This window comes from Littorina saxatilis, linkage group LG2 (assembly GCF_037325665.1).
Source record: "Littorina saxatilis isolate snail1 linkage group LG2, US_GU_Lsax_2.0, whole genome shotgun sequence".
NCBI lineage: Eukaryota > Metazoa > Mollusca > Gastropoda > Littorinimorpha > Littorinidae > Littorina > Littorina saxatilis.
Genome location: NC_090246.1, coordinates 54,068,945 through 54,141,033, shown reverse-complemented (window position 1 = coordinate 54,141,033; position 72,089 = coordinate 54,068,945). Strand labels below are relative to the sequence as shown.

At 42.3% G+C, this 72,089-nt stretch overlaps 1 protein-coding gene across 1 annotated transcript; it reads left to right on the top strand.

The window, feature by feature from the left end:
* The first annotated feature begins 12,113 nt into the window (after window positions 1-12,113).
* LOC138959270 (polycystin-1-like protein 2) lies at window positions 12,114-69,023 on the top strand. The gene is made up of 32 exons (XM_070330675.1): window positions 12,114-12,292; window positions 13,668-13,850; window positions 14,540-14,722; window positions 15,458-15,582; window positions 17,744-17,905; window positions 18,943-18,993; window positions 20,051-20,137; window positions 22,030-22,167; window positions 24,101-24,203; window positions 25,664-25,836; window positions 26,773-27,018; window positions 28,032-28,366; window positions 29,917-30,094; window positions 31,123-31,204; window positions 31,990-32,099; window positions 33,040-33,270; window positions 33,643-33,810; window positions 34,411-34,571; window positions 36,147-36,442; window positions 36,667-36,865; window positions 41,687-41,957; window positions 42,268-42,391; window positions 45,027-45,268; window positions 45,880-46,057; window positions 46,765-47,023; window positions 48,162-48,306; window positions 58,275-58,457; window positions 59,150-59,257; window positions 60,220-60,621; window positions 61,365-61,515; window positions 62,992-63,143; window positions 66,420-69,023. The coding sequence occupies exons 1-32, from the start codon at window positions 12,151-12,153 to the stop codon at window positions 66,522-66,524; spliced, it is 5,673 nt and encodes a 1,890-aa protein (XP_070186776.1). The 5' UTR covers window positions 12,114-12,150; the 3' UTR covers window positions 66,525-69,023.
* The last annotated feature ends 3,066 nt before the right edge of the window (window positions 69,024-72,089 follow it).

The following is a 72,089-nucleotide window of genomic DNA, read 5'->3' as shown; positions in this document are numbered from 1 at the left end:
ACACACACACACACACACACACACACATACTCTCTCTCTCTCTCTCTCTCTCTCTCTCTCTCATCGGTCCCTGACCCCCCCCCCCCCCCCCCCAATCAAATTTTTTAAAAAGCATGATAATAACAACTAGACAAAAACGCCAGAACATAATCTCAACGTTTCCCGATTTAATTGTCAATGATGACATTGTTGCAACAGTCAACCATCATAAAGTGTTGGAAGTAATCATCGATAACAACCTGTCATGGTCACACCACATCGAACAACTTTCTAAATAATGTCATGTCCAAGAAAGTAGATCTCTTATCTAGAATCAAGCACTTCCTGAATTTGGAAGCCAGGAAGTTATTCTTTAATGCTCATATTCAGTCTGTTATTGATTACGCATCAACCTTATGGGACTCGGCAAGTGATAATTCACTCAAACCTATAATTAGATTACACAAACGAGCGCTCAAAGTAGTCTTATTAAAGAAGACAACCCTTTGTGAGTTATATTATATAAACTTAGGCATTCTCCATCTGAAGGAAAGACTAGCTGATAATAAAGGTACCTTTATGAGCAAACTTATCACTGGATGTGTACCTGAAACTCTACGTGCCGAATTTACCATGAGGAATTCACGTCTATTGAGGAGATTGAACACTCCTATTCCTCGGATTGACATGTCGAAGTCCAGTTTAGTTTATTCAGGTAGCAGTCTCTGGAACTCTCTTCCGACATTCCTGCGGCAAACTACCAGCACAGATAGTTTTAAAAGCAGATATTTGTCTTATTTAATGAAGTCAAAATAAATTATATTTGTCTTTAATGGTATACATGTATTGTATGTAACATGCATCTCCCCGCTTTATAGGTATAATGTGCACAGACCCTTTTCGGATGAAGGGACTGAGAAAAAAAAAACCCAACATATTTTTTTTAAATAAAATAAAAAACACATTTAGATGTGTGATGATCTTTGCAATGTCTTGAGTACGTGTTAGATTTTCTTTCAAATGCAATATATGGCTTAGAGCATAGTGTTGCGTCAGTGTAATCTGCTCTAAACCACAACTTTCACATTACTGAACTCTGAATTATTCCTCTATGCAATGCATTTTGTGTACATATGTATAATATGTTCTTAATTTAGTTGTCTGTTAACAATTTTGAATTTGTATTTTTTGTGTTATCTTTTATTATTATTTTTATTTCATTTTGTTAGTTAGTCCCTCTTCAGTGCGAGGGCTGGATGTAAAAAAGCAGGCGATGTAGCCCTCATAGAAAAAGAAAGTCATAAACATGTAGGTGTTATTTTTCAAGATAATTGTAAATGGGCCTTACACATACAGTCTATTGTGGCAACTTGTCGAGTACTTGTGGCTTGTTTAAAATCTTATAAATATAGGCTCAGTCGAAGATCCCTAGAAGCAATGTATAAATCTTTTATTTTACCTCATTTTGATTATTGTGATGTTGTGTGGGATAATTGTACAAAGAAGCTTTCAGATGAGCTGGAGAAGCTGCAACTCGAATCCATTCGAATTATTGTTGGTGCTGTTAAAGGCACTTCACACGAAAAATTGTATACAGAATCTGGCTTTATACCACTTACAGAGCGAAGACGCCGTCACAAATTAATGTTATATCATAAAATGGTCCACGGCAATGTACCAAATTACCTCAACGTTTTATTGCCACCTCTTGTTTCTGACCTAAATCCCTACCACCACAGACACCCACTAGAGCGTAAGACTCCCCAGTGTAAATCAGATTTGTACAAGTCATCTTTTATTCCTTCTGCAACTAGTCTCTGGAATAAGTTGCCTGAAAATATACAACAATGTGATTCTGTTGGTCTGTTCAAGCGACATTTCACAGCTTTTGATATTTCAATTCCACCATATTACTATTCCCCAAATCGCAAAACTGAAGTTTTGCATTGCAGGTTAAGACTTGGAATGAGTGATTTACAATATGATATGTTTAATCGCCACCTAGTAAACAACCCGGAATGTTCTTGTGGTTATTTTGCTGAAACTGTTCATCACTATTTGCTATCATGTCCCCTGTTTAATGATGCAAGAACCGCAACAATCGGTACATTAGCTCCAGAATTTGTTAATATTGACACACTCCTGACAGGTGATTCAAACATTTCCATATTTGAAAATAGTGCTATTTTTGTTGTTGTCCAAAGCTATATTGAGAAATCAAACCGCTTTGGGACACCCTAGTTAGATGTTGGTGTGTTTTTTTTTAAATATATTACTTGGGGCCCATCTTTTTTTGTTGTTGATATTTTGTTGTGTCTTTCGTTCTCGTTTTGTATTTGTTTTCGTTTTCGGTATTGACACAGATTGTGTTCGATAATTCAAACTAAGTTTTCCTTGCTGTTTTTCTCCTTTTCTTTTTTTTCCCTTTTTTTCCCTTTTTTTTATATTTTTGTTTTGTTTTTGTCTCATCTCTTTTTTCAAAAAATGTGTCGCATTGATCATAATCCGCCATGAAATTTCAGGAATGTTTATGTGAGCACTTACCATAAGTTTTAAACTTGTTGTGCTCCTTCTTAATGATGTTGTTATATTATCATGTGCCTGTTTACGAATAAAATACTGTTTAAAGGAAAAAAGCAGACCACTGCTTAATCTATTACCCTCCTTAAATAAAGAGTTGTCATTATCATTATCATTGTCATTGTCATTGTCTCTCTCTCTCTCTCTCTCTCTCTCTCTCTCTCTCTCTCTCTCTCTCTCTCTCTCTCTCTCTCTCTCTCTCAATTAAATTGATTGAAATTTTGGCAAAGCAATCTTCGACGAAGGCCGGGGTTTGGTATTGCATTTCAGCTTGGTGGCTTAAAAACTAATGAGTGAGTTTGGTCATTAAAAATCGGAAACTTGTAATTAAAATTATTTTTTTATTAAACGATCCAAAAACAATTTCATCTTATTCTTCGTCATTTTCTGATTCCAAAAACATATACATATGTTATATTTGGATTCAAAACAAGCTCTGAAAATTAAAAATATCAAAATTAAATTTCCGAAATCGTTTTAAAAACTATTTCATCTTATTCCTTGTCGGTTCCTGATTCCAAAAACATATAGATATGATATGTTTGGATTAAAAACATGCTCGGAAAGTTAAAACGAAGAGAGGTACAGTAAAGCGTGCTATGAAGCACAGCGCAACCGCTACCGCGCCAAACAGGCTCGTCACTTTCACTGCCTTTTGCACTAGCGGCGGACTACGTTCAGTTTCATTCTGTGAGTTCCACAGCTTGACTAAATGTAGTAATTTCGCCTTACGCGACTTGTATCATTGTGTGTCTGTGCGTCCCAAGGACAGATTGTAAGAAAAGGCATAGCCTTAAATCTTAATCCTTGTTAAATAAAGTTCAATTCAATTCTCTCTCTCAGGCACCCTGAACACAATAGATAATGTATTCACAAAAGTGTCGCCGTAGATGGTGAAAAGATCAGACATAACTGGTCAGGAAGACAGCATCTTTTCGGCGGAGGCTGACCGCCCACCAGCGACAACAAGGCCAGAACCGCGAAAACCGCAAGTTGCGATGCCATCATTTTCCACTGAAAAGCGTGGATCAAAACAAATAAAGAGAACCTGAGGGTACGTCTCACGCTGGAACAAAATAAATAGAACACTGTATCTATGAGGTAGGAATGCTTCCAACTTTTAAGACAACCCCTTTAACAACAATTGTTCGATGCGGGAAAACCCCGGCACATTCCAATCTGGATGACACAAACGTTACACCATGAAATGCACGGGTTTGACCTTCATGTTGCAAAAAATGGACCATAGGGGCCCGGACAAGGGTTTACATTTTATTATCTGGTACAGGAAATTATGAAGACCTAATTAATACCAATCTGCCTATACTCTAAGAACGTACACATTCTATTAGGTATACTTCAAGGGAACATATTTTCTTCTTTTTCTAATATACAAAGGTGTGTAGCTTGCAAGATAAGCCCAAAAAACGTGTTTCAGGCTGATCGCAAACGAGCAATAAATGAGCTGTTTTGTCCTACGACCGATGACTAACAATAACAGTTAATTCGCATCAAGAGTCAAAGCAAGGTTTCTCTGTTTGTGACATGATTCTTGAAACTCTTGGTGACATAGCAAAGTATATGATTAGGTTATACAATTGTAGATCATTTAGAACTAGTACTGCAGGGGAGATAAACTTGGCAAAAAAGTTATTGCAACAAATTTCAAACCCAAATTAAAGCATTACTCCCTGTGTCATTTCATTAAAACTTATGCCAGTTAAGGGTTCAGGGTAGATCATTGGTTTGATCATTGGTTTGACTTTCTTCTCGTATGTCAAAGTTGAAAAGTTTTGCCTATTGTGATTTCGTGTCGATTTTTCATTCGGCTCTTTCGTTTTTGTCTGGTCAATTTTGAGGGTACCCTTACTTGAGCGGCGGTCACGTGATCCCTGTAAAATAAATGTTTATTCCAAAAGGGGATCCTCAAGGTTAAGTGAATGGCCTTAACTGGCATATACAGTTTTAATGAAATGACACAGGAATTAATGCTTTAATTTGGGTTTGAAATTTGTTGCAATAATTTTTTGGCCAAGTTTAGTTCAGTCGAACCGAAATTGTCGCTGTCGGCGTGGGTTTGACCCCCGCGTTCGGCAAATGATTTATTTCCCAGAGTCAACTTTGTGCAGACTCTCCTCGGTGTCCGAACACCCCCATGTGCACGCATGCGCACGATAAATATCCCAAAGTCTCAGGCCTTGGAAGCACGAACACGCGCATGCAAGGAAAACAAATGGGTAGCGCCGTACTGTATAGCAGCCGCTTTCCCCAGTATGAAAGTAGGCCGATCTTCCATGAGGGTAACCTCACAGGACTATACGATCCCTTATCCTTATCCTTATTTTTTATTGTTCAATAGTTTGCTCAATTTTGGGGTTTTTCTCAGCGCACTGTAAACCCTAGCATCTGTTCTTGCAGACGTACCCACATAACGCCTTGACTATAACCTACGAGAAGACGTGGACCTCGCCAGCCACCTACCCTGTCGAGGTGATCGTGTCCAACGAGCAGAACACAATGTCCAGCTCCTTCAACCTGACTCTTCTACCCCCCATCAACGGCATCACCATGGACAAGGTGGAAGTGAAGTCTGAGGCCAACGTCAACGTTTCCTTCTGGCTGTTGTACGATGTAGGCATAGACCTGGACATGGGGGATGTGGACTTCACCTTAGAGTGGGGTGACAGCACGCCCAGTTTGTCAGGAAGCCTGAACATCACTCCTGGAGGGGATTTGTCTTTCGTCCACGAGTACACCAAGCAGGGTGACATGGTGATAAGAATGACGCTCACGACTAAAGTGGACTCTAAACTGCTCCAGCTCCCTGCTTATATCTGGGACGAGCTACATGTGGCCATGAACATTACTCCCGAGATCCTGTCAAGGAAGCCTGGAGAGGAGTTTACCATCTCCTTCGTTGACCCGCCGTTTGAGGGATTTCAATACACAATCAACTTCACTGAAGGTATCTTGGAAAACGCCGAGTCTGCCTTAAACAATGACTATGTCGCTCCTAGCCCGGCGTCTCTGACGTTTTCCTACCCCAATGTGGGAGTGTATACAGTCGTCTTCAAGGCTTTCAACGGCGCTTACGAGAAAGAGTCCGTAAAGACGGTCTTCGTGCTGAATCCTCTGAACGCTGACGATTTCGAGATGACCCAAACAGGTAAGGTGATTCCTACACCAGATGGAATGGTTAAAATAAAGTTGAAAATGGCCAGCAATTTTGAGGGCGAAGGTACCTGTCACTGGAGCTCTGGATTCAACAATGAGACCACGGTTCCAGAGTTCATGTACATGCCAGACGACTTTGGTTTCAGCAAAGTGTTTAAATACGACGTCCCCGACAACTACACCATCGGCTTCCACTGCCGCAACAACGTCTCCGAGATGACGGTGACTTCCAACATCACAGTGTTGGATTGGAATATGTCAGACTTTAAGATCGTGATAAACAACCCACAAGTTATGAATGGCTTGATCCCGATCGAGAACGCCACTGTCAAGTTGACTCTGCTTGCCGCCGATCGGCCCCCCACAAACCTTCAGGCCACCTATAATTACGGCGACGGCAGTCCAGAAGAAACGTTTGATGTGACAACATGGGGGACCTACCACTTGTATCCTGAAAGACGCACTTTCACAGGTACGGTCTTGCTCGCTCACCCGGACAAAGGAAGCATTACCATCGTCTTTCAGGTCAGACAAGGAGCGTTTCAGATCCACCTTGACCTACTGGAAGGCCTGGTGGATACTCAGCTGTTTTCCTTCACAGTCGAAGTCCCTGGACCTTTCACGGGGACTTTGAACATCGACTACGGAGATGGATTACAACATTGGACGGAACCTGTCAGCAATGCAAACGCACACCCGCTGAATATAACTGCTCCATACTACTACAAATCGGTCGGAGATTTCTCAGCAAAGCTAACCGGCTCGTCTACGGAGCCAAACCGTTCTTACACGGAGCAGGTCGACTTTGATGGGCCCATTTATATCGAGGGAGCCGTGGCCGATTTTGAAGTCACCATGATTCCTGAACGGGTTCAGTTCCCAACTGGAGAGCTGATGGCCACGGTGAAATTGACCCGGAGCAAGCACATGATCAGACAGATGCAGTGTGTACTCAACTTTGGAGAGATCCTGGACCCGGAACCTCGTTACTGGAACGGCTCCATGCAGCCTGGAGGGTCCTTCAGCATCGACTTTCAGGTAATATTTATCAAAATGAAAGGGAGAACAGTTTAGCCCACCATCTCAAATCCGATCAGGCTTTCATATGGGTGAAAATATTGCCTCCACTTGTTTTCATGTTGTGATAAATGTATTGTGTAACAGCCACTCACCAAGGAAAGCTGTCAGTGTGTTGCTTGTTGGCATGTGTCCAAGTGGAGGCATTGTCTTCACCCATGTATAAGCCTGGCCTGATCTAAGATCTAGTGAGTTTAACTGTTCCCATGAGAAGGAGTGTACCTTTCCCATTTTCGAGGAAGCTGTTGCAAGCTATTAAACTTTGCAGGTGGAGAAAACAGTGTCAGTGCCTGCTGGTACGAGGTATGATCCAAACAAAATGATCAAATGTGATTTTCGCACAGACTGTTCGGCATATCTGGCCCAAAATACAGCAGTCATTAGAACTACTCTCCTCCTACATCAATGCAAAGTCACAAGTGCCTAAGCCAATCAGAAGAGGCCTTAAGGTGGCCTTATTTGGGGTTGCCCTTGAGCTCTGATTTGACGGCTTTTTTGAGGTCCTGGGTGCTGTGAAACTTGTTGGGAAAAAGTCTGATTTTCAAAGAGGGTATAACCAGAAATCACAAGGGGTGTAATAAGGTCTGAAGAATGTGTGAGGCAAAAATGGGATCATTTGGTCTTTTAGGAATGGAGTTACGGCCCTTTTTTTGTGGAGACTGACATTTTCATGAAGGAGAAGGGCAGTCTGGGTTTCGCAGTTTGGTCGCTGACTGCTAAACTCGTAAGTAAGTTTGGGTAAAAAGGTTTCTGCATAGTACTTGACAATGACTGTGCTGTTAGTAGACAGAATATCGACAGTGGTCGAAAAATACAGCGAATAGCCCTGTTTTTGCTTTGAAAACCTCGCTTACAAATGCGATGCATCTCGTCATTTTGGTCTCGACACGCTTTGTTTCTGTGTTCTCTGGCACTAAAGTAGAAGGAAACCAAAGTCTGATAATCAGTGACTACAGTAACAAGAAATTTGGGTCTACTGGGTTCACAACGGTTGAGCAGATTGCGTGCAAGAGGACCTTGATGCTCCTTCCGTTCCCCTGTCAGCTAATAAGGCACCCATTTTGCGGCCAGCTTTAGAAGCGGAAGATCATTGAGTAGAATTCTCTGGACTGTTCCATATGAAAGTTTAAGTTTTGCACTGTATACTCGCATGTACACTTTTTAATCTTAGTTCTTAAATTTTGACACAGCAGCTACATTATCCTCGTTTGAAGCGATCTTCGGAAGGTTTTTTGGCTTGTCAGAGTTATTCCCCTTTTCCCCAGTTTCGATTTCCCTTTTCTTTTGTCAGATTGTAGAATATGGAACAGCTTTGATTCATGTAACGTTCTTCAGCTTTGTAGGTATTTTCTTTGTACCATCATCCAGCTACACTCGTTCAAAGAAGTAAAGATTTTCATGGCGCTTGACAAAAGACCCCGTTTTGAAGCACAACCCAAAAGTGACGTATTTTTAAACCTCGTATTTTATGACGTAGTAACCTAATGACGTCATCTCTTAGAGGTATACCAGTTAAAAGGTTGGCCTTTCAAATGATATATTACTTTTTTATGATCAGTGGCCTGAGACTTGTATAATCGCGGTTGCATCATTTAGTTTGGATTATACCTCGTATGTCACGAAAATATTTAGAGGTACCATCATGCCAATGTGGGCGATCATGTTCAGCGCTATATATCTGTACGGGCTTTTACTTGGGGTAAGAACATCCTTTTACTTTGACTCATGCCAAATATCTGCAATCTGACGGCTGGGAATGGTTTCCGCGATTTGTTTCTTCAATGATATATCAACATTCGATTTAAGTTCAACAAAATTACATGACTCATCAAATTCCGTTGACACTTGGCATATATCCTGGTGTTAGGATGCTTTGTAAAGGCCTGGACAGATCTGTGGTGATACGCGTTGATAGATATATTACTCCAAGTGTCCTAGTTTCAAGAAAGCTACCCTTTTCCCAATTCGAGGACGCTTTAGTGCAAGTTAGGAAGCAAGACTGTGGTTTCTGAAATCATATCGTTGCGAAAAGCATTTATTTGAACTGACGAATTCAACCAAAGTTAAGCGTTCAAAATTCAATGAGGTTGTTTTATGTTGTCAAACTTTGCAGACTGAGAGAACCAGGTACGTCTGGTGTTACTGAAATAAAATAAATTGGAGTCTCTTCGACTTTTCAGTACCTGACGCTCGGCTCCAAGACCGTCATTGCCAACTGCTCAAACCCTTACTCCCAGCAAAACATCGTGACGTTTGCCTCCACATTCAATCCTTGCTTCTCTGAGGACGCCATCTTCGACAGGCAGTACGGCTACAATCTCTCGCCCATGAACGTGCTCAACTCTAAGACTCTGCGTCTGGTCACCCGCACCGTCATACTCTGTTTCAAGGCCAAGCCAGAGTTCACATGGAGAATATTCCAGTGGTCCGTTGGAGGTCAGGACTTGGGCGAGTATGACGACTTTGTTCAGCCCTACGCCGACTACATCGAGTTCCCGCCTGGTAGTTTGGAGCCAGGTCTGTACAAGCTGTCTCTTAACATCAGCTTCGGTCCCGAGCATGACTATGTCTTCATGTACGAGTCGACCTACGTAAGGGTCATCAGGACTCCTCTGGAAGCTGAGATATCTGGCGGAGCCTTCAGATTGACCGGTGAGATGTTCTTATTTTTATTTTCTAAATTGTTAATTTGTGTTTCATTTCGTAGTTTTTCGCGGTAAAGCTTTTGCGTTATTCTCCAGAGCTGTGTACCATTTTCTAACAAAAATTAGATCGTTATACCGGGCCTCATCTCTTACAGGTAACCGCCGAGCAACAGTTGACGGCTACTCGCTGTCCTACGATCCCGTGTCCGGTTTGGGGGACAAGACTGGCTTGGAGTACGTGTGGGAGTGCTTGACATTGAACACGTCCACCATGGATGACCTCATGGCCGTCGCCTCCCAACCACTTTTGGCCAACAGGACATCGGACTGCAATGACATCTCCAACGAAACGACGAGAGGAACGCGTCAGCTGCAGGTTCCCGCTAATGTTGATAGCGTGGGATATATGTTCAAGGTATGAGGTGTCTTTCTGCATTCGATTCCCGTGGATGGGTATGCAATGATGTCTCCAAAGAAGACGATAGAGGGGAGTGTCAGCTCCATGTGTCTACAATGTGCTAAGCGTGGGATATTTATTATATGTATGAGCTTTGTAGTATGTTGTATTCGATGCCTGATACCAAAATCTCGGCTGCGGGTTCCTCATAATGTTCGAAGCTTGGGATATTTGAATAAGGTATGTTTGAGCTTTGCGCGGGTTCCTCATTTGGTTCGAAGCTTGGGATATTTGAATAAGGTATGTATGAGCTTTGCTTTTTTTTACATACCCCCCGCGGGTTAGGGGGAAGAATGTACCCGATGCTCCCCAGCATGTCGTAAGAGGCGACTAACGGATTCTGTTTCTCTTTTTACCCTTGTTAAGTGTTTCTTGTATAGAATATAGTCAATTTTTGTAAAGATTTTTAGTCAAGCAGTATGTAAGAAATGTTAAGTCCTTTGTACTGGAAACTTGCATTCTCCCAGTAAGGTAATACATTGTACTACGTTGCAAGCCCCTGGAGCAAATTTTTTATTAGTGCTTTTGTGAACAAGAAACAATTGACAAGTGGCTCTATCCCATCTCCCCCCTTTCCCCGTCGCGATATAACCTTCGTGGTGGAAAACGACGTTAAACACCAAATAAAGAAAGAAAGAATGCTTTTTACATTCGGTGCATCTAGGTAGGTATGCCTGAAGTCGAAGTCTCGGCTGCCGGTTCCTGACAATGTTTCAAGCAAGGGATAGTTCTTAAAGGTACGAGCTTTGTTGTTGTATTCGATGTAGGTATGCCTGATACCATATTTTGAGCTGTGGGTTCCTGGTAATGTTCGAAGCCAGGGATATTTATTTAAAGAATTGGCTTTGTTGCTTTTAGTGTGTGTTTATAAAAATATTATTCAGCTTATGCATGTATACAGGGGTATGTATGCCTGCAGCAAAATGTTGGCTGCAGGTTCCTGGGAATGTTCAAAACAATGGATTTCTTTTAACGTAAGATGCATGCGGATGGATATGTCTAAAGCATAAATCTCGGTCTTTTGATGGCAGGCGGATTGCCGTTTAACAACAACAAAAGTTTGAGCAAGCTAGAATAGCACACACACACACACACATATACACACAACTCATATGGTATTCATGGCTTTAAAAACTTGTCAGACAAATTTGTTCATACCCTAATGCAGCCGAGGGTGTTGTGTCTTTTTTGTTGTTGCTTGTATGTTTGTTTGTTTGTTTGTTTGCTTTAATTAAGCCGATTTTGATCGATCGAAACATAGTTGTAGAGAATATAAAACCATTATTTCAAGTTCTTTATACAACAAGACAATGTTAATTTCAAAGGCACATTTTTGTCAGATAATGCAGGTTGACAACTGTTTCTTATCGAACCATGAATATTTTAATCAGCTTATTAATTTGGTTAACTTCTCATCTCTGTTCTGGTTTTCTTTCAGCTTCACGTGAAGAAAGACATATATGTTTCGTCACCTACCGCACTATTCATACAGTACAGCTCGGCTGCGTTCGCCATCAGTCTTGTGTGAGTATCACAAAATGTGTTCGAAAAAGTAGACCATTTGACCTACACACTTGACACTTTGTGCACTGATCATTCATTATCTGAAGTAAATGTATCTTAAATATAAAGTAATTTTCTGAATAGACGTAAATTTATTAGCATTTCTGTTGGTCACCCCCAAAATCAAGAGTAATGTGGTTCTTAAGGGTGGGGTGGGGATCAAGAGAATGGATCGTGGGATTCGGTTGCATTTTTTTCTCTCATTTATTTCGAAAGGTTTCGATTTATTTACTTATGTATATTTATCTGTTATAAAACTTATATTTTTAACTATTCATTTATTTATAAACCGCCGTTAAAGCTGGGGGGTAAAATTTGGAAAATCGATACAAATGATTTGGTTTGTGATCAAGTGAGAGGAAGCTCTAACCAATGTAAAAGCATGGACGCAGTGATATACAAGCTGATCTTCACGGGGATGGAAATAAGGAATGTATAATTATTTTAAGTCTACCTCCAGCAAAACAAAGTACAGAAAAAGGGTTGAAAAGGTGTTCAAACATTGTTGAATAATTTATTTAAATTAACGCCTTTTCGAGACCTATGCGACACCTCAGAAGAAAAGAGGTTTTAAAAAGGTACACTAAAGTTACCGTTGAAATATATATAAGTATACATTCGACACTATGCAGATGCCTGGTGAACTGCGCACAAAAAGTGGCAGTGACGTCGGCCATGACGTTGACCATCAACTGTTCAGCGTGCAGCGACGGAGACATGCTGGACGCCCAGTACAGCTGGTCAATCTTCCTTTACAACAACCTGACCCACACCTTCGACGACCTGCCCAACACCAAGGACTACTTTCTGGAGTCTGGTATGGGAGGATATTACACGGTTGTATTAATGCTGTGGTAGTGGTAGTTACGATTAAAGTTGTAGTTACGGTTGCTACCTTTTGGAGTACCGTATGAGAGAATATTATACGGTTGTATTAATGCTGTGGTGGTGGTAGTTGTAGTTACGGTTAAAGTTGCAGTTGCGGTTGCTACCTTCTGGAGTACCGTATGAGAGAATGTTACAAGGTTCTATTAATGCTGTGGTGGTGGTAGTTGTATTTACTTATACGGGTGCTACCTTCTGGACTTACTGTGCCGTATGAGAGAATATTACACGGTTCTATAAATGCTGTGGATGGGGTTAGTTGTAGTTAGAGGAACTATGTTCAGAAGTCCGGTATGAGAGAACAGTACACGGTAGTATTCATTCTGTGGTGGTGTTAGTTTTCGAAAGACTTCTTTCTGGAATCCCCTTGGTTAGATTGTGCATGGTTGAATCAATTAGAGGTTATGATTTTTGTCACTGTCCTTTAATCTGATCTGTTTCTACAGATAACGTGCTCAAAACTGGATAAAACACAAGAGAGCTACTCGTTGTTTTATTTCATGTTATATGTCTGATTCAACTTGTTTCCTTTTTATAGTGATTTTTTTCGAGCGCCGATATTCTCTGTCAGGATTTCCCCCTGTGACTTTTTTGTTTGATGCCGAGAACTGGAAATAAGAACGAAATTAATGAAGGAAGAATAAAAGAAACCTGAAATACATAATTATGGGACAAAAAGTGTGCAAAGAAGAAAGCAAGACGGAAACTGGAGCTCCATCCATTTCTTTTGGTGGTTTTTACACCCCCGGTATAGGGGTGTGTATAGGATTCGGTCGATGTGTTTGTTTGTTTGTTTGTGTGTGTGTTTGTGTTCGCATATAGATCTCAAGAATGAACGGACCGATCGTCACCAAACTTGGTCAACAGGTTCTATACATTCCTGAGACGGTCCTTACAAAAAGTGGGACCAGTCAAACACACGGTTAAGGAGTTATTGGTGGATTAAGATTCTACAAGGACTCATAGAGGGACATATTAATGGTCAAAGGGAAATAACCTTCTCAGTTGGTGGCAGTGAGAATGGTTATTTCCCTTTGACCAACGGGGGTGTTTTTCCTACCTCGGAGGAATTTCTTGTTTGTTTTAGTCTCAGGGCTTCATTGAATGGGACCAGATCACAGAGGCTAGTATCAAAGTGCTGGCCGGGTTCAGGGGATCGAAGAATTCAACCCTATAACCATTACTACTACCCTTGAAGTTTATGGGGTATAATACTTCGTTCGACTTGCCCCAGCCAGGCACTTTGATCAAATCTCGTGTGAAATATATATTTACTGAGGAAGGCATTGTACTTTCGCTGTCTTCAGGCCATGACACCGGGCAAGCCATCACAGTTCCAGAAGGAAAGCTGGAACCATGCAAGCGCTACAGAATAGTCGGTCGCATGGACCTCACCTACGATGTCGATTTTGGAGCTGCTGCGGCTGGCAGAGAGTTCCTGACCAACTGCCCACCTTGGGGTGGCCAGTGTGACGTTGAACCCAGAGAAGGTATATACTGATGCCTTGATTTTACTTGAGATAAATGGAGTTATATCGCCCTAACGTCAAAGCAATATACGATAGATGACATGCCCTGAATTGGTTTTACGTTAATGGATGGATAACATAAATGAACGTTACCGCCTATTGCAGTACGATAGATAGCTGTCACCAGGACCTGGTCTGTCTGGAGTACTTCGGGTGTTCTTACTTCGTATGTTTGTATGGGTTGTTTATATGTTCAGGGTTGTTGTCATATAATGGTGCTTGGTTGTTCTGAGAGCAGATGAACCGCCTTTTTCCATCTATTGTTTAATTGTATAGACAATAAATGATCTTATGTCTTATGTCTATGCACAGGGGGATTTCGGGATCTCCCTGTAATGAAAGGATTGATATAATTTACGCTTAACTTTGAACTCAACGCTATTTTGAATCCTTATTCTCTGGGAAATGAAAACGTTATGTACTAGTTCATACTTGAAACGTTGTTTTTGTTGTAGTTGTTCGTGGTGGGGGTGTTGTTATTGTTGGTGCGGGCGTTGTTGTTATTTTTGTTGCTGCTGCTCTACTGCTGTAGTTGTTGTTTGTGTCTGATGATGATGGTGATGACGACGATGATGGTGATTATGACGATGTTGATGACGATGACGATGATGAGGATGATTTTAAGCTTGTATTCTTTCTTTTCTCTTCAGGCGACGTGATGCAGCAAAAGTTCACTTTTATCTGCACAGATTGGCAGGATGACGGGTTTGAGGACCCCACCAATATGACGCACACGAATGACCAGGACTCTGACGTCAAGGGGGCGGCCGCCACACTCTACTATCAGTTCATGTTGCGCAAAAACAGCATCACCGTGCCCATCTCTGAGGGAGGTCGGTGAAAATACTCCCACACCTTGTGTTGGTCAAAGGTTCTTTGGGGAACGGCTTTCTGATGTTATAACTTGGGCTGGGTGTCAGGGGTGGTTCCTGGGTTCCGGCAGCGCCCCCGCCCCACTACCCCATACCCCTTTACTCTGCAAATGTACCTTTTTGTCAAGGAGAGACCCAAAATAACCATTTCAAATGCTTAATTTCAACAGAGTTGTGGAAGATTGAATACTCTTGCTTTTATTATGGGAAATGTTCCCACGTGCATTATTGGCCAGTCACTAGCGAGGGGTGTGTCGGAAACACGAGGAGAGAGAGCACGTGTGGAAAGTTTGCCTCACTAAACGCAAGAGTATTCACTCTTTCACAACCCATACAACCCTTACAGAGTTATTTCCAGAGTTCGTCTATTAAAGACCAATGAGTACGCGTGACCAAGTCCACCGATGTGTCATCAGTGGCACTCTTTCTAACGTTGAGTTAAAGATAGTACACCTAAGGCGCCATTTTGGAAAGTTTTCTGATGATTTGGATCTTACAAAGTTTAAGGGACATTCACTGTACTGTAATTTAGAAACACCTGCAATGATTTACTCAAAACTGCTTTTAATGTATTCCTGGTGCGTGGTCACATAATTACAACCCCCAACCTGAAATGTATAGCTCTTGGTGCGATGAGAGACAGTTTTCTTGTTAGACATTATCACTTTAAAGCCTTGCTCTGCGTCTGTGATCCAGGAGAGAGTAAGATGCCGCGAATGGAACTACCCCTGATACCTGGCCAAGATGGAGATGACTATGAACTAGTGGCCAGAATCTATGACGCGCTGTACGAATACACTGAGGTGGCCATAGGGATTACGGTAAGTCGCCAGTACGGATATATGCGTCCCTGTACGTCTTTAATATAATAATCAGGCATGGTAAATGTCTGTGATTTCGTTTTAATCAGCAGCAGTTTAATTTGTACTACACTTTTACTTCACGTCAAGTAAAGTGACATCCACTTTGCTTAAAATCTCACAAGACAGATCGACAACTGATTGACACAGATACGAATTTGCGTTTGCGTTACAAGCGTTTGCTTTGTCTTTTACTGTGTGTCCCACTATTGAGATTCTTTATGCAAACATGTACAATTACAAAAACAACAAGTCGCGTAAGGCGAAAATACAACATTTAGTCAAGTAGCTGTCGAACTCACAGAATGAAACTGAACGCAATGCAACGCAGCAAGACCGTATACTCGTAGCATCATGGCAAAGGCAGTGAAATTGACAAGAAGAGCGGGGTAGTAGTTGCGCTGAGAAGGATAGCACGCTTTTCTGTACCTCTCTTCGTTTTAATTTTCTGAGCGTGTTTTCAATCCAAACATATCATATCTATATGTTTTTGGAATCAGGAACCGACAAGGAATAAGATGAAAGTGTTTTTAAATTGATTTCGAAAATTTAGTTTTGATCATAATTTTTATATTTTTAATTTTCAGAGCTTGTTTTTAATCCAAATATAACATATTTATATGTTTTTGGAATCAGAAAATGACGGAGAATAAGATGAACGTAAATTTGGATCGTTTTATAAAAAAAATATTTTTTTTACAATTTTCAGATTTTTAATGACCAAAGTCATAAATTAATTTTTAAGCCACCAAGCTGAAATGCAATACCGAAGTCCGGGATTTGTCGGAGATTACTTGACCAAAATTTCAACCAATTTGGTTGAAAAATGAGAGCGTGACAGTGCCGCCTCAACTTTCACGAAAAGCCGGATATGACGTCATCAAAGACATTTATCAACAAGTCGCGTAAGGCGAAAATACAATATTTAGTCAAGTAGCTGTCGAACTCACAGAATGAAACTGAACGCAACGCAACGCAGCAAGACCGTATACTCGTAGCATCGTCACTCCACCGCCCGTGGCAAAGGCAGTGCCCGTGGAATTGACAAGAAGAGCGGGATATTCGTTGCGCTGAGAAGGATAGCACGCTTTTCTGTACCTCTCTTCGTTTTAACTTTCTGAGCGTGTTTTTAATCCAAACATATCATATCTATATGTTTTTGGAATCAGGAACCGACAAGGAATAAGATGAAAGTGTTTTTAAAACGATTTCGAAAAAAAAATTTTGATAATAATTTTTATATATTTAATTTTCAGAGCTTGTTTTTAATCCGAATATAACATATTTATATGTTTTTGGAATCAGCAAATGATGGAGAATAAGATAAACGTAAATTTGGATCGTTTTATAAATTTTTAATATTTTTTACAATTTTCCGATTTTTAATGACCAAAGTCATTAATTAATTTTTAAGCCACCAAGCTGAAATGCAATACCGAACCCCGGGCTTCGTCGACTATTACTTGACCAAAATTTCAACCAATTTGGTTGAAAAATGAGGGCGTGACAGTGCCGCCTCAACTTTCACGAAAAGCCGGATATGACGTCATCAAAGACATTTATCAAAAAAAAGAAAAAAACGTTCGGGGATTTCATACCCAGGAACTCTCATGTCAAATTTCATAAAGATCGGCCCAGTAGTTTAGTCTGAATCGCTCTACACACACACACACACACACACACACACACGCACACACATACACCATACCCTCGTTTCGATTCCCCCTCGATGTTAAAATATTTAGTCAAAACTTGACTAAATATAAAAAAAATGAAAAAAAAACGTCTGAGGATATCATACCCAGAAACTCTCATGTCAAATTTCATAAAGATCGGTCCAGTAGTTTAGTCTGAATCGCTCTACACACACACACACACAGACAGACAGACAGACAGGCACACATACACCACGACCCTCGTCTCGATTCCCCCCTCTATGTTAAAACATTTAGTCAAAACTTGACTAAATGTAAAAATCAACCTATCTTTGGAAAAGGAAGCCGAGAAACACACATAAAACCCAAAGGAGATACTCAAACAGAAAACAAGACAAAACAAAACAAAAGAAAAGCCCATCTGGAAACTAAATAAATGTAATGACAAAATATTATTTATGTCATAGCTGAACATGTCCAGCACTGACGGTTCGGGCAACGACACAACGCAGGCAATGAACGACACTATTGCGTACTGGGACGACCAGGCCACCTACACTTTAAACTCAAGCACACTTAACAAACAGCTGCGTAGTTTGACCACAGCCTCATCTCTCCTCACCGCATATGTAAGTATTATTCTGAAAAGGTTTATGGGGTGGGGATAGGATGGGGGGGGGGGGGGGGAAGGGGGGCAGGGATGCTTTAACCACACTGTTGTGTTCTGGAACAATCGTCCCACTTACATTTCAAACTCAGACTAACTCAATAAACAACTGTTTGGCAACGCTTCATCTCTCTTTGTGGGTTGTGAGATGCGTTTGTTTATTAAGAGTGGGGCCGCGCATGTGGATGTGTGTGTGTAAATGTATGTGTATGTGTGTGTGTGTGTGTGTGTGTGTGTGTGTGTGTGTGTGTGTGTGTGTGTGTGTGAGTGTGTTTCTCCTCTCTCTCTCTCTCTCTCTCTCTCTCTCTCTCTCTCTCTCTCTCTCTCTCTCTCTCTCTCTCTCTCTCTCTTTTTTTCTCTCTCTCTCTCTTTCTCTCTCGATCTGTGTGTGTGTGTGTGTGTGTATGCGTGCGTGCGTGTGTGCATGTATGTGCGCGCGCGTGTGTGTGTTTGTGTGTTTGTTGGTATGTGTGTGTTTGTGTGTGTCTTTGTAGCCTATGTTGTTTGCTTGGTTGATCGGTTAACTTGCTTTGTTGCTTAGTGGCTTGGTTTGCTAGTTGTTCAACTGGTTGCTTGCTTGTTATCTTGTTTTGTTTTGTTTTGTTTGTTTTTTACCTAACCATTTGTGAATTTACAGTTCAATTTGTGGACGACAAAGTCGTGGAGTGGAAATGCGAGTGCTCTGTTATGCTTTTACTGCGTCGTGTGTGCTTTTAGACATCGGTCTGAGCATTCCTTTTGTTTTGTTTGGATTGTCCGCCTTTTGACTTACACGTTTTATAAATGACACCCTCTGTTAGAATATGTTAGGTTGAAAACGTTATAGCTCGTGAGAAGAGCTGTTTCCTCTCTTTTGTCATTGTTCACACTCCGTAACTTGTACTGTTCAGTGTACGCCCCCAGGTTGTATTGATTTCTTGGCTAAATGCAAGTGACCAATAGACGTAACCTGAAAAGTTGTCTCATCAAAGAATCATGAATTTGTCTTGGTTTTTTCAGCCTCTACCCGACGACCGTAGTCAACTGGAACAGGCAGCAGAGAGTGACGGAGTATGTTTGTATTCATTCATGCGCAGGAACAATCAAATCGTGACAGAGATTTAATAAAAGGAAAATTAAAATTTAAGGGTGTTTATCTGAGCGACGAAAATAATGTAAAGATGTGTTTCGAAGACAGAGAATGGCCAAATGCATGTATATGGCCTGCTCATTCTCTTGCGTTCAAGTCATGATTTGAATCTGTGCCTGTCTGTTCGTCTGTGCGTGCGTGCGTCTGTCCGTATGTGTGTCTGTATGTGAGCGCATGCGTCTGTTGGTCTGTCTGTTTTGCCTAAATATCACTGTAAACTCATTGTCTCCCAAGTACGGATATATCCGTACCCACTCATTTGGCTCTATCTGACCAGGTACGGATATATTCGCTCAGACTGTTGGCTTCAGTCGCTTCCTGTAACGTCAATCTTACGCCTGCATTCCAGCGTGTTGATACACAGTTCTACACAGCTACTACAATTCTGAGTGACCTGCTGCAGCACAGCTGGTCTCGGCTAAAAAAATAAATTGGTCAACATAGGTGGGGTAGAAAGCAGAATGCCTGAATGGTGCATTTGTACTTCTGGTTATGATTTTTTTCGTTGGGCAGTAAAACTGTTCATCTGATTATTTATGAGTGTCTGTCACTCCATCTATCTGCCAGTTGTGTGATTAAACTGTTATCTTCAAATTGGTCAAACCTGGTTGGACCTTTTCCCTAATTGAACCTCAATCGTCTCTACCCCGCTCACATTCAACCCCCTTCCCAGTTGAGGATGACAATAAACGTACACTGCGACGAATGCTTAAAAATCTTGCATTGCATATATGTGGTACATTCATTAGTACGATTAGGGGAAAAGGGGGGGGGAGGGTTAAGCTGCATAATTGGCCACCTAGCATGTGTATGGCAGCCACAAACCCATTGTTTTTATTATGAGATACTAATTGTTTTTATTCTTAGATACAAAAGCATTATTGTTTTGTGAAACTTCAGTCTATCTATTTGCTCCTTTGTTAGCTCTTGAGACAAGCTAACAGACGTTACGATGCCTTCATTTCTGATTTTTTTCAGGAGTCTGTTGTTACAGAAGGCTGGGAGAATATGTGGCACCGGTTGTATAATCCTGTGATCAGCCCTACCAAAGCTGGAATAACTGCGGTATGCTTGTGTTAACTGCGTTTCTGTGTCCATTATTGTTCGGTGTCTCTTTCCCCAAATGTCACGTATCTTAACATCTGTATGACGGCTTACTTGTGCCAAAACCTAGGGTTATCGTTTTCACTTGAAAATTAGTAATTAACAGTGTTAATTACTAATTTTCATTTTTGCCTCGTTTTCGGTCACAGTAGTCGGATTTTAAGAGTCCGCACTGAGAGGCTTCAACGCCCGGCAAACATCACTCTCACACTATTTCTAAAATATCTTTTAATAGAAGGCCTTATCGAGCAAGTAATTCGACGGGAAGATGCATGTCACTGTTTTCTGCAATAGCGCTATCCTAAACGTTGTTTTGGGTATCTTAGAAAAGAATAATCGACCCTGAAAACTTTCGAAACGAAGCTGTTCGTAGCAGACGGACTTTTGATCGGCTGTGGTCTCACACTTTCACAGATATCTTTCAATATAATTCCTTATTCGACAAGTTGTCAGGCAGACAGCTGTACTTCATATTTGTTTCCACTACCACACTCATACATTTGCTTAAAAGTGTATTAGGGAAGGACAATCGATCCGAAAATGTTCGAACCGAGAGAGGAAAAATGGCGGCCGGTCGGACATGTGCAAAAGGTCCGACGACTAGCAGACGGATCTCTTCATCGAGACTCACACACTTTCACAAATATCTTTCGATATAATTCGTTATTCAACAAGTTTTCTGACAGACAGTTGTATGTCACGGTTATCTACACATGCGCTAGGCTCTTAGTGTTAATTTACATCTAATTAAAGAACTATGGACCAGAAAAGTTTCGAATCGAAGGATGTTTTGCTCTGGCAGGTGAAACAGTCGCGCATGCGCATTGAGCCCCCACAGTCACGAGGTACAAGAAAATTAGTAATTAACGCGTGAAAATTACTAATTTTTAGTTTTGGCACTAGTAAGCCGTCAGGAAGCGAGCCAAAACTGAAAATTAGACATTAACACTTGAAAATTAGTTATTAACACTAGAAAATTAGTAATTAACACGTGAAAATTAGTAATTTTCCCGTCAGAATTGTAATTTTCTCGTGAAAATTAGTAACTTTCACGGGTTAATTACTAATTTTTAGTTTTGGCGCTAGTAAGCCGTCATACATCTGGCCTACATTTAACGTAACGTCGCCTTGCTTTGCCACTTCTTGTCTTGCCTTGTCTTGTCTTGCCTTGTGCCTTGTCTTGCATTGACTTGTCTTACTTTTGATTTGTGTCCAAGTGGGTCGATGAAAAAGTGTGCCTTTTCTGAAAACGTATTGATTTTGGAAGGTTTTGGTTATGCTGATTGTTTGGATACCATTATGTGCTGTTCCCTGAGAGAGATACATTCAAACAGTCTCAACTCCAGGTAGGCTATTCAAAAGTGCTGCAGAAATTGTATGCATAAATGTATCCTCTGCCATGGTGACGGCCGAAATGGCCAATAGAAAAGCCTTCAAATATAAGTTTCAGATGACGACATCGAGTAGGCTATTTTGGATTAAATGCTAACTGACATTTTTTTAATTTTTTTAATTTTTTTGGAGGGTGAGGGTTATAGGAATTGCAAGCAGATGTTTATTGGCGAAACAATCATTAGAGGAAAGAGTTAGTAAGTAATGAAAGCGAGATAGCGAAAATCTCATCATTTAACTGATGGTGGTCAAACATCCCTGGTAGTTATAGCTATAGCAACATAATGTACAGGAAAGATCTATCCATGGTTTTTGCATGCCGTCACAGAAAACAGAATTCACCGCAGCGGCCATTTTTTCTTCTTACAAAGATCGACAAGGTGTGAGTTATGACGCGCTATGCGTGTATTGTGTGAGAGAAACAAAAATCGGATTGAAGAGTAAGTTATTTGTCAGTGCAGCTGACAGAACGGTTCACCAAGATGGTACAGTCCAGGAAACAAGATACGGAGACACTGACTGGTCAAGGCATTGCGGCATTGGGCGAAGGGATGGCTACCAATTTGTACAACTCTGAGGTCGCGGATGACGAGTCTATCGTGAGTACTATATTGTGCGATAGAATAATAATATTCTGTGCTACAGTGCAGTACTATTCAATGCAATACATACCATTATGTGCAATACTTGGCAATGTAGCAAACAACGATGCAAGCTAACGCAATACAAGTCAATGCAATACGATATAGTACATGTACAATATAATACGATACAATACTACACTATAAAATGTTCTTTGATACAATACGACACAATGAATAAGTCAGTACGGCGCTTTGCGTGTATGTGCAACTCTAAGGATGCAGATGGTGTGTCATGTGTGAGCATTGCGTGATAACATAGTAATACATTGTGGAAGAGGACGGTTTCAGTAATGCAATTGTAATGGAACAGATTATCATATGATACAATACGATACGGTCCACAATGCATATGGGTACTTGATTGTATGCCTTGTCATTTATTTGGGGCCAACAACAAAATGAGGTCATCTTTACGCTTCATTGGGTTATCTCTTTATTTTCTTCTGGCACACTACCTGCTGGAAACATTACCCAAATTCCGACTTCCGGCCCTATAGCCTTTTGCACTAATGAATACATTATAATGCATGTTCAGTTATAGAAGATAATTTGTAATAGTTACGACAGCAAGAAATGTATTCTATCAGTACAATGCTGCGTAATTCAATACAGTACAGTGCAATCTTACATTAATTCAGTTTTGTGTTGTGAAATACAATGCAGTACTTAATTAAATTGAAGATGAAAGTCGCCTGTTCATTCCAATGCTTGTTATTCTCTCAGGAGCCAGGAGATTATTTCCGTATAACTCTTGCTTACTCCATTACGCATGTCGTATTCCTTGAGAGCGCTTACTTCCTTTTGGTTATTTGATCTGTACATCAATTCAGTTTTGTGCTGTGAAATACAATGTGGTACTGTGTAATGTGTTTTAATACAAGTCAAAATAATAGAACAAAATACACCACCATTTGATTTAACTCAAAGCTTCGTTTAGTCAAAGTTTATTTATATAGTAGTGTTGTCAGATAACCACATTTACTTGAATAGTAAAATCAAAAAGAGAAACAAATAACGAAGAAAATATTGCGCGGCCGACAAAAACTATGTACGCGACGTGCACGTTTGAACTTTAAACTCCTGCATGATTGTGGTATCCGCAGAGACATAAACACATAAAGGCCCGGTCACACAGCCCAAAAGTCGCGTAAACGCATGAATCACGCATGAAATTTGGTTGTGCGTGCTTGTCGGTCGAGAATTTGACCATTTTCGCTGATTTACGCGATGAAAATCACCGATGAATTGCACAAGAACTACGGAAAGATCACGCAAAAATCACTAACAAACCACGCACTACAGCGCATAGGCACGCAAAGGTCCACGGAAAACCACGTATAATCTGCGCACTATCACTAATGAACTGCGTATGAATCGCGCATGATTCGCGCATGAACTGCGCAAGGAATGCGCGGCAGCGCGCACGTCTGTTCCGCGCATATATAAACTGATGCAACCGCGGCGCCTTGGCATTCCCGTTTCAACAGTCGCGAACGATCACTGATATTCCACGCATATTTCGCGCATTGTTCGCGTAAGAACTACGCAAACTACGCAGAAATTACGTAAAACAGCGCAATACTGCGTAAACTCTTACGCGAAGCCGAGTTTTGAGCTGCTCAAAACCTGGAATCGCGTAAAGCGCCGATCCGGCGAACATCGGCGGACAACTACGGAGGTTCCACGTCAGACAAACTGATGAAATGCGCAAATCGCGCATGTATCGCGTAAGGATCGAATTTCGTGTGTGATTCATGCGTTTACGCGACTTTTGGGCTGTGTGACCGGGCCTTTAGGACTATTGCCATATTAGTTGTGATAGTTACGGCAGATACAGGAAGAAATATATTCTCTACGAGGAGTTTCCTACTTTTCTTCTTTTGGATAGTTTGCTAGCAGTGACATAGCCGAGAGAGGTACCGTTGCGCTGAGAAAGTTGTTCAACACCCGGCCTTATCCTGTTGGAACCAAGTTTTCTGAGGCCGTCTTTAGTAAGTACAGAAGCTTTTATCTGTTTCTTCCAATAGTTTCTGTTTTCGAATTGTCTAGTCGTCCAACAGTTTGAGAAATGTTGTCATTATTCAAGTCTTCACAGGTTGTCCATGTGTTTAGTTTAATTTTGACCTGTACGGCTTTCAAACTACATTGTATTGTATAAGTTACGCACACACAAATGAAGAATTAACATTGTCACACGGTAAGCATCGATAGGCCTAAAAATATCATTGAAAACCAACATCACGACTGATGTTAAAGTAAACAAAACATGTTATGTTATGTTTATACATCAATTAAGGCCGGTAGCATAATATCATACTATTTTAAAGAAAACATTCTCGTACAAAATAAGGAAAGAATGAATGTCAAGTTGCACACGATTCTTATGTCATTGCCCCTCCAACCAACCCAACACCTCACCCCCACCCGGCCCCTTCCCTATATTTGTTTTAATTAAAAACAAATATTACAACTTTTTTTAAGCTCACCGGAACACCACTTTTCCTAGCGCCAGTATTGCTATGCACCGGCCCCCGTAGCGCAGTGGTTAGCCGGGAGGTCGTGGGTTCGAATCCCATCAGGGTCATGTGGGTTTTTCGGGCTACGGTCGGCTCCTACCCAGAGTGGAAGTGCTATGGTTCCTATGGGAAGGCTGGGATCATACAGCCGAGTGTCATTCATTTAACGAATGCGACTTTGAGGGTGCTCAGGTTCTGTATACCTGACCAACACCGCAGGTGCGGCAGTTCTCGGGCCTGGTTGACGCCAGGATATATTATGACAGTAAGCGTAGAGTGCTGCCCTGTCACGTAGTCTCAAACCAAAATTGGAAATCCAAAGCATCATCATTATAATCATCCTCATCTCATTAATCATCCAAAATATAAATTGTCCTTGCTCTTGTGGCCCTTCAGGCCCGGAGCTCTCATGGTGACCTTGGTCTCAGTGTTCCTGTTCGATCCTTCCCTGAATAGTAGTTCTGCTGTTAGTCTTCAACGTGTGACGTTCTGGGGGGTCGACGGAGGGACGTGGTGGCGGTCTGCTCTCTGGAGGGGACGCTCACTCAGTCTGGCTCCGCGACTTAAAGTCAATGTCGTTTGTAGGGGGCATAGTAGGTAGTGGGCTTCGTCCGTTAGCTCGGGACAGACCCACAACTGAAGACTCAGCAGAAGTGCAGTGTCTTCTTCCAAGGGTAGCCTACCGCAGCGACCCGACATCCCCCCCCCCCCCCCCTGGAGCGTCTGTAAAATCGACAAGTCTGGCAGCGGAACAAAATTCAGAGGTGGTTGGAGCAGCGAGTGCAGGGACGGGGCGGTGTGAGAGCACAACGGGACAAAGGAACAGGTGTAAAGACAAAAAAACCAAAAAGTATTGATATGCCATCTTACAACTTATTTGTATTTCCTTTTTGTGTGTGCTTATCCCGATATTGACTTGTTTTATCTTCCTAAAGGTATGACAGCACTTGTGGATAGGGTAATACAGGCCAGCATCCCATCCTACGACCTGTCACTGGGCAATGACGTGCTCTTCAACGCCTCTGACGTAGGGGAGGATGAGTCCAAGTTCATGGTCAGCCGGTACAAGGTCGCCCAGGCCGTACGAGATCGGCAGAAGATCAACATGGTGAGTCGATCACTCTTAGATTTTGACAGGCGTTGCATCTCAATAATTTTGCGAGACTTATTACTTTACTGATGGGTGGATAGATTCTTCTTCTTCTGCGTTCGTGGGTCGAAACTCCCACGTACACTCGTGTTTTTGCACGAGTGGATTTTTACGTGTATGACCGTTTTTACCCCGCCATTTAGGCAGCTATACGCCGCTTTCGGAGGAAGCATGCTGGGTATTTTCGTGTTTCTATAACCCACCGAACTCTGACATGGTTTACAGGATCTTTTCCGTGCGCACTTGGTCTTGTGCTTGCGTGTGCACATGAAGGGGGATAAGCTACTAGCAGGTCTGCACATAAGTTGACCTTGGAGATCGAAAAAAATCTCCACCCTTAACCCACCAGGCGGCCGCGGGTGGATAGATTGATTAATGGATGGAATGATGGTTGGATGGAATTAAGGGTAGCCTATATGGATGGATGTGCGGTGGATTGGTGGGTGGGTGGTTGTGTGGATGGATGGATAATGGCTGGATTGATAATGGATGGATGGGCGTGTGACCCTTTTTGTCTGGTGTGCTGTAGCAGATGTAATGGCGCTTTCGCTGCATTTATTTGATATGAGGTTGTTGGAAATGGAAAAGCATTAACAGGAAAGTAACAGAAGTTTTGCATCAAGATAAAGGAGAGTGAACATTATTTCTATGAATGTGAAAACTCATATTTATTTTATATTTATTTTACTCCTTTTGTCTTGAAGTCTTGTTAGGGTACGGAAGCTTACGTTGGTGTCAACCTATAACATTCAATCATATCGGTTTGACTTTTCAAAGCCGGAAACCCTCTTTGGACCTGTTCACAAAATATCGAAGATTACTGGTATAAGTCTTTGCCACACACGCATTGTGAACTGACTGAAAGGTAATACATGTAATGCTCACTTGCCACAGACCCATTCAGTGATGGCCAGGCTGAGCAACGCTCTCAACACGATGCACGACTCCTTGCTGAGTTCACAGGTTCTGGGTCAGCCCGTGCAACACATGCGGCGAGGGGCCTTGACCTTGGCAGCCGGCAAGGTCACAGGAAGGACCTTGACTGACACCAATTTCCCTGCAGGCCCTGTTAGCCTTAAGCTGGACTCTGTCGATGCGGATGACAGTGAGAGTGACCCTGATTCTACTGTGGAGGTCAAGGTCAGTATTATTTTGCTTGTGTGGTGGTAATTTTTTTTTGTCAATGTGTTAGGTTGTTGATGCTGTTGTTGTTTTGTTTTTGAGTCACTTGAGAAAAAGTGACTCTATGTAATCGGTCAGTGTTAGTCTGTCCGGCCGGCCGTCCGGCCGGCCGGCCGTCCGTAGACACCACCTTAACGTTGGACTTTTCTCGGAAACTATCAAAGCGATCGGGCTCATATTTTGTTTAGTCGTGACCTCCAATGACCTCTACACTTTAACGATGGTTTCGTTGACCTTTGACCTTTTTCAAGGTCACAGGTCAGCGTCAAAGGAAAAATTAGACATTTTATATCTTTGACAAAGTTCATCGGATGTGATTGAAACTTTGTAGGATTATTCTTTACATCAAAGTATTTACATCTGTAGCCTTTTACGAACGTTATCAGAAAAACAAGGGAGATAACTAGCCTTTTCTGTTCGGCAACACACAACTTAACGTTGGGCTTTTCTCGGAAACTATAAAAGTGACCGGGCTCAAATTGTATGTGAACGTGACTCATTGTGTTGTGAATAGCAATTTCTTCCTGTCCATCTGATGCCTCATATAATATTCAGAACTGCGAAAGTGACTCGATCGAGCGTTTGCTCTTCTTGTTATTGTTGTTTTTGTGTCTTGATTCACAAACTGAGCTATTGAACGGCTAGGATAATTAAAACCTCTAAAACAAAGACAGAGAAAAAGAAGTCACGCTGCAGTCGTCAAAGACATTACCGAATTCCTGCTTTGTACATTGTGATCGTCCGCAAATTTTATTGTGCTTAGCTTCATTGATTTGACTAAATGTATGCGGTATCGTTATTCAAATTCTTGAATAAAAATGTTCTAAACCAATACCTGACAAGTTGCCCAACAGCAAAACAGTATTCCGCCGTGTAAGTGTCATAACGGCTGTGATTGGACAGCAGCAACAGTCATGTGCTGTAAAACTAAAGGGACCTAATTCAGTTCAATTCTCGTGATTCCTATTCAGGCCAGCGTGTTTAACAAGAACCCATACGCCTGGTCCAGCGACGGGTCATCATACGAAATTACGTCACCAGTGGTCGAAGTGAACATGACGGACAAGAGAGGGTCCAGAAAACTACGCAAACTGACCCTGACTCTCAAGCGTGGCGATGACACACCCATCCCCACCATGGACCCCTACTCGACAGCAGACACCCGCGCTGGTCCGGACGGGTGGTTTAATCACCGGTTGACGTTGAGGTCCAAGTCCTCTGCGGTTGTGACACGTTTCAAGTTGCCAAGCGGATTTACCCAAGCCGTGGCATATTTCAGGAACGGCAGACCACCGACCAAGGAAAGGTAAAACTATGAAAATGTTGTGTGTTATTTTGTTGTGTTATTTTCATTACTGTGTCATATCAATTTCTTGGACTTCCGGGTCGCTTCCTCCAAGGGGAAAGCAAGCATCAACAAGGGTCGCACTACCAAGCTTATCAAAAATATATTCCACACATTTTTGTTCTTCTAAAACGACAAAATAATGGTAGCTGAATTTCCTTGCACTAGCTATTTGTTTGATTATTTCCTTGTACTAAAATCATAACAATACTTGTTAAGATTAAAATCCACACAGTTTGTTCTCTCATGGTGTAGCCCTAAAAGAGCAAAATAAATTTAGCTTCATTTCCTTGCTTGCTAACCAAGATTGAATTCCACACATGCTGTTCTCTTTTTTTTCCAAGTATGACGTATATAGAACGGCAAAGTAAACAAAGTTGAATTTCCTTGCTTTTATGTAACCAAGGTTCCAGCCACACATTGTCTTCTTCTCTTGTTTGCAAGTATGGTGCCACCTTATCGAAGGGAGAGAGGGGGGGGGTGCTAATTGATAAACCAAGATTGAATTTCACACATTTCGTTCTTCTTTTTATATTTAGTCAAGTTTTGACTAAATATTTTAACATCGAGGGGGAATCGAAACGAGGGTCGTGGTGTATGTGCGTGCGTGCGTGCGTGTGTGTGTGTGTGTGTGTGTGTGTGTGTAGAGCGATTCAGACTAAACTACTGGACCGATCTTTATGAAATTTGACATGAGAGTTCCTGGGTATGAAATCCCCGAACGTTTTTTTCATTTTTTTGATAAATGTCTTTGATGACGTCATATCCGGCTTTTCGTAAAAGTTGAGGCGGCACTGTCACGCCCTCATTTTTCAACCAAATTGGTTCAAATTTTGGTCAAGTATTCTTCGACGAAGCCCGGGGTTCGGTATTGCATTTCAGCTTGGTGGCTTAAAAATTAATTAATGACTTTGGTCATTAAAAATCGGAAAATTGTAAAAAAAAATAAAAATGTATAAAACGATCCAAATTTACGTTTATCTTATTTTCCATCATTTGCTGATTCCAAAAACATATAAATATGTTATATTCGGATTAAAAACAAGCTCTGAAAATTAAATATATAAAAATTATTATCAAAATTAAATGTTCCAAATCAATTTAAAAACACTTTCATCTTATTCCTTGTCGGTTCCTGATTCCAAAAACATATAGATATGATATGTTTGGATTAAAAACACGCTCAGAAAGTTAAAACAAAGAGAGGTACAGAAAAGCGTGCTATCCTTCTTAGCGCAACTACTACCCCGCTCTTCTTGTCAATTTCACTGCCTTTGCCATGAGCGGTGGACTGACGATGCTACGAGTATACGGTCTTGCTGAAAAATGGCAGCTACTTGACTAAATATTGTATTTTCGCCTTACGCGACTTGTTTTTTCTTCGGGTATGACGCAGCTATAAAATGGCAAACTAAAATAAGAGTAATGTCCTTGCTTGCTTGCTTGCTTGCTAACACAGATCTGAGACTGAATTCCTCACATTTGTTCTCTCCGTTTTATGTTTTGTTCAGATATGACGTTCGCGTCGAAGGGGAGCTCATCCAGAATCGGAAACGCAGGGCAACTCAAACACAAACCACAACCTCTGCACCAGATACTGTCACCACACTTAGCAGCGTAACTGTTTCCACTGACAAACCCCAGGAAACCTCTGTTGTCGCAGAGTCTTCGGACAGTTCTAGTCCGCAGGTGAGGTTCCAGCTTATTTCCTTCAAATGGGGCATGGGGATAAATGGAGCAAATAACATTCATCGTAATACCACGGTGTGTGAGATGTTCCATGTGTAAAAGGCTCTGAGGCGGTATTGTTCCGGCTATCAAGAAGCAAGTTTCGGCAGCTGTCTAAGATCACTCACAACGGTACAGTTAGGCGAGTTCTGCAGTTACTTCTTGGTTTTCAAAGTTCGCAAATGTTTTGGGTATTACAATGTACCACACGAAGATAGCTAGATGCTAGAATAAATAGATATAGCAATAACGTTTAAGTTCTGGCAAAGAGTAGAGTTGTTTCTTTATGTTCGTGTTTATGCTAAAACATAGAACAGGTCATGCATTATTTGATCAATAAGTTTAAAGTACAGTCCATCATCTGCAAACAATTAGACTTACCATTTCAGATGTGGCCAGGGATAAACATGGGTTACAACCATCCTTCTACACAAACTATAAATCAACAGCCTGTGTGCTCTATTGTGCTGAGTGGGAATGTTTTGAGGAATAAATCTCTTTAACTGACTCTGGTGGCAATCTAGCAAATTGATTCATCAAAAAAGTCTTTCTCTGCATAGGAAGCATTTTAGGTATGTCGCCAAGTGGGGGGATGTTATTATCCCATGTGAACACCTGGCCAGATCTGAGATTGTGAGCGGCCTGTTTTCTCGGTAAGGACTGCAAAAAAAATAACTTGGTCATTTTGAAGTTTAAACAAATATATGCACACACTGAAACACACACAACCAAACAAGCAAAAACAGTACAATCAAAACTTGCTGCCAGGCTAAGTGCACACACAGACAGCCAAGCACAGACAACCACACAGACAACCAAACACAGATACACACACACACACACACACACACACACACACACACACACACACACACACACACACACACACACAGTAACATACAGACAAACATACAGACAAACAAAAGCAACAACCCTACATTAATATTTCTTATCAAACAATAAACTAACAAATTCACCATCACCAACAGGTTGACGGCCCGACATACCAGTTCTTCGTGGAACCAGGCACGCTGTCCGCTGGGATCGTCTTCGTGGGCTTTGAGCTGCCGGGTAAGCATCCTCTAATCGTTTGGCTTGCTGCGTCGTTGACTTGCTAGCTTGAGGGATAGGGGTTGGGGAGGCCGAGGGTGTTGAGTGTGGAAATGTATTGTTTTTTGTTGGCCGGTGTGTTGGGTGAGTATAGAAATAAGTATTCGATGCTTAAGAGTATATTTCTTCTGGCCTAAGCAATCTTGAGCACAACCTCTAATATGCCTCTAATTGTCTGTATGTTTGTCTGTATGTTACTGTGTGTGTGTGTGTGTGTGTGTGTATGTGTGTGTGTGTGTGTGTGTGTGTGTGTGTGTGTGTGTGTGTGTGTGTATCTGTGTTTGATTGTCTGTGTTTGGTTGTCTGTGTGGTTGTGTACACTACATTGGGGTGTGCACGTTAAAGATCCCACGATTGACAAAAGGGTCTTTCCTGGCAAAATTGTATAGGCATAGATAAAAATGTCCACCAAATACCCGTTTGACTTGGAATAAAGGCCGTGAAAGGTGAATGCTCGCCTAATAGGCTACTGAGCTTTACTGGCCGATGTGAATGCGTTATATATTGTGTGTAAAAAATGTCTGTTTGTCTGTCTGTCTGTAAAAAAAATTCCATTTCAAACGGCAGAAATTAATATGTAAGCGCCTAGGGCTATATCTAGATTAGGCGCATAAAAATGATCACAATAATAATAATAATAATAATAATAATAATATCACACCTGATATGAGCATCCTTCATCTGAGATACATACCAACAATCGGGAGGCTTACTGTGCCTTTAAATGCTGCGTTCATGTCTTACAGAACTGTCCTCGGACAACAACGAGACTCTGAGTTACCAGTTCATGTCTTTTAGTGACATGTGCCGTGTTTGGGACGAGAAAACACGGACTTGGGACCCCTCCGCTTGCAAGGTGCGGTATGTTACATACTTTTTGCTATGGTGGTGGTGGCGTTGACGATGATGACGATGATCATGATCATGATGATTACGATGATGATTATTATGATTATCACGAAGATTATGATATTCATAAGGATCATGATGTTGACGATCATGACCTGGTATACCTTGGCATGCATACAAGGTGTAGTGTTTTGAACACTTTTGGTTATGGAGCTGGTTGTTGTGGTGATGACGATAAGGATAATCATGATGATGATGATCATTACGATGATCACAATCATGATGATGATCATCAAGATAATGATTATGAAGATCATGATGATTATGATCATTATCTGGTATACCTCGGTGTAGTGTGTTGCACATTGTCGGTCATGGGGCTGGTTGTTGTGCTGATGGTCATGGTCATGGTCAAGGTGATGGTGATTTTGATGATGATGATGATGATGTTCTCGTAAAGTTGTGCTGCTGTCCTCGCTATGGGTTTTGTTTATGAGGAGGACTTCGAAGAGGCGGACGATTTCGAAGTGGAGGGGGGATGTCTTTGTGTGTGTAGCTGGAGATAATGATGTTCCTGCTTCTATGAGTGCTGCTTGTTCTTATGGTGTTTTTCTTTGCATAATTTTAGCGATTGTGTCGTTTAGAGGCATAACCTGGGTTTGACACGTTTAGTCTTTCCTAAAACTATTAACACAGATGTCAAATGTTGAAGTGATTCCAAGAAATGGCCACATGTCTTCTTTTCTGGACATACGTTTAAAAAGTGCTCTAAATACAACACATTTCCACTTTTTCATTCATTAAAACACTTCATACGGTGTGTTTAAATCCAGGTGTCAGCATTCTCCACGCCACAAGACACCGTGTGCGTCTGTGACAACCCATGTCCACTCTTTCAATTATTAAATCATGAAATAAAACACTTCATGCAGTGTGTTTAAATCTAGGTGTCAGCATTCTCAACGCCACAAGAGACCGTGTGCATCTGTGACAACCCGCCAGGGATGACGTTTGCCAGCTCCTTCTTTGTCGCCCCAAACACCATAGACTTTTCCACCGTCTTCTCCAAGTTCGCGCTCAACAACGCCTCTGTGTACGGCACTCTCATCTGTCTCGCTGTCGTTTGGGTCCTTGGCCTCATCTGGGCAAGACGCAAGGATCAGAAGGATAAGGAAAGAGTGAGTGTAGTTTGCATCACGAAAGTTCTCTGGTTCGATAGCAATAACACCTCAGTCGTGGATTTGTTTTGTTGTTGTTCTTTTCTATTCTTTTTTTCGTTTTTTGACAGGGAAAACATATTTAGATTTCCAAGAAGACAAAATCAGTAAATCATGCTGATGCATGATTCTTTGATTAAATTCTAATAACTTACACTTTGGATTTCTAAAGTGTGGTTGATTTGTGGGTTATTGGTTGTGAACCAATGACTTTTTTGAATCATGTTTCTTGGGGTACAAATTTGCCTTATTCTTCTCATCAAAATAAATCTAATTGAGTTGCATTGAATTGTATTGAACTCCAGTCAAGACACGTTGATTTAAATCTTTCAGTGGATGGTCGGATACCTGAAGGACAACCTGGTGGATGACGCTTATTTCTACCTGTTGACGGTACACACCGGCATGAGGAAAGAAGCAGGGACGATGTCCAACGTCAAGTTTATTATCATGGGAGAGGAGGGCGACACCGGAGTCAGAATACTTTCTGACGGCAAAAGGGTGAGTTGCATTATTGATGTCTTAACTTTAGCGTTTGACCCCTTGACTGCCAAAAGAATTTAGTTCATAGCATTGTTCCAAATAGGACGGAAAAAATAACTAGTCAGTCAGAATTTAGTTTTACAAATTCTATTTAAAAATCTTTCAGGAGGAAAACCTCCTGGTGTCCGGTAGTTACATATAATCACAAGAAAAGGTTCCAAAGAATTTATGAGACACATGCCATTTTTGGAGTTTTAAGGTTCAACCCACCCACATGCGAGAAAGATTACTTACAGCGCTTTTCCTGTCATTGACGTCCAACAAGCAACGAGCGTGCGTAGTGAAAGTGACATATATTGGTAACCGCCTAGATATTACGAACATTTGAATGAACTTACACAGAGATTAGCAATACCCAAGAACCTGTAAAATATTATAGACATTGTGCTATGGAGGCCCCGCCAAAAGTAGTGACCAAGCTAGAGTCCCCTCGCGCACTCGTCGATCGTTGCTCGTCCGACGTCATGACATGATAAGCGCTGTAAGTTATACCCCCCCCCCCCCTCCCAGGAAGCACGGTGAAGGCTAAAAGTAAAGTGCACAACCTCTTTGTTGCAGACGCTAGACACAGGCAGCGTGATGACCTACATCCTGGCCACCACACAGTCGCTAGGAGACCTGCAGTACGTCAGGGTGTGGCACGACGACTCGGGACCCGGGGACACGGGCTCGTGGTACCTGGGCAGGCTGGTAGCTGAAGATTTGCAAAATGGACAAAGGTGAGAAAAGGTGGAGAAAACTTCAGCCTTCAGTAGAAAGCTGAACCAGGAGGTTAAAAGATTAGATTTTATCAAACTGAATAAGGTGGGCAACTTGCAATGTCTGCGCGAAAGGAGAACTTTATGGGGCAAACGTTGAAATTGGATAATAAAACAGAGAGGAGAGAATAAGTTAATGCCCTTAAACTTGACATGGGTCTGAATTATCTAAACAGAAAACTTTTACTAGCTTTAAAGACGTAACAGAAATTCGGTTTTGTGCAACATTAAAGTGTGCGTGTGTGTTTGAGGAGGGGCTCTTTTGTGTATGGTATTTTGACACTGCAGACCTTTGTTTGTAAGCTGGTAGTACCTAGCTGTACCATTTCTTTGTAAATCACATACCATACTGCCGTTCATCCAAATATGGTAACATTGGTATATGCGGATCACGTTTGAACCAACCAAAAACGTTCCCATAGTGCTTGAACTGAGCTCTTTTTGTAATCCTTTTGCCCGTTTTGTTAAATGAAGAACACAATTTTCCTTTTTATATTTAGTCAAGTTTTGACTAAATATTTTAACATCGAGGGGGAATCGAAACGAGGGTCGTGGTGTATGTGCGTCTGTCTGTGTGTGTGTGTGTGTAGAGCGATTCAGACTAAACTACTGGACCGATCTTTATGAAATTTGACATGAGAGTTCCTGGGTATGAAATCCCCGAACGTTTTTTTCATTTTTTTGATAAATGTCTTTGATGACGTCATATCCGGCTTTTCGTGAAAGTTGAGGCGGCACTGTCACGCCCTCATTTTTCAACCAAATTGGTTGAAATTTTCGTCAAGTACTCTTCGACGAAGCCCGGGGTTCGGTATTGCATTTCAGCTTGGTGGCTTAAAAATTAATTAATGACTTTGGTCATTAAAAATCTGAAAATTGTAAAAAAAAATAAAAATTTATAAAACGATCCAAATTTACGTTTATCTTATTCTCCATCACTTGCCGATTCCAAAAACATATAAATATGTTATATTCGGATTAAAAACAAGCTCTGAAAATTAAATATATAAAAATTATTATCAAATTTTTTTTCCCGAAATCAATTTAAAAACACTTTCATCTTATTCCTTGTCGGTTCCTGATTCCAAAAATATATAGATATGATATGTTTGGATTAAAAACACGCTCAGAAAGTTAAAACGAAGAGAGGTACAGAAAAGCGTGCTATCCTTCTCAGCGCAACGAATACCCCGCTCTTCTTGTCCATTCCACGTGCACTGCCTTTGCCACGGGCGGTGGAGTGACGATGCTACGAGTATACGGTCTTGCTGCGTTGCGTTGCGTTCAGTTTCATTCTGTGAGTTCGACAGCTACTTGACTAAATATTGTATTTTCGCCTTACGCGACTTGTTTTTACTTCAACGTGTCTTCGTATTAGATAAGAGGCCGAATATGTAGTCAATTATACACCTCACATGTACAAGAGTTAGATTGTTGTGACTTTAACTTCATGGTAGAGGAATCGCTGGGTGTGTAAGTTAAATGATCTCATTTGCAAATACCTCTCTTGAGCTCACGCCATCCTACTTTCCTCAGGTACAACTTTCTCTGCGAGAAGTGGCTAGCCCTGGACAAGGATGACGGACAGATCGACCGCATTGTGCCCGTGACCTTGAAAGACGAGGTCATGACCTTCGACAAGCTCTTCTCCGAGCACGCGCGCGTGGGGATCACAGACACGCACCTGTGGCTTTCGTGCTTCATACGTCCTGAACGCAGCACCTTCACGCGCGTGCAACGCGTTACCTGCTGCCTGGCTCTTCTACTGTTGACCATGATAACCAGTGCTCTCTTCTTCAAGCCCGAAGATTCTGAGACTGGGGAGAGTACAAGTACGTTTTGAGGCGGATAAATTGATAGCATAGCATTCGGCTGTTTTAGAGAGTTTGTAACACAGCTGTTGAATCAAGAAGCTCGAAAGCAGGAAACCGTGTTGTTTTGCGTTTTCTTCCTTTGTCCTCCGCATATCTGTACTTCTTCCGCTCAACCTTTGACTAATAGTAATCACTCCTCTCGTTCCTCAGTCTCTACTTCAACGTCATTATTCTCGTTCCAGACAACATGGGCATGGAGGTGAAGATCGGCATCATGAGATTCTCCATGACCACGCTCTGGACGTCCTCGGTGTCTATTGTCATCACCACCGTCCCCATCCTCATCTTCGTCGTCCTCTTCAGGTCGTACAGGCCCAAGTGGGGCCCACGGGCTCAGGCACAGCAACACCGCAGGGCGGGCCTTATTCAGATGACCAAGACGTGAGTAATCCGCTTGATCGCCCTGTTGTTGTTGCGCTGATCATCATTAATCATCAGCGTCGCTTCACTAACTACTAGCCCGGGGTGGGGTGGGGAGAGGGGGGTGGAGAGGGGGCAAAGGTAACTGCCCAGAAACACCACAGGGCGTGCTAAATTCCGATGACCAAGTCGTGAGTAGTCGTCATCAACGACGTGGCTTTCTTTGTACCTTACATAATCATCATCATCATCATCATCATCATCATCATCATCATCATCATCATCATCATCATTCTATTGTAAAATTGTCCTGCGGAAGTTGAGTTTTCAAGCGTGTTTGGATTTCGAAATCAAGAAGAACTTGCACACGCTGCTGCTGCACTTACAAATAAGCGTACACCGTTGGAACTAGAGGGATTACAACGGTCCTGACACGACTTGGTAGTAGTTTACCCAACTTTATGCATTTATCTGATTGTATATGATACATATTTAAATGTTGCTTTCGTTGATTATCAAATGTTAATTTGTTCTGTTGGATTTCCAGTAAGCAGTGAAAACGAACCTTTTCAATTCTTATTTGCTGTACTAAAGTGATTGCTAAGTGCAAGGTAACGCAGTTACAATCCTGCTATAAAATGATTGCAAACGCAAAGGTAAAGGCTCAGCAGGAGCAACAAGAAAGAACCTCTTATCCTTCATTCCATATACTGAAACTAGCTTTTAGCCAAGAACAATCAGAAAGGCCATGACAAATGGTCATAGAAAAGTCATAACAAATACGATTCATACACAGAAGCATGTTTTTTTTCCAAGAAGAACCAGAAGGAAAATCAAAAAAACATAGAACTAAGAAAGTCCCTAACAAAAAGTACAAACAAGAAATGACCTCGCATTCTTTATTTTTCTCCATGCACAGAAGCAAGCTTTTCGCCAAGAAGAACCAGAAAGGTCAAGAGAAAAGGCCGCAGCGAGTCGATAAGAAAGAAGAAACAATCAATACCTATCTCGTGCTTTATGTCCATGCACAGAAGCAAGCTCTTTGCCAAGAGGAACCCAAAAAGCCATAGTGAGACCCGAGAAGATCATAAAACAGAACAAACAAGATAGTCCCTTACATTCTTTCTTTTTCTTCATGCACAGAGGCACACTCTTCAACAAGAAGAAACAGAAAAGCCAGGAGAAAAGGCCGCAGCTAGACGATATGATAAGAAAACAAGTCGGGTGAAGCGATAATAATTCATTTAGTCAAGCTGTCGGCATAAAAGGAACAGATTAACACATGTATACAAAAACAGTCATCGCCGAGACTATATTAAGATAGTCTCGACTAACCACACGAAGAAACCGAGACTAGTCACGCTCGTCTCCGCGAAGCGCGCGAACGCAGTACTTATTTTCTTATTTCTTATTTTCTTTAATTCTGAGCACATTTTTATAGTAAACATAGCATATGTATATGTTTTTGAAATCAGGAGAAATTGAGGAATACGATGCAATTATTTTTAAATCTGCTAGTGAGAATTTGATTTTAATGACAACTTTAATGAGCAAACTAATCAACGAATTTTCACGCTGCCGAGCTGAAATTCAATCCCATAGTCCGTACTTTGTGGAAAATTGCTTGACCAAAATTTCAATTAATTTGATTGAAAAATGAGGGCGTGACAGTGCGGCCTCAACTTTCACAAAAAGCCGGATATGACGTCATCAAAGATATGTATCGAAAAAACGACAAAAACATCTGGGGATATTATACCCAGGAACTCTCATGTGAAATTTCATGAAGATCGGTCCAGTAGTTTACTCTGAATCGATGTATACACACACAAGCACACACACACACACACACACACACACACACACACACACACACACACACACACACTCACACACACACACACACACACACACACACACACACACACACACACACACACACATACATACATACATACATACATACATACATACATACATACATACATACATACATACATACATACATAAATACATGTATACAAAGTCTTGTGGAAACAAGGAAGTTTATAGGAAGTGCAGATGGTAAAATTCCATCACGCGGTCTACTCATGCTACTAATTTGCTTAGCCAATAAACATTAACCATCCACGAACTGACCTATCACTGGCCGCTGCATCCCCCCTTTGTCTCACAGAGATGCTACCCACGCTAAGCGCCTTCACTTGCCAGGCTGTAAACAAAGCGTACACATCGTATCATCGAGCTTCCTATAAATACATACATACATACATTTTTCATTTTTCATTTTCATTACTTTATTGTCCCATCGCTGGGAAATTCGGGTCGCTTCCTCCCAGTGGAAAGCTAGCAGCAACGGGGTCGCGCTACCCAGGTGTCTGCGTGTTTAGGTGTATTCAGCCACCTGCACTTATGGCAGAATGACCAAGGTCTTTTACGTGCCATTGTGATGACACGGGGGTGGGACATGGCTTCCGTCTCTGGGTCTGCACATAAAGTTGACCCGTGTCCGTCCCGGCCCGAATTCGAACCAGCGACCTTCCGATCACAAGTCCAGTGCTCTACCAACTGAGCTACCGAGCTCATACACATACACACATATGGAACACGAAGAGGGTCAAATGCTCGAGCAAGTACTCGCGCATTTACTCGAGCACTTTCGAAACTGCTCGAGTAAATGCGCGAGTACTTCTGAAAATGCTCGCGCACTTTCGAAACTGCTCGAGGAAATGCGCGAGCACTTTTGAAAATGCTCGAGCAGTTTCAAACTGCTCGCGCACTTTCAGAACTGCTCGAGCACTTTCAAAGTACTCGCGCATTTAAATGCGCGAGTACTTTCTCGCGTATTTCCGAGAAGTAACGAGCGGGTAAAGCAAAAACTTGTCGCGGAATGATTATACGTTCTAACGTTGCCATGCGAGCGACCTCTTGAGACACCGTGCACATGAGCCGAGGCGAGCCAAAGCCAAAAAAGTTAACAATTTGAATTTAAAAGTACACTGATACTTACCGATCGACCATCCCAGTAGGTCTGTCCGCCAATTCCCTGATGCGATCGTTAATAATCCCAGCGACCGCCCTTCCCGCCTCCATGACGACTACAGATGCGTCGTTTCAGTAAATTTTCCGGGTCAAGTTTTCAATAAACCCAACCAATGACTTCGGTACAACTCGGGAATCTCCGATTCAAAAGTACTCGCGCATTTACTCGAGCAGTTTCGAAAGTGCTCGAGTAAATGCGCGAGTACTTGCTCGAGCATTTGACCCTCTTCGTGTTCCATACACACACACACACACACACACACACACACACACACACACACACACACACACACACACACACACACACACACATACATCGCGACCCTCGTCTCGATTGCCCGTCTATGTTAACCCCTTGACTGCCTTAAGACGGGTATACCTATGCCGTCATGTGCCTGTGCAGCCGCAGCGCCTACGTGACGGGTAAACCCGTCATCACAGTTCAGGCTTTTTTCAGAAATGCTACGTCACTGCTGACACACAAATACCAGCCAATGGCTTGGTAGGATACCTCATTCTCATGAATAAATATAAATGGTGTCGCGGTTTTGCGTCTGAAGGCTATTTTCGGCCTTGGCGGCAGTGAAGGGGAGAGAAGGCTCGACTCGTCAAAATGGCTAACGGTGACAGTCGACCGGGCCCTGGCAGGGAAAAACAAAGACGGACTGACGCTACAGGCGGTGCAAATGATTATGGATACTGACAGGGGAAGGGGGAGATCTTCTTTCGGACGATTCGTTGGAAACAGGTAGATGACAGTGATTATGATCCTTTCTTCGAGCAAGCAAAACAGCCACCTGTGTTTGATCCACAGGCACCGAAAGATGCGCCGGACCGATTTTTCAAAAGTTCATACAGTGGACGCCGCTTAATAAAACCGCGGTTAATAGAGCCAGCCGCTTAAAAAAGCCGATTTCAGACGGTCCAGATTTATCACTATATCTTATGTATTAGAAAAAGCCGGTTAATAAACCCAACCCGCCGCTTATTAAAGCCAGTTTTCTCAGAGAAATCACGTAGTTTGTGACTAAAACTCACATTATATTGTTCTTGTAATCGCTTATGTCCACGCTAACGCGTATCACGAAGTAACCTAGTTCGGAAAAGAATGTCAGTCAATAAAAACCGCACGTGTTCATAAATTGTGTAGCTTTGATTGCGTGTTGTGTTCATGACAAAATTAAATCAGTTGTGCACCTATGGCCACAAGTAAGTAATGATTCGTGACGGTGACAGTGAAATGATTGATGTACCGAAGTGATCAAAGTACCTGTACATGTACATAATTAAAACAAAGGTTCAACATCCTTCGTGAAGTTTTGTTTAGATTCAAACAAGTGTAAATGACGAAAGAAAGTGACTGAGTGACGTAAACAAAAGAAGATTTTTTTTTCTCTCGAAAAAGACGTATTCCTGGACCGCCGGTTAATAAATCCGCCGCTTATTAAAGCCATTTTTCGTCGGTCCAGAAGTGTCTTTATAAAGCGGCGACCACTGTATTTGAACATCATTATAAGCCAAACTAATTATTATTTCCATGTTTAGACACTAAAAACAGATTTTTGGTTCAATGTCCTTTAAAAATAACATAGGTTTTACTTACCTACCTACTGCCAGTTTGGAGCTAGAATTTTTTGTGAATTATTACACCCCGAACTCCAAAATTCCCTGGCTATCAGGAATGCACATAAGTAAGTTTTGATTGGCAGCGAAAGGGTTAAAACATTTAGTCATAACTTGACTAAATGTAAACAGAAAAAAAACAATGAATTCCTATCTCGCCTTTTATTCCATGCACAGAAGCAAGCTCTTTACCAAGAAAAACCAGAAGGGCGGTGACATGGATGAGAACAAGAACATGTCAGACCTGTTGGACAACATGCTGCAGGAGAACCCGCTGCCCCACGTCTGTGTCTACTTCGCCTGGTTCCTACTGCTGGGCACCATCGCTGCATGTGCTTTCTTCTTGCTCCTCTACAGCATGCAGTGGGGCAAGACGACCTCTGAAGAGTGGCTGGCCTCCTTTGTCATCTCCTTCTTTGAGAGCATCTTCGTCATGGACCCCTTCAAGGTGGGAATGAAAGACGCGTGTAAGAATAGCGTTTCAGCACATGTGCAACCTGTCAGACTCTGAGAAAATCGTCTCCAATGGAGTCTACCATTGTTTTGCAAGTCAAAGGGTGATTCATAAGTAAATAAATATTTCTTCCATTTCTATACCTTCCATATTCTAGTAGTCAGTTTGGCCAAGCATCTCTGGCAAATGAGGCATGGTATAAATTAACAACAAGAAAAAAAGTGTTACCATATCATGAACTAATTGTTTTGAGATGAACATATTTCGGATAGAGAAAAACAGGTTTTACTTCTGCTTGTTCCAGGTCCTTTTGCTGGCCTGCATGTTTGCTTACTGCGCAGGGAACCCGTATTTCCAGACGCATCACCAGCACGTGGACATAGAGCGTGTTCAATTTGAGGCGGAAACTTTTGGCAAGGACGAAATTGGTATGTGCAACTTCTGTGACATTTCGTTTTTCTTTTAAGCCTGTCTTACACTGTGCCGAATGTCCTTACGAATATGAAAATGCTGTATTCGGCCAAAAAAAGAGACGAATGGACAGGAAAAAACAGAAGAAAAATCGAAGGCTTACGAATGCTTGCATGCGAATGTCATACGAATGGTTGCGACTGCTTGCGAATGTCTACCGATCATTGCGATTTTATACGAATCCATATACGGATCTATTACGAACGTTGCGAGTGGCCTTGCGAGTGTTGCGAGTGCTTGCAAACATTTTACGAATAAAACGAGTATGACATTCGCATTGTTCGTAATGTTGCTCTTACACTCTGGCGAATTGCCCTTGCGAATAGAATTCGCCAATAACTCGTAATGATCGGGACATGGTCGCAAGACATTCGTAAATGTTCTTAACCATTCGTCTCTTGTTGCGAATATTTGCAACATGCTTCTAATATTCGCAAGGAAGTCATATTCGCAAGCCATTCGTAATCATCGTAAAGGTATTCGTAGCGCTCGCAAGGCATTCGCAATGATCGGTACACATTCGCAAGCACTCGCAACCATTCGTAAGACATTCGCAAGAAATGTGTATATGAACATGTTGTATTCGGCAAAAAAGAGACGAATGGACAGGAAACATATTGACCATTCGAAGCCTTGCGAAGCCTAGCGAATGTCTTACGAATGGTTGCGAGTGCTTGCGAATGTCTACCGATCATTGCGAATGCATACGAATCCATATTCGCAAGGATATTCGGCACAGTGTAAGACAGGCATAACGAATGGTTGCAAATGCCTTGCGAGCGTTACGAATACATTGCGATGATTACGAATGTTCTTGCGAATACTTACGAGTACGTTGCAAAAAAGTTAAAAATATGACATCCTTGTGAATATTAGGAGCATGTTGCTATGTTCAAAACAAGAGACGAATGGTGGCGAATGGTTAAGAACATTTACGAATGTCTTGCGACCTTGTCCCGATCATTGTGAACTATTGGAAAATGCTATTCGCAAGGGCAATTCGGCACAGTGTAAGAGTAGCTTTAGTCACAATCTGCATACTAGTTTGGAGATGAAACTGGTTATTGTTTCCGGTCACTGCTATGTTATGGCGCCTGCTTGGGTCTTTATTTATTGTATTGTATTTTAATATTGCAGATCTATGGTCTTGAGCTGGATGTGCACGTACCATTTCCAATAATTACTTTTGTAAAACACAAATCACACTGCCGTTTATCCAAGTATTGTAACTTGTATAAGAGAACACCGTTTAAACCAACCGAAATAGTCCCTACAGTGCTTGATCTTACCTCTTCTTTTAAATCTGTTAACAGTATTTTGTTAAATGAAGAACATAATCCTTTTTACATTTAGTCAAGTTTTGACTAAATGTTTTAACATAGAGAAGGAATCGAGACGAGGGTTGTGGTGTATGTGTGTCTGTCTGTCTGTCTGTCTGTCTGTCTGTGTGTGTGTGTAGAGCGATTCAGACTAAACTACTGGACCGATCTTTATGAAATTTGACATGAGAGTTCCTGGGTATGATATCCTCAGATTTTTTTTCATTTTTTTTATAAATGTCTTTGATGACGTCATATCCGGCTTTTCGTGAAAGTTGAGGCGGCACTGTCACGCTCTCATTTTTCAACCAAATTGGTTGAAATTTTGGTCAAGTAATCTCAGACGAAGCCCGGACTTCGGTATTGCATTTCAGCTTGATGGCTTAAAAATTAATTAATGACTTTGGTCATTAAAAATCTGAAAATTGTAAAAACAATATTTTTTTTATAAAACGATCCAAATTTACGTTCATCTTATTCTCCATCATTTTATGATTCCAAAAACATATAAATATGTTATATTTGGATTAAAAACAAGCTCTGAAAATTAAAAATATAAAAATTATCAAAATTAAATTTTAGAAATCAATTTAAAAACACTTTCATCTTATTCCTTGTCGGTTCCTGATTCCAAAAACATATAGATATGATATGTTTGGATTGAAAACACGCTCAGAAAGTTAAAACGAAGAGAGGTATAGAAAAGCGTGCTATCCTTCTCAGCGCAACTACTACCCCGCTCTTCTTGTCAATTTCACTGCCTTTGCCATGAGCGGTGGACTGACGATGCTACGAGTATACGGTCTTGCTGCGTTGCATTGCGTTCAGTTTCATTCTGTGAGTTCGACAGCTACTTGACTAAATGTTGTATTTTCGCCTTACGCGACTTTTTTTGTTATTTTTTTTTTTTTACCTCAACGTGTGAATTCTTATTAGATAAGAGGACAAACATTTCAGTCTATTTAATTATACACCTCGCATGTACCAGAGTTAGATTGTTGAGACTTTAACTTTATGGTAGAGGAATCGCTGGCTGTGTAAGTTAAATGATCTCATTTGCAAATGCCACTTGAACTCACCCTGTCTTACTCTCAGGTACAAGTTTTTTTGGTTTTTGTTGTTGCTTTAATGTGTCTTTTTATTATATAATAGGCCCCACATTTCGGATAACTACCTCGCACAATAGTTTTGATACCTAGTAAGCTTGCATGTCTTGAAGTTTCCGTCAGTGTAAAAGATGACATGTCTTGAACACTCCACATCTGGCACACAGACCCTACAGCCCTACCCCCGGACCCAGTGCCAGCGAGTGTGATGGAGGCGGCCAAGAAACGGAGACAGCAAGAGCAGCTTGCCCAACGAGTCTTCTTTGAGCTGCTTCTCTACATCTTCTTCGTCTTCTGCATCTTCTCCGTGTCCTACGGCAACCGCGACCAGCAAACCTACATGGTCAACAAGCACGTGGAGGACATGTTCTACGCTGCAGATGGCGATGCCCCTTTTCCCTTTAAAACGGTAAGGGTCTTCAAAGTTCGGTGGGTTATGCACACGCGAAAATACTAGTGCCCAGCAAGCATTCCATTGAAAGCGGAGTATGACTGCTTGAATGGCGAGGGAAACACCGACCATACACGTAAAAGACCGTTCGTGCAAAAATAATTAGTGCACGTGTGAGTTGTAGCTAACGAACGCAAAAGAAAAAGAAAAAGAATAAGAAGAAGAAACGGAAAGGATGTTTTTGTCCTTGAGACAAGCTTTTGTAGCAAAATAACAAGGCTTTTAAGATTAGCAATCACATCATGACACTTGTTTCACATTTCTTATTGCTGAGGCGATGCTCGTTTTTGTGTGAACAAGACCTGTGCTGATGGATGAAGGAGAGTTTCACAGCAGGTGGATTCCATCGTATTTTTGTATCCATTCAGAGACATTTTGTTCCTTGCAGAGACATTACAAAGTGCTTTATACGGTCTCTCTCATAGTTTTTTCAATATCTTGCTTCACTGTTGCTCTAAAAACATGATCATTCTCATGCGCACACTAAACACAGCTTCGATTGGGGTGTACGTTCTTGTTGCCCATACGATAAGTAGAAAATTGTGTAATCAAGTGTGTTTCACGTGCAGATCACCGAACGAAAGGACGTGATACGCTACATGAACGAGACACTGCTGCACACAGCCTTCCCCTGGAAAGACCTGGCGGGTAATGAACTCAGCTGGAGACAACGGCTCTTCGCCTCTGACTTCACCAGCTTCAGGGTCGGGCCTGTTCGAGTTCGCCAAGTTAGGATGCCCAGGCGTGGTGAGTGATAGAGTGTTACTCGTGGGTATTGTGTCTCTTGTTGTTGGTGTTGAGGAAGAGAAAGATGATGGGGAAAAGACAGAAGAGCAGGATGTCTTGAAAAGAAAACTAGCTTAATCAATTAAAAAAAACTGCCGCAGATGACCTGTCGGACGAACAGTTCAGGTGCATCTTCAGGTTAAAGGAAGGGCAAAAGCACAAACTCGAAAAGCCATCGCGCAACTCAGGGGTAGATGTAGGAAGGTTTTCCTGGTTCTGGAAGCGCCCTTCCTCCGCCCCTTTGTCCGGAGAATGTCCTCTTTTTTTTCAAGGAGAGACCCGAAAAACTCTTTTCAAATGATATTTTTACAGCATCTGGAGGGCATCGCCCCCCCCCCCCCCCGCCCCCTACTCACACACACACATACACGCACCGCCTAGCCAGCCTCTGTACCATTGCCTCATTTTGGAAGTCCCTCCCTTGCATACACTAGGTCCATCCCTGCGTCTAAAGGAAATAAATAATTATTCAGTGGGAATGACAGAGTCTCATTTGATGCTAAAATTGCCCATCGTCATTTTTGTCGTGTCCAGTTTTAGGTGATCATGGTAGAGAAACGAAACAGAACTCTAGAGTGAAGAAAATGACATTATATACGATGGTCCGTTTGATGTCTGTATCAAGTTCAGAGCCGTGTACGTAGGAGTGTCGCGTTTCATCATTTCAGAGCAACAACCGAAGGCGTCCAACATGCACCCCGCCCTGGTGACAATGACATCCTCCTACCCGCCTTACGACTTGGAACACGAGGAGCGGGGTAGCTTTTGTATCGGGTGGCGACCCACAGCGTGTACAGATGAAGAGGTCACCACCAAGCTCAGCCTCGACTCCTGGAAATACAAAGATGACGAAACACCTGTACCTGTATGGGGGATCTTTGCTTTCTATCCTACTGGGGGCTATATTGCTGACTTTGCTGTGAACAGGTGAGCAAGATCTCTCAAACCGGGGAGTATTTGCGAGGGAAGGGAGAGAGACAGGGGGGAGGAGTGGATAGTCGGTATATTTTTCTGCGAACAAGGTCAGACGCGAGAGGCTAGTTCTTAAGCCGTTTTCTGTTTTTTCTTTATTGCTTCTTTTTTGTTGTTGCCACATCTCGAAAGATATACCACTTTACATATTTATATTTTGATTTAATGTTTACCCAGAGCCTATGTGTTCTCCTGTTGTGGTAGTTTATTTGTTGTGGAAGGATGATGTTTGAACACATAAAGAAGAGGAGGGACAGCAAGAAAGAAGAACGAGTAAAAAGCTTGTGAGGGAAGAAAGTATTCTTTTGCGTCTTGCTCATAAAACTATCGGAAGCTAATTAAATTATTGGTTACAAGATCACTTATAGAGCGCAGTCACTTTTCATCTTTATTAGTTGTCTTTCCATTTAGCGTAGCGTTTAATCCACCTAGTTCAAACCGAGGCGTGGTGGCTCAAACCATCACATAGAGCTGCACGAGTTGTTTGTTCTCCACACCAGAGTGGACTTTATGGAGCTCACTCTCACGATAGGAGTCAAGCAAATGTTCAGCATCGTTCACCTTCTATGTAAATACGCATACCTCTTATACTTGTAATGTTGCTTCTTCCCCAAACAGAGATGTGGTGGCCGAGACCATCACAGAGCTGCATGAAGGCGAGTGGTTCGATCGTCAGACCAGAGCGAAATTTATTGAACTCGCCCTCAAGCAAATGTTCAGTTTTGTTCACTTTCCATGTTAATACCGTTAAATACGCAAACAGCTTACACCGTTAAGCCTGTCCTTAACTGGGCGAAGTCGACTACGCGAAGTATACTTCCCGAAGCTTTAGCACTGAGTTTTCTGTTAAAAGACTTCGCGAAGTCGAATTCGGGCTCAATTAACAATAACTTTTATATGTAATGTTGGTACTTCCCCAAACAGAGACGTGGTGGCCGAGACCATCACAGAGCTTCACGAAAGCGAGTGGTTCCATCTTCAGACCAGATCGGACTTTATTGAACTCGCCCTCAAGCAAATGTTCAGTTTCGTTCACTTTGCATGTAAATACGCACACCTCGTATACTTGTAATGTTGCTTCTTCCCCAAACAGAGACGTGGTGGCAGAGACCATCACAGAGCTGCACGAAGGCGAGTGGCTTGATCTTCAGACCAGAGCAGTCTTCGTGGAGCTTGCACTCTACAACCCAAACGTTAACCTCTTCACCTTCATACGTATGGGTGCCGAGTTCGCTGAGGTGGGTTGTTTTAATAATAACAAATATAAATACATGATGAGAGGTGACCTATAATTGTTTCCTCCGGGGTTTTATTATATTTTTTTTAAACCATCTAAAGTCGGGGTCACACCCGGGAACATACCCGAAATGGTTTAACCGTTTATAGGGCGTTAAAAAGACTTATTATCACATGATGAGAATGAAAGTCGCTTCTTCATTCCAATTTTGTTTGTTTGTTTAACGCCCAGCCGACCACGAAGGGCCATATCAGGGCGGTGCTGCTTTGACATATAACGTGCGCCACACACAAGACAGAAGTCGCAGCACAGGCTTCATGTCTCACCCAGTCACATTATTCTGACACCTGACCAACCAGTCCCAGCACTAACCCCATAATGCCAGACGCCAGGCGGAGCAGCCACTAGATTGCCAATTTTAAAGTCTTAGGTATGACCCGGCCGGGGTTCGAACCCACGACCTCCCGATCACGGGGCGGACGCCTTACCACTAGGCCAACCGTGCCGGTCTTCATTCCAATGCTTGTTATTATTCTCTCAAGTGCCAGGAGATTCTTACTTAATCTTGTTGCACAATGTCGAATGCATGTTTAGAGCGCTTTCTTCCGTTTGTTTCTCAGTTCTAATAATACATGAGTTTTCTAAAGCGGAGGCATTTAGGGAGACTCTGCTCTGAGGGCTGTACACTCATGGTAAAAAGAAATGCTACAACCACATTTTTATTCTTTATGTAACCGAGTGCCGAAACACTACGATCACCTCGGGAAGCGAAGTGCAATCAAACAGGATTGAAAATGTTAGGGCTAATTTCTTAGCCCTATAAAAACTGTTATGCAAACCCGAAGGTTTCCATGAACATACAGACAATCGGAAACCACCAGACCCTATCACAAACAGAATTCTACAATACACCGGTGTTGACTTTTAAAGGCCAACAACTCGGGTGCAGAGTCTGCTGTGAAAGGAGCGGTAGCCTCCCCTGTCACAATCGCCCCCGTTTGAATGAACTTCGTCCCGAAGTTCCGAACCGGGGGACCACTGTCCATCCCAAGTTCGCAGAATGGGAACAGCACGAAAATGTTCAGTGGTCATATTATGCCATTACCTGAACATATCATGCCGAGTCCCAACCCTGCTTGCAGCGCCAGATGTAACCGAGTGCCGAAACACTACGATCACCTCGGGAAGCGAAGTGCAATCTTAGGGCTAATTTCTTAGCCCTATAAAAACTGTTATGCAAACACGAAGGTTTCCATGAACATACAGACAATCGGAAACCACCAGACTGTTAGGAAACGCTACCGTTGCTGAGCTTTGGTTCAGTTTTGTGTGTTGCATGTAGTTGACTTATTTGTACTTTGTGGGAAGGTACCGATATTATATTTTGTAAACACAATATTTATGCTTGGACGAGAATGCAGGTGAACTTTCTAGTCCTGTCAAAACAAGTTGTTTACCATGCTGTTTTAGTGTGAGTTCGTGGCGTTCGATCGGATTAAGGGCGTCGGCACCTTTTGATGTACGTCACAGAGAACGTCACCATTCTAGTCCATGGGCGGTTCGCATATAATGTAGTTGTATCATGTTCGGTCTGGAATATTCTCGAGATTGAGTATTTACTATATATGCCAGCGCGATTTGAATGTTAAAAAGCTTCTACTTTGAGTTCTGCTAGATGTGCAGTTGTATGTATTGAATGCTGAATAAATCCTCGAACTCAATTTGACGAGTTGTTTTCTGCTGCTGCGAAGACGGGCGACGTAGAATAAAAGAACACAACTATACGACATTTGGGAACTTGTGGCAATCTCAAGTGTCGTGTAACAATTGGGGGCCAAGCCAAGGATCTACGTTTAACGCCAAGGGTTTTCCAGCAACAAGGACCAGTGTCAAGACAGTCACAGGAGGTAGCCATCAATCGGGTGTATCCTGAGGGATCAGTATTGAGACTACGGAACCGTGGATTCGGTGTGACTGGTGAAGAGTTTGGTAATCGCCGCAGCTCGGTACGGTGAGCGACGCCGGAGTGTATCGGGATTACAGAGGTTAGCTGCCGTTTGGACGAGACGGGCTTCGTCGCGGAGCTAGTGCATTAATACTACGAAATACGACTGGGGTACGTCGTGTACGTATCGTGAGCAGAGTGCGCCGTCACGTTAGACGAGGAGGGTGGCAGCCTGCGTCTACGAAGGTGAACAGCGACGAGAGAAGCATCGGAGGTGCAGTAGAGACTGTGTTCTTTTAGAAGACTACATTCGTCTACGTTCGTGGCTGTGAAAGAATACAGACGAACGCACCGGAAAAGACCAGAATGGCTGAATTCTGGGCAAAAGGAGTTGAACTGGGACTGAAAGGCAAGCAGTTGACGGAGTTCGTCGAGTCCCAGACACGACTGCTGGCGCAGCGTGAAGAAAGACAAGCGCAGCGTGAAGAAAGACAAGCGCAGCGTGAAGATAAAGAAAGACAAGCGCAGCGTGAGCGTGAACGTGAAGAAAGAGAAGCACAGCGTGAAGAAAAGCAAATTGAGCTGAAACGCTTGGAGCTCCAGATAGAAATTGAGACGAAGCGCTTAGAGCTTCAGACAGAAATGGTGCGTGTTCAAAATGAGCACGAGGCACCACGCCAAAGAGATAACCAGCAGCAAATGTTACACAGGGCACCGAAACTTCCAGCATTCACTGACGGGAAGGACCAGATCGACTGCTACCTTGCAAGATTCGAGAGGTTCGCTGAGAGTGCTAGATGGCAGCGCGACGACTGGGCGATTCAACTCAGCGCACATTTGACTGGGGCAGCACTTGAGGTCTACACTAGACTCTCAAACGATGACGCCAGAGACTATGATGTACTGAAGGAAGCTCTGTTGCGTTGCTACAACTTCACTGAAAGGGGCTACCGTCAACGCTTCCGCGAATGCCAGCCATTGTCTGGAGAGACACCGAGCCAGTTTGTGGAGCGCCTATCGTCATACCTGCAGAAGTGGGTGGAGTTATCAGGTGAAGAGCAGTCATACGAGAGTCTGCGGGACTTGATCGTGAAGGAGCAATTCCTTAATGCCTGCCCGAAGGACCTGGCGACCCGCTTGGAAGAGCAAAAACTGCGGGGTTTGAAGGACATTACTGATGCTGCTGAGCGTTATCTCATTGCTCATGGAAGGACCCTGGGGACGTCAAAGTCATCGAAACCTTTCCAGAAGAGCGGAAACCAGGGAAACCAACCTGCCAAGGGACAAACTGAGTCCGCACCATCATCCAATGAAGGGCAGAACATAACGTGTTTCCTTTGCAATGCCAAGGGTCACCGAGTTGCCAACTGTCCCCAAAAGAAAAATAACGGACATGTCAATGACAAAGCGCAAGAACATCGACGGAGATATTACGACAACAAGAGGCAAACGAGTGGCTCGAACCAACAAGTATGTGCGAGCAGCGTCATACTTCCAAGGGCTGCCGAGCAAGTGGCTACACCATCGGACGTTGAAGAATGTATATCTGATGGCCAGCTTCTACTCGCCAATGGCAGGTCAATCTCTGTCGTTGCCAGCGCAGCTGTGTCAGTGTCGAACATGCCCGTGTCGAAGGGATTTGTTGAGAAGCAGGAAGTGACTGTTCTCAGAGATTCGGGCTGCAATGGAATCATTGTCAAAGAAGATCTGGTGCCGACAGAGAAGTTCACTGGTGACTTCAAGTGGACGCTCATGGCTGACAGCAAATGCGTGAAGGCACCAGTGGTAAAAATCCAGATCGATACTCCATACTTCACCGGAGAAGTTGAGGCCGTCTGCCTGAAGAAGCCCTTGTACGATCTACTAATTGGGAACATTGGGGGTGCGAGACGTCCTGATGACCCTGATGTCGAATGGAGAATGGGCGCAGCTCAGCCTGCTGTTGAGGAGGAAGACCCACTGCCATTCGCGAATGAAGATATCAGCGAACTGTTACGAGATGACAGAGCAACTGTGCATCGCCGCGACCAGCCGCAGGTTGTAAGCGCTGTGACGACCAGAGCCCAGGCGAAGAAGGACAAAACAACTACGCCACTCAGGGTCACCAACAGTTCTGCAACTGCTGTCGTGGACAGGGATCGGCTGATTCAGCTACAGGAAGCTGATTTGACCTTGACAAAGTACAGGAGGCGTCCTGTCAAGGTGATGACTAAGGGCGAAGGCACTGTGCACTTTGAAGTAAAGGCCAAGATCCTGTACAGAGTGTTCCAGCACCCGAGAGTCAACGGTGGGAAGCCATTACGTCAAGTTCTGGTGCCTCAACCACTTAGGCGCCAGGTGATGGAGGTGGCCCACGACTCTATTATGGGAGGTCACCTGGGGGTCAAGAAGACATCGGACAGAATCCAGGCTGCGTTTTACTGGCCAGGACTGCATGCAGATGTGACTCGATTCTGCCGATCGTGCGATATTTGCCAGAAAACCATACCTCGAGGAAGGGTCCCGAAAGTGCCGTTGCAGAAGATGCCTTTGATCGACCGACCTTTCAAGAGGGTGGCCATTGACCTCATCGGCGAGATCAAACCGCCAAGTGAAGAGGGTCATCGTTGGGTACTGACCCTGGTAGACTATGCAACCAGGTACCCAGAAGCCGTGCCTCTGAAGAAAATTGACACCGAGACTGTTGCCGAGGCACTTGTGGACATTTTCAGCAGAATTGGGGTTCCTGAAGAGATCCTCACAGACCTGGGGACACAGTTTGTCTCTGAATGCATGGAAGAGGTCAACAGGCTGCTGAGCATTCGTCACTTGACTACGACACCCTATCACCCGATGTGCAATGGGCTGGTCGAAAAATTCAATGCGACGCTGAAGTCCACGCTGAAGAAACTATGCAGTGAGCAGCCAAGGCAGTGGCATCGATACATCAATGCCTTGCTGTTTGCATACAGGGAGGTGCCACAAGAGTCCACTGGATTCTCCCCGTTCGAGCTGATGTACGGGCGGACCGTGAGAGGCCCGATGCAGATACTGAAGGAATTGTGGACGAAAGATGTGGACACACCTGAAGTGAAGAACAGTTACCAGTACGTGTTCGAGTTGCGAGAGAAACTGGAGGAGACTCTCGAAATTGCTCGAGAGAACTTGAGAAAGTCTCAGGATAGCAGAAAGCACTACTACGACCGCAAAGCCGTAAACAGGAAGTTTGCACCAGGTAACAAAGTGCTGATACTGCTTCCCACGGATCACAACAAACTACTGATGCAGTGGAAAGGCCCATACGAGGTTGAGGCCGTGGTAGGGATCAACGACTACAAGGTGAATGTCGGCAAGAAGTCCAAGATCTACCACGCTAACCTCCTGAAACTGTATGTGGAGAGACCTCCGGAAGCAGTACAGGTTGCAGCAATGGTGGAAGAACCAGCCGAACTAGACGAGTTCGACGGTGAGGAACTACTGGAGTTGGGAGACCTCCACAAGAAAGAGGGAGTGGATGACGTCAAGCTAGGACCTGACCTGACAGAAGATCAGCAGAAGGAGCTGCATGATTTTATGGACAACTTCACCCATAGGTTCTCTGATGTTCCAGGCTCTACGTCCTTGGTCGAACATGAAGTCCACCTCACATCTGACGTTCCTGTTCGCTCAAAACCATACCCTATCCCGTTTCAGGCTCGGGAATCCTTGAAGAAGGACATCGACAACATGTTGAAGATGGGGGTCATCCGTGAGTCATCATCCCCTTACTCATCTCCCGTTGTTGTTGTCAAGAAGAAAGACGGTACAAACAGGGTATGCATTGACTTCAGGAAAGTGAATAAGATCACCGTGTTTGACCCTGAACCAATGCCGACGGTGGCTGATCTGTTCCGACGGTTGACTGGTGACACGTGACGACTTAACTCCACAAGATTGAGCAATCTTGGGATCACACGCAAACATACACCTCATTCACTAACGCACACCCAAGAAAGTTTACAAGTGGAGACAGACATCACTATGTATAAAAAGACTAAAGGAACCACATGTAACTTATAAGCTTTATATAATAAACACAAATTTATGCACGAAACATCAACACATTTAACGTGTACACTCTACAAATACTACGAACATTGACAACACATGAATTCACATGAAATTATCTTGGAACTCCAGTCCTAAGCACCCCCCCTATGGTTAAATAGCCTGTTAGTATACGGCGCTCAATAAGGTCGCATCACCAAATTACACGAACACAGACACATGCTTTAACCACGACAGAGTACTTAGCTTTTTCGGGATACACAACGCCCACCAAGGCCTCACATGTCCTTCCCTCCTCAGAAGGCCGCAGCTTCCTGATTCTGACCCCCTAGAAAGGTCCCCGACTGCCTAAGCACGTCGAACCCAGCTCCAGTCCTTCGGAGCTGTTCCCCAGATTCCTAGGCATGTAGAGTTGACCAGACTCCTTCCTCATGCTGTCTTCTGGTGGTCCTGCGTACACTCTGGGGGGAATCTACTGGTCGGAGTAACCCACGCCGCTCTTCTTGCGTTGCTGTGAGCCGTAGTCGCCTCCTGACAGCGTCCCATCTGTCCCGATCTCAACGCCTTCACGTGAACATACGTCCCTCCTCCGTTCTCTCTCCGGCCAACTGCATGTAAATAAAATCAGCACGTTAATACTGAACAATAATATCCCTAGCTACCTGGCGTGTATCGATGGTTGTGTTAGTGTTCATCGGTGATGCAAACCTTTAGCGCATCATACCGATGGACATCAAGATCGAAACTTTACACCAAGTAACCATGTATGGAAAAGGATAATATTTAATACATTAGCTTTACAACGGGGCTTTACAATATAGATTTATAGTTTGCTTAAACCTATAAACTTATTGTATTTGTCATGACCATATGCGCCATGTGATATGTTACAAATAACTGGACAAACGTTCACTAAATGTTAGATTGTGGTATCCAACTTTAACATTACATTACGCAACCACAATTGCATGACACAACACCCATATCCCCACATGTATGATAACTCCCCGCGTAATATTACACACTATAATATGAAGGTATAAAACAACATGCTCAATAACATAAGGATACAAAAGTTGTCGGAAAGTAGACCGCCATCTTGTATAAAATGTGATATTCCGTGTAAACGAATATTTAACAGTTATGTGCAAATAATTACACACATATAATTCCACGGTATGTTCACTGCATATCACTTCCAAACATGCATTAATATACATGTAAATCCCGAGGCTCCCTATACGAATAGGTAGTAATGGGCCGGTCGATGTAATTCTCATATTTCCCGTGCACATTCCCACGGACATAAACACGCTTCAAAATCACCGTGTCCCACAATATTACAACACTACTGAAACGTAAACACAAACAAAACAAACATTAGACAACGACATCTACTCAGCCACAGCAATTCGAAACAATAGTCCACCCGCCAAGTCAATGACAACGCTCACCGTAAAAAACCGCCGGGTGATGGAGTACTCGCGCCCGCCAGTACGTCTGCAACCGTACCGTTGACTCTCTCGGGTAGCACTGAACCAAAACCGTGCTAGTTCGCTGACGGGGTGCCAAAGTGTATTCGTACACCGCTGACCCGGACTATGTTAATGCTTCTCTTACTAAATAGCCTATAGATACGCTATAATATAATTTATGCATTACACTATATTATCTTACCAGGTGAAATGAACATTATTTAATTTGCACGACTGTGCCCAACAAATATTTACAAACTTTCGTTTTCTGCAGCTTGACCTGGTTTGTTCACCGCGCGTTACCGGGTGACTATAGCCCGTTCCACGATTCGGACACAAACTTGCAAATACGCGAAGTTACAGGCGTAAAGCATCTCACATCCCACACGCATACATTCTACAATAGTGTTTGGACTCCAATGCTTATGTTGTAAATAACACAATTATTATATACACTCAAACATATAACAATTACATCATCTCGTGTATCTACAAAAAGCCTGTTTAAGCTTCTTCTGCATCTCTAAAACCTCGGGTTGTGACAACTGGCAGTAAGATCTTCTCAAAGATCGATCTCAGCAAGGGATATTGGCAGATTCCTGTGCGCGAAGAGGACATACCAAAGACCGCCTTTGCAACTCCAGACGGAACGTATGAGTGCCTGCGGATGCCTTTTGGCATGGTGAACAGTGGTGCTACCCTGAAGAGGGGAATGCGAAAAATGCTCAAAAGAATGAAGAATGTTGTGTACTACTGGGATGATCTGCTAGTCCACACGGAGACCTTTGCGGAGCATCTGGAGACTTTGAGGGAACTGTTTTCCCGCCTGACAAAAGCTAATCTGACCGTGAGACCCAGCAAGTGCATTTTGGGGACCGACAACGTTGACTTCATAGGTCATTCACTGAAGGAAGGTCAAAAGGGGCTTTTGTTGGAAAACGTCACCAAGATCCTCAATGCGCCACGTCCTGAAACCAAGAAGCAGGTGCGATCCTTCCTTGGATTGGCTGGGTACTACAGAGAGTTCATTCCAAACTTCGCCGCCATAACGGCGCCTTTGTCGGACATGACCCGAAAAGGATGTCCCAACCGAATACTCTGGGGACCAGCTCAGGAGAAGGCATACCAGACTGTGCGCGACCTGATGTCACGAGACCCGGTGCTACGCCTTCCTGATACTGCCAAAGAGTTCATCTTGCGTACAGACGCATCGGACGAAGGGATCGGCGCCATGCTGATGCAAGAGCATGGAGGTAAACCATTTCCGGTCAGCTATGCCAGCAAGAAGCTGTCAGGAGCCGAGAAGAACTACTCGACCATGGAGAAAGAGTGTTTAGCCATCGTGTGGGGAATCAAGAAATTTGAACTCTACCTCCAAGGGGTGAAATTCGTGCTTCAGACTGATCACAAACCCCTCACCTACCTGAACTCTGCAAAGTTTGTGAATAATCGTATCATGAGGTGGGTGATGTACTTGCAGAACTTTGATATGCGAGTGGAATCGATTAAGGGTTCAGACAATGTTGGAGCAGATTTTCTCAGCCGAGTATGTGAGTAAAACTGTGTTCATTCTCCAACAGACTAATGTACATACCTGGATTTCAATCTGTTATGTATACATAATATGTGTACAGGTAGCGTTTCAATGATTGAAAGAAATTAGGTAAATTTCTTCTGGTGTTGGGGGTAATGTTAGGAAACGCTACCGTTGCTGAGCTTTGGTTCAGTTTTGTGTGTTGCATGTAGTTGACTTATTTGTACTTTGTGGGAAGGTACCGATATTATATTTTGTAAACACAATATTTATGCTTGGACGAGAATGCAGGTGAACTTTCTAGTCCTGTCAAAACAAGTTGTTTACCATGCTGTTTTAGTGTGAGTTCGTGGCGTTCGATCGGATTAAGGGCGTCGGCACCTTTTGATGTACGTCACAGAGAACGTCACCATTCTAGTCCATGGGCGGTTCGCATATAATGTAGTTGTATCATGTTCGGTCTGGAATATTCTCGAGATTGAGTATTTACTATATATGCCAGCGCGATTTGAATGTTAAAAAAGCTTCTACTTTGAGTTCTGCTATATGTGCAGTTGTATGTATTGAATGCTGAATAAATCCTCGAACTCAATTTGACGAGTTGTTTTCTGCTGCTGCGAAGACGGGCGACGTAGAATAAAAGAACACAACTATACGACATTTGGGAACTTGTGGCAATCTCAAGTGTCGTGTAACACAGACCCTATCACAAACAGAATTCTACAATACACCGGTGTTGACTTTTAAAGGCCAACAACTCGGGTGCAGAGTCTGCTGTGAAAGGAGCGGTAGCCTCCCCTGTCACATTTACAACGAGTGTTTATTCATATTGCTTTGATACAATCGTTGCCGAATAGCAATATGTGTGAACAATAATTAAATGCTAATGAACACGTTATCAAGATGTACCGTATTACACAGTTACGATCGCACTATGACAGACAAGCGATGCAATCAGCACTTCACTTACATATAATTTCATTGTTTAGGTTGGTTCTGTGGTCATCTGGAGGAGCTGCAAGACCCTCAGGCTGTACGACCACCTCGGAGCCTTGGGGGCCTATGTGTTGATCTGCGAGATCGTGACTTGTGTCGTGGTGCTCATCTTCACTGTCAAGGCCATCAAGAAGATCTGGAACCAGGGGCGTGCCTACTTCAAAGATTTCTGGCAGGTCAGTGGCTTACAGCAAATCGATGTCGTCGTGGAATGTTAGCGTAACTCGATTCGTGGCGATTTTGATGATGTTGATGTTTTCAGACTAAGTAGATCATTTAACGTTCTGTTATCTTTCTATTCATACCAGGAACGAATATAAACACTATTTCATCATAAAAATCATCTGTTTTGTCCTTCTCCTGAAAAGCTGTCTAAAAAATGTTACGCCTAAATTCCACGTCGACGTTGAAATGTGCATTTGACAGGAACGATGGTAGGAAACAATGACCATTCAGTTGTGTCACACACAACAATAAAGTTTGCCTTTGCTGAAGAGTTCGGGTCAGAGACGTGTTAAGCATGTTGCTGTGTTTAAGCATTGACATGCTTCCACTTGAAACTTCGAGGTTATCATTGTCGATTGACGCCCGATCAGAGCTTCATTGAAGCCTACCAGATCAAAAGCGCATCAGAGGCACTAACTTGCACGACCATCTTGGAGTCATCCCAGTCACATTATAAGATACGTCACAGCGCCATTTTTGTTGTTGTTGTTGTTGTTGTTGTTGTTGTTGTTGTTGTTGTGTCTCTTGTTTGTTTCCACTTTAAAAGCCGATATGTCGAAGTTCTTGTGAATGTTTGGTTTTGTCTTGAATTAAACGTTCCAATAATTTAACCTTTCTTGTTGTTTGATTTATGTCGTCACAGGTGTTGGATGTGGCCGCAATAGTAACTTCCTACACGGCAGTGGTATTCTACGTGGTCAAGACGCTCAACGCTGACGACGTCATGGAGCTCTGGCGCAAAGATCCTAAGGTTTGTGCCCATGTGTCTGCCCTTATCTATGGCAAGCAAATGTGCCTAAAGCCAGACACTAGAGGTCAGCCTTATGGTTAAAGGCACACTCCCTCCCGTGGTGACAGTTGGGCTCACCATCTCAGATCTGGTCAAGCTTTTACATGGGATAAAACCATCCCTCCACTTGGTCACATACCAAACCTCAACATCCTGACAGGTTGCTGTGGTGATTTGGAATTGTTTTCGAATTAATTTCTGAATATGACACTATATATAGTGGCTTTACGAAATCAGTTCATCAAATCAGTTCCACTGTGAACAGAGAGTACCCATGGCCCAGGCAGTTCTTTTTTGGTATGTGACCAGGTGGAGGGATGGTTTTATCCCAAGTTAACGCCTGACCCCATGTACATCTGAGATGTTGAGCCGAACTGTTTTTAAAAGAAAAAGTGTGCCTTTGAATAGAAAAAAGATGAAGTGTTGCTGAGATTGCACGGCTGAAGTTGTTCGACAGAAATGACCACACAAAGTGTGTGTGCTTGTTTTTTTCCCCTGTTAATTGCTCACACATGGAAGGCAAACTGCAGCGGTAAATTATTTTAATTTGTTTTGCCTTTTGTAAGCTGGCCCGAGAAAATTATTTTTGAACAGTCGTACAAGTAGCACAGATCCATTACACCTGTAGATTTTGATTTTGATTTATTGCATGTGATATGAAAGGCAAGTCTGTACACACACGTAGTCAATTCATTCATGTGATTTTGTGTGGCTGTTACACGATGAAGAGCACGGTTACGCGAGTTGTACGAGTTGCAAAATGTCATACAATGAGTAAAGGGAATTTAGTGTAAAAAATTATCTAAAAATTATTATTTAAAAAAAATTAAAACTGCGCATTTTCAGCAATTGGTCGTATTGAAAATTCAAAGAACACACAGTATATGTAAAACTGACGGTCTTTGTGCTGTGGTCTCAAACAGGTGTACGTGGACTTTTACCTGCCCGTGCTTTGGGACGACGTGTACGGCTATCTCCTGGCCGGCCTGGTCTTTGTGGTGTCCATCCGTCTCCTCCGTGTCCTGGGCTACAACAAAAGAGTGACCATGATCGCCGCAGTCCTGGCTCGCTCGGGCAGGCCGCTCTTCGGTTTCATCGTGGTTTTCTTCGTCATCCTCACGGCCTACATGTCGGCTGGCGTGGTGACCTTCAGTTCCACGATGTACGAGTTCAGGTCTGTGTGGGACAGCTACTGCACTCTCTACCTCGTGCTGCTCGGCAAGAACGTGCTGGGCCGGTTCATCGAGCAGGCGCCGCTGTGGGCCCAGGCCTACTTCATCTCGCTGACCGTCCTGGTCATCCTCATCCTCTACACCATGTTCCAGGTGAGACGTCGCTGGGCTAGAAGTCTTACCTTATGGGTTTTATTCTCCAGAGCTTGGTACCAGTGGAAACCATGTTGCGAATGGGATATTTCTTAATACTGTTTTGTTGTTGCATGTCTGTGTCATTATCTAACTGGATTAGAACTGATAAAAGGAAAAATGACACATTCTAGTTGCCATTTAATATACGTCATAATAATTTAAAGGACTGAAAATGCATGTCTCAAAATGGTAAACAGCTCTGGAGAATAACCCTTGTCTTAGTCCTCTTTGTATGGGGCTGTGCATAAGGCCAGCACCAAAGTCCGCCACTGTCTGCAGAAAGTCTTTGAAGATCCAGGTACGTCCATGCTCTTTCATGTCCCTCTGAAAACCACCACAGAACAAAATATTTCACAAACTAGCGTCTTGAGCTATCAAGTCAAAACGGGAAGGATAAATTAAAGACGAATCACACTAGTGTTGAACCGTTTAGCCCAAACTACAGTGCCAACAATTTCAGAAGAAAAAATATATGTCTGTTCTACTTGCAGACAATACATTAGTATTGAATTCAGTTCAATTGAATTGAATTGAGTTTAATTGAATGGAATTGAATTCAATGAATTGAATAGAGCTGGGTTGGGTTGGGTTGAGTTGAGTTGAACGGAATTAAATTGAATTGAATTGGATTGGATTGGATTGAATTGAATTGAATTGAATTGAATTGAATTGAATTGAAAATGTGCTTGTTGTGTTTCCAGGCCATTCTGTGTAACGCCACCAGCCAGGTACGGTCAGACCTGGACAGCGTGCCTCCTCCCTATGGGCTGACCAACGTCATTGACAAGTTCTACCGTGCCGTCATCGCTGACTGGATACCGCAATGGCTGGTCAAGCCCAACAAGGCTGTTGGTAAGCGTGCAGGCTGAAATCAAAACTGTATCATCATGATTGTGTATCCTTGCGTGGTATTGTTTGTACTTGTCGGTTGTTGGTTGGTTTTTATGGGGAGGGGGGGGGGGGGTGTATGTATGTGTATTTGTTGTTGATGTTGGGTTTTTTTTGGGGGGGGGGAAAGTACTTTTTTCGGGTGGAGGTCTTTCTTCCTGTTCTTTTGTTTTTTGTGTGTTTATTGTTGTTGTCTTGTGTAGGTGGGTGATGGGTATGTGTGTGTATGGATGTGTTTGTTGTTGTTGCTGTTTTCTTCTTCTCCGTATTTCCTCTTTCACCTTCTTTTCGTTGTTGCTGGATTTTTCGGCTTACTCCATAATTTTCTTTTTGTTTCTTCTCTCGTCTGTTTTTGTCCTGTTTTAATTTTATGGGATTTATTTGGTTTGTGTGTGTGTGTGTGTGATGTGTGTGGTCCCATCGATCCCAAGCTTTTTGGGTTGGTATGTGATTTGTTCCCTTGGTATATATATTTATTATGAAGCAGAAGTGGTTTTGTTTCTAACTTCTTCACACAAAAAATCTCCCTCCGTTTTTTGTTTTCTATAACTTTTTTTGTATTCGCTTTCTATCATTTCTTCTTTTTGTTTTGCCTCCCTGTTCTCGCTTCAACTTCTTTGGTAAAATTATTCACAAAACGCACAGATATTCAGCGTAAGGGAGAAAACTGTGCAGCGTTTTCCATGCCATTAGGTTACTTCCCTTGCATTAATTTTGTTCATGTTGATGAATTGTATCTTGTGTGCTGTCTCTTATTATTTCAGTGTGAAGGAAATCTAACAGTTGTGTGAAAACATCAAAGTAATTTCTTATTTTTACACCAGATTGAGATACTGTAATACAATATAAAACAATATTTACAGTGTTCGAGCAGGGCCAGGCGCTACAAATTGATTTGGAGCACAATCAGAAGTATTTCATTTGTAAATTGTCATTATTTTGTTTGATTTGGTTTGTTTTGCTCGATCTTGTTTAGTTGTTGTTGTTTGTTTGTTTCTTTGGGTGTTTTTGATTGTTTGGATTGGGGTTGTTGTGTGTGTGTGTGTGTGTGTGTGTGTGTGTGTGTGTGTGTGTGTGTGTGTGTGTGTGTGTGTGTGTGTGTTTGCGACCATGACTTCCACGTGGGTGTTATCTGGCGCACAAAATGTTCATAGAAGAGACAAAACGCACAGGGCGCTTCTGGACAAATACAACTATACGTCCAGTCGCTTGTTCTGTCATAACTAAAGGTCAAGTTGATGTACATTAGATATGGATCACTTCGGCCGTTTCATGAACCTGATGCCACGTGCAATAAATCCCATCATGGGTATATTCAGCGCTTTGTGCAGGGTTTTACCCTGGATACATGTGCTTTATAAATATTATTATCATTATCATAATTATGATCTTAGCTAATTAATGTAATTCTGAACGTATTCAATGTTCTCGTCACTACAGCCCCCGAGAGCCGAGCTCCAACGGCCAAACTGATGCCCGGGTACAGCAAAGCGTCCTTCCTGCAGCCGCCGCCTGACCACCACGATGACAACCGGACACAGCCACATCGTGTGCTGGCCACCCTGGCTGACCACTTCAACAAGTTCTACCAGGTCAGTTGGCCTTCACTTATAAGGCTGAACCGTGTGTATTAGAGGGAGGGGTTCCCAAACTGAAGGGGGCCAGGTAGCTCAGGTGGTAAAGCACATGACTTTTGATCCTAGGGTCGCGGGTTCGATTCCAGGCACTGGTCAACTTTATGTGCAGACTCAGAGATGGTATCCATGTTCCATCCCCATGTCACCATCATGTTTTTATTACTTAGTTAGTGGAAGAATTTTTTTGTAATGTATGTTTGATGGTGTATGCTTTAAATTAAGCGTTGTTGACTATGAATGTAGATGTAAATGCTTGTATAACTGTGTTTTAATTTTAAATGTGTCAAGCGCAAACAGCATAATTGTAAAGTTATGATGTTGCGCTATTTAAATGCTCATTTATTATTATTATTATTCTGCAATAAGTGCTGGTGGCTGATTACACCCAAACACGCATACACCTGTGTATCTAATCTAATGGATGTAAGCGTGTGTGTGTGTGTTGTCGCCATACCTCAGAGATGGGAAAAAGCAGGACAAGATATTGTGCATGCACACTGAAGAGGAGCAACACATGTGCATCTTGGTTTTAGTTTCTTAATTTATTGTTTCCTTTCTCAGATAAAGAACCTCCCCGTTAGTGCATGGCCAGTACAGCGCCTACTGTTTATCTGTAGCGGGCACATACTGCCAGTGGCTTTTGAGTTTCTCTATTTTTCTTATCAAAAGAAAAAATGAGAAAAGAAAATCAATCAAGAAGATACAGGAAGGTTCTAGCATCAAAGGGAGGTAACTCTTTGTTATCCATGGAAGGGAGGTAACTCTTGCCATGCCTTATCATTCTCAAAGGGTGTAAAGGGATGAAGTTAAACATGTTGCCTAATGATCTCGAACTTTCTCAAGAAAGTGAGGTAACTCATACCATCCGTCGCGATATAACCTTCGTGGTTGAAAACGACGTTAAACACCAAAGAAAGAAAGAACTCATACCATAAAAACCATATTAGCAGGAATTGGTTTCTCTGGGAGTGTAGAACATGTCTTCAAATGCTTTTGACGTCATAAAGGGTTTTTAATGTCTTTAAGTTTTCAATGTACGAATTAGCAAGGGAGGTAGCTCATTTCCCCTGAAAGTTTGTTTTGGAGTTTTTCTTTCCCATTTTTATTTTACTTGTGGTTCTTTGATTTAGAATTCAGAAAACTCCTGTGTGATGGTTCTTGGAACACATTCCTAAGGGCTCTGCTAATACTCCGGGCTAAGCCGGGTCTCGACTGCTAGTCTCATCTGAAAGTCGAGATAACACCCGGGATCATGCATCTTATGGTTTCACATAGAGGGCGTAAAGCAACATTATCATCAAACTGAGGCTGCGGACTAGGTGCTGACCAGGCGAGGGGGTTTGGAAGCAAAGCCCCCCTGATGGTGTTGAAATGTAACTGTTGAATGGGGTATTTCTGGTCTCTTCTAGAGAAAAGAAAGAGGTACATTTGGCAGGTGAGGAGGGTGTCGTGAAATGAAGGTAAATGTACAGAGGTTGTGAAACATAAAACTTGAAAAAGCAAGGATGGGGGGGGGGGAGGGAGGAGGGGGGGAGGGGGGTGTTCTGGAACCCAGGAACCCCTTTTCAGATCCAGACCTGACTCATAGTGTCCACCATGCAGGTCGTAAAATGTTCCCTTCTCTAATTCTTCTCTGTCGCTTCTTCAGACGACCACTCCCGAGGCGTACCGTGGAACCCCCCTTTTAAGACCTCTAAAAATCTGAGAAAATCAGGTCTTAAAAGGCAGGGAGTCTTAAAATTGGGGTAAATTTACAGAGGTAATGAACAGAATGTCAGAGAAAACAGGGCCGTACAAAGGAGGAAGTCTTAAATGGGGGGGGGGGGGGGTAAAAAGAGGGTTCCCACTGCATATACAAATGCCACCGTCAAGTGTAATATGGGCTGCCAGGTCGCCGAACAGCTTCTCCTACAGGGTGGTCTAATCTTGCGTCTTTTATCCTCCTGCAGCGGGCAGTCCTGGAGTAGGTGCGCTGATAATTGTCATGGGTGCAGTGTCGCAAGGAGACATCTCTGATTGTCATCATTTTCACGAGTTTTCATTCACAAGCACCTGGGAAATAAATCTCATGTTCCCCAGGCAATAAATCCCCGGTTACCATAGTTGCAGGAAGCAGGTTATACATGGATAATCAAATGCAAACCCAATAGAAACGCTCGGGTATTCTTCGGCTCTTTTCATTGGTGTTTCCCCAGACCTAAACAGACGACACGACACTCCTTTGCAAAGTTCCAAAAACGAACTGGCAAACTGGCAAAAGTAAACAAAAAACAAAACTACTTCATGATTGAAAGGTCATACATTCATCAAAAACAAATGAAACCTAGCGATATGTTTTGTCTTCTAACAGAGTCATGGAGTGCGTGTATCTGTGTTTCGATACACAGACGTTCGGAGAAACACGAACGTCAAGTTCAAGTAAAACGACCCCTGACACACACATTTTGACCCGTGCACAAGACGTTGTATCGAAAAACGAAGCACAAATAAGAATCAATAATAAAAGCAAAGAAAATAGCAACAAGATATGCAAACATCTAACAAAGCCGAGCAAGCAGAATGACAGGTCTAATGAAAAACAAAGAGGTACTGAGTCGGAAACAAGATCGCGATTCTTTCCTTCGCTGCACGACGCAAATCTTCTGTGACCTTTGACCAAACGTAGCTTCCACATTCGATCACTCGGCTTAATATTTACAACAGAAAGCCGAGGGGGTGGAATACCGAGATGAACCTACAGAACTGTGCATCCTCAAACCTGACATATTCATCCCAACATTTAAAATGAACTCAAAAACACAGAAAGTTGCTTTCACACGCCAGCTTTGATTGCCAGTGGTTATCAAACCGGGACTCGTGTGGTTATCAGCAGGGAACCCGTGTTTTAAAGCATGGCTCCCTGGGTTGATTGTGCACTTATTTTCTCACTACCAAAATGATGACAAAAACGATGTTTGGTGGTGTGTTGACAGACCAGCTTTTTTGTCGGTCCTCGGGGGGCATATCGACTTTTGTTTCATATTTATTGACCGCGGCCTTCGGCCTTAGTAAATAAATATGAAACAAAAGACGATATGCTCCCCCTCGGACCGACAAAAAAGCTGGTCTGTCAACAACCCATCAAACATCTTATATTGCCCGCCCTCAGCTTGTTGAATAAATACGCAGACATGTTCACTCAATAAGGTCTTAAGACCCCATGAGTTATCATTTTTCAACTTTCGCTTTCAGACGGAGGAGAAGCAGAAGAAGAAAAGAACGAGACGCAGGAGGAAGGGAGGCTTCACTGACTTGGACAACCAGCAGGGGATGGGAAGCCGCAACACACTGGTGTGACGTCATTGGCCTATGACCTACTTCACGATAATCTGAAAGGAATGAGACAGAGTGCTATTGTAAGATCTAAGATACAAACGGGAGTAAGCGATCTAAATACATACACCATAACCGTGCAATAGAGGAAGTGAGAGTTATGCGAAATCAATCTCCTGTCACCTGAGAAAATAGCAAGCATTGAAATGAACAAACGTCTTTTATCCTCATTTAAAGTGAAATGATGAAATGATGAAAGTCACGTGTTAATTTCAGTGCTTGTTATTTCCCAGGTGCCAGGAGACTGGTTCCGTATAACTCTCACTTACTCTTGTTGCACATAGCGCATGTATCAAGAGGACTTCCTTCATTTTGTTTCTCAGATCTAATTCATAATAAGCACGTGCCGCTTGTTTTCGGACTGTTTTGACGCCTCTCTTCAATGTTATCTGAAACATCAGAAAGAAAACAGTTGTTTTATTTCCTTAGACATTTTCTAAAGACAATCACATACCACAACAGACATGGTTTGCATATTCAGAGTATTGTGAATGTCTCGTAAGAGTAAGGAAGTACATAACATAATAAAACCATCCTATTTAATCAATAACGTTTCGATACCTTATTCAAAAATTAAAATAATTTATATATTAAAACTATACTTCTGTGCGCCTTAATTCGGCCCGAAAAGATAAGTATTTTCAATCCAAATGCATTAATGGTCTTCTTTATATTTTGGTATATTGCAAACGTTGGAAAATTAAATGTATATTATCAGATATGCGAAAACTATATTTATGGAACATTATATTATAATCTGACTGTTAATGTAATCGATGGGTTAGTATAGCCAATGCTTAAAGTAAAATGAATATAACTATGTGATTGTTTAGAATTAAAAGTTGTGTACGTTTCTTTGTGAACAATGTTGCTTTTTTATTTCACTTTTTTTGTGCTCATCTATTGGCTTTTTGGCGCGTTTCCTATTAACTCATTCCGGGCATATTATAAGAAGATACCTAAGATACGATCATGCTGTTCGGTAAGCTTAACATTTACGTCACCTTAAGTACCATGCTTAAAATCACAGTAATGAATGCACAGATAAAGATGCTGCGGCGTTGTTTGAGGCACTGTTACTTTACATTTTCTTTGTTTGATTATGATTTTTACAATCTCTAAGTCAGAGGTGGCCCAAAAAAACTTGGCTCTTCAAAATGTAAATGTTGGTCTATTTTCTTTTTATATTTTCCCCGTTTGTAACTGACATTGTTGGAAAGAGTTCCTTATTTCCGTAATTTTGTAAAGTTTCCGAGGATGGAGCTTGAGTCTACCCCTGAGAATAGGAATTAGAATTAAATTCGGCCTTAATCCCAATTGAGGTGTCCCAAATTAAACAGGTATACAGGGCTATTAAAGAACTGATGAAACCAGGTATCTAAGCTGGGAAATCGAATTATTTTATCTTTTCAAATTTACTAATTTATTTAGTGGTGATTATTGTGCAAAAGTCTGATACCACATAGTCAAATATCATGCATCATCTTATAAATAAGGCTTAACGCTTCCGTTTCTTTTTATCTTTCGCATTAGCAATCTTTAAACTTAAATACTGGTTTCTAAAAGTTTGATACTCAATATACTCAAGTTTCAGTCGTTATCTTGAAAATTAACACGATTAGCCCTATTTTATTATTTGTATTTATGGCCTCGGCATTCCTTAAACTTACAGAAAGTGTATCCCTTTTACAAGGGGTAGACGCCAGCTTTTTAATCCAGCGTTTACTCATCCATATGTCTCTCGCTTCTTTTCTTTCTATCTATTTTTGCTTTTTTGTGATGGGGGAAGGGATAGCTTGGTAGGAATGTAAGCCGCTGTTGGTAATTTAATTGTTTTTCACTGTAATGTTTTGTAATGAACGCGCACAATAACAAAGGATTCCCTTGAGATCCTGAACTTTGTTTAAAAACACTCCTTAAAATAAACTACCAACTAAATGTTTACCCTATCGATTCCTGTCTTCTGCACAAACACACTCACATACTTACGCACGCAAGGACGCACTCACACACACACACACATACACACACACACACACACACACACACACACACACACACAGTGACACACACACACACACACACACACACACACACACACAGGCACATACACAGGCACACACACAGGCACCACTGTATATATATACAGTAATAATGTCGTTTCAAATACTTTGCAACACATGTAACCCAAACAAAACATGTGTCCGCACCCCTTCTTTTTATTAAAACACAGCTTGATGATTTTAATCAACCAAATTTCTTGTGCAACAGTTTAAACTTGCTTCGCATGCGATTATTCACTGGCATAGTTAATACACTTTCAAGCTGTACATGTTAATTGTTTTTACTGTTGAGTTAAGGTACACACGAATTTACACACACGATTGCACACACACAAACGCACGCACACACACACACACACACACACACACACACACACACACACACACACACACACACACACACTCACGCACAAATGAACTCGCACAAATACGAACACACGAATGAACGAACACAAACATTAATTTTGCACCTACGCAAACACACTTTTCACCCTGTCTATCTTTTCCACCCATTCCCATAATTTTCATTTCGTGATGTGCAGTTGAACAATAGCTGTGATAAACAGAAATAAGGAAATACCTACAAAATGTTATCATCTCATCTGAGAAATTTACAAAAACACTGTGATTAAAGAGTTTTATCAGCAACATTCGGGTGTCCGTGTTTGAGTATTACCTCACTAGTTTCAAGAGGTTTTTTTTTATAGCCCTTCTTTTAACCTGTTGTCTGTCAGAAAATATTTGTATACAAAGCATTACCTGTATTGACAACTTACAGGCTCCTCGTAATGTATAAATGAACACACACACGCACACAGTCACACACACACACACACACACACACACACACACACACACACACACACACACACACACACAGAAGCAATCATTTGATACCGCTGACAGACTGGTGGCTTCCACGTATCTGCTTCTGTTGTAAAATAAAATGGACTTTTTAATGATTATTCACAAAACTGCAAAACTCGTGGTCGAAAACAAACCGTTGCATCGAACGACTCAATTGCTGAATGGACTTTTAACAAATGTATCTCCCATTAAAGACTCGGTACATTACAGAAGAGCGAGGTGTCCGCATGGGAGAGAGTATACCTTTTCATTTATCTACAGCACTCGATCTGTCTTCCTATTTCAGTGCGTGTGTGTGTGTGTGTGTGTGTGTGTGTGTGTGTGTGTGTGTGTGTGTGTGTATGCTTCCTTGTAAAATAACGTTCAGTACAGTTCAGTTCCGCTCGCTAAATTAGATTTCCTCATGGCGAGAATTGCCTAAGAAACGCTACTTCCTCGCCACATTCGCCAAATCTAGCGTCCAAGAAACGGAGGACTGGCTGGACAAGAGCAGCACAAAACATTGAAAGGACGAAGGCCCACCGACTGTGCCTGCTCTGTGATTTAGGTCAGCACGTGTTTTGCGAGGAATTGTGTAACATAACAGCAGTCACGTAAGCAGTCTTAAAATGTCAGAATCAAGCGGGGGATTATATTTTCAGATAATGTTTTTGGAATCAGGCAAGTTCGGGTAGAAATATAAAGCCAAGAGTTGATCTCCATTGCTTTGTAAACATGTATCTGCACTAGACCTAACAGAACATCCTAGTATTGACGTTTTTAGTGTGAACCTAAAGTTTTCGTGCGTGGTACACGTGATAAAAAAAGTAGTTGTTAAAGTTGCCCTTCCTACAATTATATTGATGTGAGTGTGTGTGTGTGTGTGTGTGTGTGTGTGTGTGTGTGTGTGTGTGTGTGTGTGTGTGTGTGTTTTATGAAACTGTGCAGGTGACTTCTTCAGATAATTTTCCCAGTTGGAGTTGATGAATTAATGTTGTGAATGCATTCCGTGGCCTTAAGGGAATTAGTTCATACAAAAAGTTACCACTGTGCACAAAAAGAAACCACACTGTTCATTTTCGGTATGTGACCAAGTGGAGGGATGGTCTTATCCTATGTCAAAGCATGGCCAGATCTGAGATAGAGAACTGAACTGTTTTCACGAGAAGGAGTGTGCCTTTAAGCATGTTAAAGTACCAAACGAGCTATCACGCTTGACAACCTTGAACATAGAAAATATGATCGAACAGGAAAATTGTTTTGATGCCATAGTTGCATATATGTTTACACCCTTTCCTCTAAATTGCAATAGTTTTCAGTGCTGATGCGCGTTTGGTTTCAAATGTAATGTAATTCATTAGCGTCAGGCATGAGCAAGATCGGTCGCCCATTCGCTGTGTTGAAACATATGATGTCGTTCTACTCATTGCTGTATAACTAGAGATGGCCTACGTGTTGAGCCGTAACGTTATTCAATCCCACGTGGAATACGAGGGTCCGCTTTACCTGACCTAGTTCACTGGACCTCAGTCACAGGCTCTTTCAACGTTGCAAAGTTGTTTTCAGCTGTTGTACACATTTTATGAACTGGCTGCGCATGCGCTCACTGCCAAAGTGTTTTGCTGCTGAGTTAAAGTGCATTATGAAACTCAATGTCAAAGAGGTTTTATGGGGTAAATTGTACACATTATTTTATCTAGGGCCATGAGATCATTTTTTTGCGTGTATGTGGGACTGGCGTTCCTCTATGCTTCTGCGCTAATGTTGGCAGGATTTATGTTCTTAAATTCTTCTGAACAATAAGATGCCTTTATGGTGTAATGGATATGACATTGCGCTTCGGACCCAGATGTCCCTGGTTCGAGACTCACAATAAACTTAGTTTTTTTATGTTTTCGTATTTGTAAATAATTATGAAGTGCCAGTTGACAGGTTTTTATGTGTCAAATTAATTTTGAATCATATTCATAGCATGTGTCAAAATTGTATCAATTAAACCAGCTTTTTTTTATTCTTCATACAATAATTGTTTTTAATCTGCACTTTAAATCGCTGTATTTAAAGTTGACATTCTTTGAAATAGAGAGAAATTATGGCCGTTGTGTATTATTTGCATTTTTGTAAAGCACAGGTTAGTGCACCACGAAAACACTGTTCGCTTAAAACAGGGAACGCGCCAATTTCTAGAAAAAATACGTACACTTCATGAAAGTGCTCATTGACATCTTTAGCTCGGCTGAATAGATCGCCATTCAAGACTCAAAGACTATAACATTTTAATGTCCTTATAAAAACAAGAATAAATGCCTTATAGTGCAAGGCGGTTTAACACACACACACACACACACACACACACACACACACACACACACACACACACACACACACACACACAAATCTAATTCACAAAAGTTCTGAATTGCACTAAAAACATCAAGACTTTCTGAGAAATCACTCACTGAAACAGACGCAGCACGCCCGCTTACACACACACACACACACACACACACACACACACACACACACACACACACACACACCCACACACACGAACACACACACACACACACACACACACACGACACACATCCACACATACAGGCACCATACAGTAATACTG

What these genes read in the sequence shown, in the direction of transcription:
- LOC138959270 (XM_070330675.1), top strand. Translation starts at nt 12,151, where the DNA reads ATGACGTTGACCATCAACTGTTCAGCGTGCAGCGACGGAGACATGCTG. An exon ending in ATTCTACTGTGGAGGTCAAG is followed by an intron (nt 27,019 to 28,031) that starts GTCAGTATTATT and finishes ATTCCTATTCAG; the next exon opens with GCCAGCGTGTTTAACAAGAA. An exon ending in TACTTTCTGACGGCAAAAGG is followed by an intron (nt 33,811 to 34,410) that starts GTGAGTTGCATT and finishes TCTTTGTTGCAG; the next exon opens with ACGCTAGACACAGGCAGCGT.